The sequence below is a fragment of the Solanum dulcamara genome, chromosome 3, assembly GCF_947179165.1.
Source record: "Solanum dulcamara chromosome 3, daSolDulc1.2, whole genome shotgun sequence".
Taxonomy (NCBI): domain Eukaryota; kingdom Viridiplantae; phylum Streptophyta; class Magnoliopsida; order Solanales; family Solanaceae; genus Solanum; species Solanum dulcamara.
In genome coordinates, this window is record NC_077239.1 from 18,961,793 (window position 1) to 19,033,881 (window position 72,089).

At 35.7% G+C, this 72,089-nt stretch overlaps 1 protein-coding gene and 1 pseudogene across 2 annotated transcripts; one reads left to right on the forward strand and one right to left on the reverse strand.

The window, feature by feature from the left end:
* Nucleotides 1–7,585: 7,585 nt before the first annotated feature.
* LOC129882458 (tryptamine 5-hydroxylase-like) lies at nt 7,586–17,889 on the forward strand (annotated as a pseudogene).
* A 522-nt stretch (nt 17,890–18,411) lies between these two features.
* On the reverse strand, nt 18,412–44,536 carry LOC129882459 (probable thimet oligopeptidase). 2 transcript variants are annotated; one of them, XM_055956757.1, is made up of 20 exons: nt 44,247–44,536; nt 43,997–44,118; nt 41,401–41,564; nt 40,438–40,528; nt 39,543–39,722; nt 38,623–38,703; nt 35,711–35,788; nt 34,920–35,012; nt 32,663–32,743; nt 32,393–32,555; nt 32,174–32,294; nt 32,011–32,080; nt 31,831–31,938; nt 25,227–25,324; nt 25,099–25,144; nt 24,595–24,691; nt 20,226–20,299; nt 20,048–20,152; nt 19,523–19,603; nt 18,412–18,703 (listed from the first exon to the last, which is right to left on the reverse strand). In XM_055956757.1, exons 1-20 carry the CDS (start codon nt 44,365–44,367, stop codon nt 18,599–18,601), a joined length of 2,079 nt encoding a protein of 692 aa, XP_055812732.1. In that variant the 5' UTR covers nt 44,368–44,536; the 3' UTR covers nt 18,412–18,598. The 2 variants fall into 2 exon arrangements, 1 of the variants encoding a protein (XP_055812732.1); XR_008765769.1 differs by having other exon boundaries at nt 18,674–18,703; nt 20,053–20,152.
* Between the last annotated feature and the right edge of the window lie 27,553 nt (nt 44,537–72,089).

Consider the following 72,089-nt stretch of genomic DNA (forward strand, 5'->3'; position numbering starts at 1 on the left):
TATAGATTCTTATTAATCACTAAATAGATGAGTTATTCCTAATATGTTTTAAAGATGGATTGATAGGCAGTTACTATCTTTTCCTACTATGTTATGATCATGTTTATGAGTTTTTGTTGGGATATTGACTAAGCACCGAGGGCTTCTAGGTAGAGTTTGGTCCAGTAACGCAGTTAGTTACCCAAAGAATCTTAGTAGCAACCTAAAGTTCCAAACTACATTGCCCACATAGGTTGCCTTCATGGACTAACTAGTGGATCCACATATAACACAGTTGAGTTATTTTTGGAGTATGCCCTGGCAAGGTGGACTTCTCTATTTCGATGCAGGAGTCATCAGCTTGTCTTGATGTAGGAGTCATCAGATTCCATGTAATAGCTCACATGATCTTAGTTGTCGGTTAATGGTCCTATCCCAAACAAGATGAAGTTGAAGCTATGATATGTCAAATTATGATATGCATTGACCAAGAATTTCTTAGGATTTAAATTGCTTTTAAACTATACTCATATTCATTATGATTGGTCATGCAACCTATGGCATATTGATTATGTTCTTTACTTTTTCATGCATACCTCACATACTTAGTACATTCAAACATACTAACACATATTTTGCCTACATTGTATCATAATGTAGGGACGGACGACACTCACGATCACCCCACTCGTGGCTAGATATTTTCTTTAGATTTCAAAGAAGTTGGTGAGTCCTTATTCTACCGAGGACAAAACTTTTATTCATGTTACTATTGTTTACATTTTCTTCTATTGTTAGGGTGAGCTAGGACCTTATCCTAAGCCCTGTCAAAGATTAGACCAGAGGGATCTTTAGATGATATTATGGAATAGTCCAGTTGGACGTTTTTAGGGTTGATCTTCCTTAGTCTCATTCCCCACTTAATGATTACTTTTGCTCATATTTATGTTGCTCTTTACCTTATGTATGCGATATATGCTAAGATGGCATATGGTTGGGGTTCCTCGTATCCTGATCACCATGTTACAACTAGGCCCTAGGTCATATCATGACATTAATATGAAGCTAGTTACCTGGAATACTAGAAGAATAAACAAACTTCATAAACAGAAGGAGTTAAAGTTGTTTATGAAGGAGAATAAAGTTAGTATTATAGCAATCTTAGAATATAAAGTAAAGGTAGAGATGGCAAATAAAGTGATTCAAAAACTAACTCCAGGATGAAAGTATGAGAAGAACTATGGATTTACTGACAAGTGTTGGATTTGGATGGTTTGGGATCTTCAATATGTAGAATGAAGAGTGGGAAGGAAATCTAATTAATACATTCAATCAAGTGTGAGAGTCAAAGAAAATGGTCTGGAATTTCTGTTTGTGGCAGTATATGGATTACATACAATCCATGATAGAAAGAAAATGTGAGAATATTTGAGGAACATGGTTGCAAATACTAAGGGTGCTATGTTGTGTTTAAGGGACTATAATGCAATATTACAAGATGAAGACAGACCACAAGGCAGACCAGTGCAGGTTATGAAAATTAAAGACTTTCATGAATTTTTTATTGATGCTGAGATAGTTGAATGAAAAATTATTCAGGGTTCATACATCTGGACAAATGGACACACATGTAATAGAATAGATAGGGCTATAGTAAATACTGAATAGATGCTTCATATGCCAGTCATGGAGGTTAAAAGCTTAAGACTAAGGATATCAGATCACACGCCTCTGAGCTTGACTCTGGACAACTCTAGTAACAATGCATATAGAGCTTTCAAGTGTTTTAATTGTATTGCAGATCACCTGGACTTTATCAAGATAGTGCAGCAAGCTTGGCAAGGGCATAGCAAAAGGGACATGAAGACAATCTGATGGAAACTCAAAAAGGTGAAACTGGCTTAAAGTCTTAAATAATACTGAATTTCTAGGGGTAAAGGACAGAATACAACATATTAGAGAGCAGCTCAAACAAGTACAAACTGATATGGTTGACCACAATATGGTGGATACGGGAACAAGAAAGGGAGTTGAGGCAGCAATTGGAGAAGTGGAGTTTGGATGAGGACAGTGCTATGAAACAGAAGTCAAGGATGCAATGGTTGGACCTTGGTGATGCTAATATTATTGTAACTTATAATACTTTTTACATAGTTTACAAATATATAAATTTTATTTCAAAAAAAATTGAAGATTCTATGAGCAAATTTTCGGTCAAATTTAAATTATTTGACTCTCAAAAAATGAAAAGAGCCACAATGTGGGACAGCGGGAGTAATTTTTATTAAAGTATTAATTAGACATACATTTTATTAAATTAATTTCATTAATATTTTAAACCTTTCAATTTGAGTATTACTTTTAATTTATATAATTATTTAATTGATTTTATATTAAAAATATGGAAGTCTTTAGAAATGTTGATTGAATTTTTTGTTATTTATTAAAAGACTTTATAATAGACAAAACTGTCATTTATTATATTAATCAAATAATTAGTGTCATTTAATTATTATCCTAATATTTAAGAGTTTGAAATTAACTAAATTATTATTATTAATTAAACATTTCCTTATTTGTAAAAGGTAATAATTCCTTATATTTAGTACTTCAAAATTGACTAAGATTTTGCTTCCTAAAATCTTTTCTTATTTGAACTATATTAAAAATTCTAATATTTAATATTTTAAAAGTACAATTCGTTATCTTATAACAATTCTTTCTTTCTTTATAAAACTTTCTAATAATAAAGATTATCACGCGCATTGATCTTGGGATTTTTTTTACTCTCTCTAATTCATATTAAGTTAGTTAGGAGATAATTACCTTTTTGAGGTCTTTTTATAAAATATTTACTTTTTTTTAACATATTTTTTATTTATTATCTGTATACATAACATTAAAAAATATTTATCATTTATAGATGGTGTACTGTGTATTAAAGTGAATTATATATGCAATATAGTAGGGGTGTTCACGGGTCGATTTGGGTAGGTTATTGGTCAAAACCAAAATCAAACCAATTTAACTGGGTTTGAAATTATTAAAATCAAATCAGATTAAATAAATATACATCTATCATTTGGTTATTATCGGTTTTGGTTTGATTTGGTTCGATTATTAACCATACACAAAATAAAAGAAACGATTCATTAAAAATAGAAAAAAAGAATATTTCATTCAAAAAAATTATCGTCGTGCCTTTTTTGATCTTATAATTTTTATACCAGAACTTTAATTATGTCTAACTTCCTTCTTATATTGTTAGTTAATCCAATGTACTAAATAATATAAATTTACTGAATAATGCATAACTTAATGATGTGGTTGTACAAATAATAAATGCATCATACCTTACTATTTTAAATTAGTGCGTTGCATTTTTTGCATAAAAAATATTCATAAAAAAATATATTATGTATATATAATTATAAAAAATATGTATATAATTTATCAGTTCGGTTCAGTTATTTTTGTTAGTATTTTTGAATAAAACCAAAATCAAACCAAAGATTATTGGTTTTTAAAAAATGCGAACCAAACTAAAGCCAACCAAATAAAAAATTGGTTTATCTGATTGGTTTGAATTAATTTTTTATTTTGGATTGATTTTTACCAAACCGTGAATGCCTTTATAATATAGATGTATTATAAATGTATTAAAATATATTATATATTTTTTGATAAAAACAATATGCACTATGTATTAAAAATGAACTATGCAATATATTACGCTATGTATAAAAGTAACCTTTGAATGCAATATAGATGTATTATAATTGTCTTAAAATATATCAGACTTATTTTGGTAAAACATTTGCACTACATATTAAAAGTGAATTATACATGTATTAAAATTACAAATTTTTGGCGTGAATTGCTAACATGTGTCTACTGATCGAAAATGGCAAGAGGAAGGAAGAAGAAGGAACTCATCAAGATGGTGGTGACACCTAAAGGATTGGGGACTACAGATTTGGTATGTCTAGTAGGTAATAAAGAGACGCAAGGTCATCTAGCAATGGAACTATGACCTCCTCTCCCCACAAGGGAGGTCACCCCAAACACTATTAAAAAAGTAACAAAAATAGGATCCATTAATGTGAAGCATGATACGCAATGAGGAGGGATCTAGAGGTACAGGTCGATGATGATAATGAGAATGTTGAGATAATGGCCAAATTTGTACAAAGAAAGCTGGAGCTAAATGAAGAACCTAAGCTCAAATGGGATAATTTCTTTGATACAAATAGTCTATCAATTAAGGGTATGGGGCTTCGTTATGTAGTCCAACTATGAAAAATGGGGGAAAGGTTGTTAAGTTGAATAAAGAGAAGGTGGATAGAGCTACGGAGGAGTGGAAGCAAGCATTATTTCTATATGGTGTTGGGGACTCAGCTACCATAACTATTTTGGAAAAATATATTGCTCATCAAGTGAATACTCGAAGTAAGCCAAAAGTGCATCACCATAATGATGGATACTTTCTATGTAACATCCCAGAAATTTTTTCGCAAAAAAACTTGTAATTTTATATATGAGTTAGGACTAATTCCTAAGTATTTGAAGTGTGTTAGATGTGTTTAGAGATCTCTAACACCAAGTCGAGTCCAAACATTTCCAATCGATTAAGTTTTCGGAGGAGTTAGTATAAGAGTCAACTTCAAATGACCATATCTCTTTGAATATAATGAAATGGGTGTCCCACGACCTACCAAATTAAAGGTATGTGAGTCTTCTTTCCAACTCCACCAAAATTGCAATTTTTGGAGTTCGAAGTCAAAAGTTATGACCATTTTACTACAGACTAGTACTCCAAGAATTTCAGACATGGGCGACCACTACAAGAAATTTAGGCTTGGCGCTCCAGTGGCGCTCGGCGCCACTATAGCACCAGAAAACAGCCTCAGTAGTTTGGTTCTTGGCGCGATGCGCCACTATTAGATATGCAGGGTTTTAAGCCTATTTTGGCTTGGCGCTGCAGTGGTGCGACGCGCCACTATAGCGCCAGCAAGATTTTTGCCCAGTTTTTCAGATTTTTGAAGAGGGGCAACTTCAAATTTTCCCCTAATTATATATACCCTCACTTGGAATGTTTTGGGATCATTTTTCAGTTCCCTCACCCCCCCCCCAAAACCCTAATCTTCATCCCCTCTTCTCTTCTAAAAATCTCCAACAAGAATTTGCCCTCAAAAGCTCAAGGATTCAAGCTTTCCATTGAAGACCCAACAACAAGGTTTCTTCAAAATCTACTCTTATGTAAGGCTAACCTAAAATATTGATTGAGTTCTTTCATATGCCCATAGATGTGTTAGGTAGAAGTTGTGAAAGATTTGAACCTTTTATGAAGATGTTTCTTGAAATTTTCCTAAACTCTAGAATATTTTCATGTACTAGAAACTGATTGGTGATTTTCATGACTTAAATTCTTAAATAGTTATCTTTCATATTATTGACTACAAATGAATCTTTGTATATGAATTTATATGTATTGACGGTGTTCTTGAGTTGACTTTGTTGAGAGTATGGATTCATGTATTCATTCACATGAACCCAAAATGAGATTTCTTTTTGATCATAATTTTTCTTGAGGATGAGATTGATGGTTTTTATGTATAATAAAAACAATATTATTTTTCATAGTGAAATAAGGATTTAGGAGTAGATGTTTGATGATGATGTTTGATGATGATGTGAATGATGATATTTGATGATGATGCGATGATGATGTTTGATGATGATGTGAACGATGATATTTGACGATGATGTGAATGAAGAGGTTATGTTGATGAGGATGTTGTGTAATGAAGTAGATTGGAGTCTAATGTGATTATGTGATATGTGATTTGCATAATTTGATTTGATTGGAGTCTTATGAGCATTTTGAAAATAAATGATTGTGAGCATTTTTTTTGCATAAACTATTTATACACTATTTTGAGTTTTAAAGAATGATTATTTTTGTCTTTGATAAAAAAATAGAGTTCAAACACGATTTGAGTTTGAAAAGTCTCTTAATTATCACTTTGAACATGAGTATTTTGAGTATAAATGAGTTGAAAATTTTTACATAAAAATGTTTATTTTGAGATAGAGTTGAGGAGTTGGAATTATATTTTAAATCCATATAATATTTTCTACATCCATTGAGTTGAGATGGTATCAAATTTAAAGAGAAGAGTTTGATGATTGAGATGAGTCAATTTGAAAGAATGTCCAATGAGATCAGACTGATTGAGTTTTGAAAAGAGTCCAATAAGACTAAATGAGTTGATTTGAAATTAAGTCCTAAGAGACTAAATGAGTATTTTGAATATTTTACTCACTTGATAGATATGTGCATATTGAGTCTTGGAAGGAGTATTGAGCACCGAATTGGGTAAGAGTATAGTCCATACTCGAATCTCATAAACTACGCCGCCAATGTAGGAAGGGATTGTACCGTGTCAGATGTTTTCCTATTTCATTGTCCTGAAATAATAGGACTTGATTGATTGACGGATCCATGATTGGTTGATTCGTTCATACCCTGAAAAGTATGAACGGACGTGGCAATGACGTGGCTCGTTGTGAATCACCTATTTATAGGTGGTGGGATTGTTGTCGGTTAGAGAAACTCCCAAATTGAGTGGATTGTGCATGATTTGATTGGTTTGATTGAGCTTGTTGCAAATTGAGTTGGATTATATCATATTACTAAGTTCTAATTTGCATATTTATTGAGTTGAGTCCTTTAACTTGATTGTTGAGTTATTTGTTGAGTTAATTGTATATGATTGAATTGGATTGGATGATATATGATTGGATTATGTATGATTGGATTGGAGTAGGTGATATGTGGTGGATTGGATTAAATGAATATGATCGGATAGTGTACGATTGGATTGGGTTGAATAGAGCAGTATGTGATTGGATGGGATCGAATTGTAAATGATTTGATTGAATTGGTTGACTTAATGATTAAGCTTAGCAAGGATGGAGCTCTATGTCCATAACTACTATACTTCTTTTTTGTTCTGTAGCGTTTACTTGATAAATAAAAATTTTACTTACCAATTTTTTTTTTCAAATTTATAAATAGTAAATATTTTGTAAATATAATATTTTTAGGTAAGTTTTCCTTAAGTCAATTATTGAGGCAAAAAATATTAAAGGATAAAAATTAAATAATATTTTTACTATTATCTTTTTGATTATTTCTAAACTAATCTTCTAGAAAATGTAAAGAAAAGAAAAGGCAAATATATATAAAATATCTCAATAATTCTTTTTAACTTTTTAAAAAATTCATTTAATATTGAACCATAGTTTTTTTTGAATAATTCATTGAATATAGTTTAGAGAGAATAGCTATTAAGTTATAGTCTTCAACCTAAAGGTAGTCATTAATTCACAAGTTCAAATACTCTATGATTCGTAATTAACTTGATTTTGCTGGAAATCTCTTTGGTGGATGAAGAAAAGGCACAAAGACAACTCAAGTACTTCTTAAAGATTAATAATAATATTAATAAATTATATAGTTTTTGCTTAGTATTAATTATAATATTTAAATGTTGATTATAAGAGTGAATAAATTTTTAATCTATTTATATTTATAGAGGATCAGCCTTCTGCCCAACTACCGTGATGTTTTGTTCAAAAATTCCAAAGTCTTGCATCACTCCCCATATAGAGTAAGCACATTTAAACTAACAATACCCCAAAATCAAAAAAAGTAAAAAAGTAGAAGAAATGGAAGAATCAATTCTGCAATTAGTTGTACTTCTAGCACTTATATGTTTCACTATTTTCTTTTACAACATTCGAAGTCGACGTCGTCGTCGGCTTTTACTCACTCCACCATCTCCTCCATCGTCTCTACCCTTAATCGGTCATCTCCATCTCCTCACTGATATGCCACACCACACCTTCTTCCATATCTCTCAAAAACTCGGTCCGATCATCCACCTTCAACTCGGTCAAATCCTGTTAGTGTGTGAACATTTTAACATTTTATTAAATTGCAATTTTAGCAATTGCCCATTGATGACATTTAATGTCATCTTTATTATTCTTTCTTTAGTGCATAAAAATGTCTTTCATTATCATCTTTATTTAGTGCAAGACTAAATCATTCCATTATGTATTTTTAATCTAATTATCACTAATAAGTGGTGCACTAAATCATATTATTATGTATTTTTAATCTAATTATCACTAATAAGTGGTGCACTAAATCATAATGGTGCACTAAATCATAATGGTACACTAAATGATGATAATGATGGCATTCTATTATTTTTTCATCTTTGTATGATTTTCTCTCCTATAAATAGAGAGGTCTTCTTTGTTTTGAAATAAATATAAGAGAAGAAAAAATTGAGAGAGTTAAGTTTATATAAAAAAGAGAGTTCTTATTAGTTGAAGGGAGGTATTCTTTGTGAAGAGCTTTAAACTCAACTCTTGTCCAGAGTTTGTTGAGTTACATTTTTGTGATAAGGTTGTTGTATCCTGGAGGGGACAAGTCAAGAGGACTACTGCTGGACCAGTGAAAAGATTTACTGCAGTGGGCTTGAATCTCCTTAAAGAGAGCGAGATATCCGCGCCTCAGCCAAGAAGTGAAGTTAATTTCTTCATTTTATTTTTCAATTGTAATTTGTAATCTTATAATTTCACCAACAATTTTAAGGAGATTCATTATGGCTACAATTGAAAAATCCGCGGATATCAAGATGGGAGATCTAAACAAACCATTTCGGTTTAATGGTAATCATTTCAAGAGATGGAAGGGTAAAGTACTTTTCTACTTAAGTCTTCTCAATGTTTCATATGTGTTAACTCAAAAAAATCCTAATAAAGTTGACATCCTCTCCATGGATAATGATGAACTTATTTCTCATCAAGAGAAAGTGGAAAAGTACAATAATGATTCCTATAAGTGTCGGTATTATATTCTGAATTGTCTATCTGATAATTTTTATGATTATTATGATAGAACTTACTCTAGTGCAAAGAAAATATGGAAAGCATTGCAGAGTAAATATGATACCGAAGAAGCTGGAGCGAAAAAATATGCTGCTAGTCGATTTTTTTGTTTCCAAATGGTGGATGATAAATCAGTGATAGACCAAGCTCAAAATTTTATAATGATCGTTGGAGAGCTCAGGTTCGAGGAAGTCAAAATTGGAGACAACCTTATTGTTTGTGGCATAATAGACAAACTTCCACCTTCATGGAAGGAGTTTCAAAAAACTATGCGCCACAAACAAAAGGAAACCTCTCTTGAGACTTTGATCATGAAAATCCGCATGGAAGAGGAGGCAAGGGGCCAAGATGCACTTTTACAAAATGAAGAGAGCAACATCACAACGAAGGTAAATTTAGTTACTTCAAAATATGTTACTCCTAAATCTAACAAAAATACCTCTTTGAAGCCTAAGAAGAAAAAGTTCAAGAAAAATAATGGTAGACTACCCAAGAAAAATAATGGTGAAAATAGCCAAGCACAAAATCAACAAGTTTATGATAAAGGACCGTGCTTTGTCTGTGGCAAGAGTGGGCATATTGCTCGATTTTGCAGATACCGGAAACGTGGTCCTATACCTCAGGCAAACGTTACCGAAGAGCCTTTTGTGGCAATGATTACAGACATAAACATGGTTGAGAATGTTGATGGATGGTGGGCTGATTCTGGTGCAAACCGTCATGTCTGTTATGACAAAGATTGGTTTAAAAAATATATTCCTTTTGGAGAGCCCAAAACCATCATGCTCGGTGATTCTCATACTACTCAAGTGCTTGGAACGGGAGATGTCGAATTGTGTTTTACCTCTGGAAGGATATTAACTTTGAAAGATGTACTTTATACTCCTTCCATGAGAAAAAACTTGATGTCTAGTTTTCTTCTTAATAAAGCAGGCTTTAAACAAATTATTGAATCTGATCAATATGTAATTGTGAAAAAAGGTATTTTTGTGGGAAAGGGGTATGCTTGTGATGGGATGTTTAAACTGAATGTTGAAATGAATAAAATTTCTACTTCTGTTTACATGCTTTCTTCTACTAATTTTTGGCATGCTCGTTTGTGTCATATTAATGATCGTTATGTTGGAATCATGAGTAATTTAGGATTAATCCCAGTGATTAAAAAGAATTTTGAAAAGTGTGAAGCTTGTAGTAAAGCAAAAATCACTAAAAGGCCTCATTTTAAAGTTGAAAGAAAAACTGATTTATTAGAATTAGTTCACACTGATATTTGTGAACTTGGAGGAATTTTAACTCGTGGAGGAAATAGATATTTTATCACTTTCATTGATGATTTTTCTAAGTTTACATATGTTTACTTAATGAAAAATAAAAGTGATGCTTTTGAAAATTTTAAATTTTTTCTCCATGAGGTTGAAAATCAGTTTGGGAAGAAAATAAAAAGAATTAGAAGTGATAGAGGCCGTGAATATGAGTCAAATGAGTTTAATTCTTTTGTTAGATCATTGGGAATAATTCATGAAACTACTCCTCCTTATTCACCTTCATCTAATGGTGTAGCGGAAAGAAAAAATAGAACTTTGATTGAATTGACTAATGCCATGCTTATTGAGTCAAATGCACCTTTGAATTTTTGGGGTGAAGCTATTTTGACTGCGTGTTATGTGTTAAATCGAGTGCCTCATAAAAAGACTAAACTAACACCTTTTGAGTTGTGGAAAGGTCATAAGCCAAATTTGGGATATCTAAGAGTTTGGGGTTGTCTAGCCTTTGTGAGGCTAATGGATCCCAAAGTTACAAAATTGGGTAAGAAAGTTACTACTTGTGCTTTTCTTGGTTATGCTTCAAATAGTACAGCCTATAGATTTTTTAATCTTGAAGATAATATTGTAATAGAATCAGGTGATGCTATTTTTCATGAAAATAAATTTCCTTTTGATTCTAAAAATAGTGGGGGTCAAAGAATTGAACAAAATATTTTATCACTACCTAGTTCTTCTTCTTCCATTTTAAAAAATAAAGAGATTGATGATTTTGAGTTAAGAAGAAGTAAAAGAGCTAGAGTAGAAAAAGATTTTGGGCCTGATTTTTATGTTTTTAATGTTGGAGATGACCCTTTCACTTTACAAGAAGTTTTATCTTCGTATGATTCTATTTTTTGGAAAGAGGCTGTAAATGATGAAATTGAATCACTAATTTCTAATAAAACTTGGAAGTTAGTTGATTTACCACCAGGTTGTAAAACAATTGGTTGCAAATGGGTCTTACGAAAAAAGTTAAAACCAGATGGATCAATCGATAAATATAAGGCTAGACTAGTTGCTAAAGGATTTAAGCAACTAGAAGGCCTAGAGTTTTTTGATACTTTTTCTCCGGTTACAAGAATTACATCCATTAGACTTTTAATTGCTATGGCTGCAATTTTTGATTTGCATATTCATCAAATGGATGTAAAAACTGCTTTTTTAAATGGAGAACTTAATGAAGAAATTTATATGGAACAACCTGAAGGTTTTGTTGAAGCAGGCCAAGAAAGCAAAGTATGTAAACTTACTAAATCCCTATATGGCTTGAAACAGGCACCAAAGCAATGGCATGAAAAGTTTGATTTCTGCATGATTGAAAATGATTTTAAAACAAATGAGTGTGATAAGTGCATATATCATAAGTCTTGGAATAATACACATGTTATTATTTGCCTATATGTTGATGATTTATTGATCTTTGGCTCGAATATGAATGTTATTGATGATACTAAGAACATTCTTAGAAGCCATTTTGATATGAAAGATCTTGGTAAGGCAAATTTTATTCTAGGAATAAAAATTACTAGAACATGTGATGGAATTTTCCTTGACCAGTCACATTATGTTGAGAAAATTTTAAAAAAATATAACTTTCTTGATTGCAAGCATGTTTTAACTCCTTTTGATTCAAGTGTACACTTGTTTCCTATACAAAGTGAAATTGATGTGATAAATCAAAAGGAATATGCTAGCGTAATTGGAAGTTTGAGATATGTGACTGATTGCACTAGGCCTGATATTGCATATGCAGTAGGAGTACTTAGCAGGTTTACTAGCAAGCCAGGTAATGAACATTGGCATGCTATAACAAGAGTTATGAGATATTTAATTGGAACAAAAACTTGTGGTTTGTTCTATAAAAAATATCCTGCTGTACTTGAAGGCTTTTCTGATGCAGATTGGAACACTCTAGCAGGTGATTCTTGTTCTACCACTGGTTACATTTTTACATTGGGTGGTGGTGCTGTTTGTTGGAAATCAAAAAAACAAACTATAATTGCTAACTCTACCATGGAGGCTGAACTAATTGCTTTAGCTTCAGCTAGTGAGGAAGCGAATTGGTTAAGAGATTTATTATTTCAAATACCTTATTTTGAAAAACCAATTCCTCCAATTTTAATTCATTGTGATAGCACTGCAGCAATTGGTAGAGTTCAAAATCGTTATTACAACGGTAAATCCAGACCTATAAGGAGGAAACACAGTAATGTAAGATCATATTTGACAAATGGTACCATTAATGTTGATTATGTCAAATCTTGTGAAAATCTTGCAGATCCTCTTACTAAGGCCTTAACAAGAGAAAAGGTCTGGAGCACATCGAGGGGGATGGGATTGAAGCCTATAAATCCATGAGTCATATATGAGGAAACCCAACTTGGAGACTAGAGATCCTATAACCAGGTTCAATGGAAAAAACGAATCATATGATGACTTGTTGTGAAAAAAATGCACTATTTTTATTCCCTCCCTATGATGTGAGTGCATTGTTTCCTGTAGTGAATTGAGGAGGTTGAGTTTAAATAACTCTTAATGAAAATCTGTAGCCCGTATGGGTGGAGTGTTAAATTTACAGGAGCACTCTTGATAGATATCACCTATGTGAGTATGGAAGTAGGCCGCTTCCTATGAGAATTAGGCTTATTCTCAAAAGCACTCATAAAACCGGGATAGCACAAGGCCGTAATGTGCTGGCTTATAAAGCTCGTGACAATACCTTGATTACTATGTGTGAGTAGTAATATTTTATGTCCCTTAAGAAGTCATAGTTCAAGTCTGAGACCACTACGACTCTAGAGTAAAAGTCATTGTTTCACTAAGTGGAGGTTCAATGCAGAGCACACCTTCATTATGTATAGTAATCTTCCTTCAGCTGATAAACTCACTTATACAATATTAAAATGAGTGGGGGATTGTTAGTGTGTGAACATTTTAACATTTTATTAAATTGCAATTTTAGCAATTGCCCATTGATGACATTTAATGTCATCTTTATTATTCTTTCTTTAGTGCATAAAAATGTCTTTCATTATCATCTTTATTTAGTGCAAGACTAAATCATTCCATTATGTATTTTTAATCTAATTATCACTAATAAGTGGTGCACTAAATCATATTATTATGTATTTTTAATCTAATTATCACTAATAAGTGGTGCACTAAATCATAATGGTGCACTAAATCATAATGGTACACTAAATGATGATAATGATGGCATTCTATTATTTTTTCATCTTTGTATGATTTTCTCTCCTATAAATAGAGAGGTCTTCTTTGTTTTGAAATAAATATAAGAGAAGAAAAAATTGAGAGAGTTAAGTTTATATAAAAAAGAGAGTTCTTATTAGTTGAAGGGAGGTATTCTTTGTGAAGAGCTTTAAACTCAACTCTTGTCCAGAGTTTGTTGAGTTACATTTTTGTGATAAGGCTGTTGTATCCTGGAGGGGACAAGTCAAGAGGACTACTGCTGGACCAGTGAAAAGATTTACTGCAGTGGGCTTGAATCTCCTTAAAGAGAGCGAGATATCCGCGCCTCAGCCAAGAAGTGAAGTTAATTTCTTCATTTTATTTTTCAATTGTAATTTGTAATCTTATAATTTCACCAACAAATCCCAACTCTAATCATCTCTTCTCCTCTACTCGCTGAACTCATCCTCAAAACATACGATCATATCTTCTGCAGTCGCCCACAACTCATCGCAGCTCAATACCTTTCCTTCGGTTGCTCCGATGTCACTTTTTCCCCTTACGGTCCTTACTGGCGCCAAGCTAGAAAAATCTGCGTTACTGAGTTACTCAGTTCAAAACGAGTTAACTCTTTCCAATTCATAAGAGATGAGGGAATTAACCGTAAGATAAAAGTGATCTCGTCTCATTCTCACAATGAACTCGATATGAGTCAGATTTTCTTCGCTCTAGCGAATGATATTTTGTGTAGGGTGGCCTTCGGGAAGAGATTTATTGATCATAGATTGAAAGAAAAAAGGGATTTGGTGAGTGTATTGACGGAGACACAGGCGTTGTTAGTGGGGTTTTGTTTAGGGGATTTTTTCCAGATTGGGAATGGGTTAATTGGTTGAGTGGGATGAAGAGGAGATTGATGAAGAATTTGAAGGATTTGAGAGAGGTTTGTGATGAGATGATCAAAAAGAGAGATCATGAAAAGAGGGATGCTTCAGAGGACTTTGTTGATGTATTGCTGAGGGTTCAGAAAAGAGATGATCTTCAAGTGCCCATCACTGATGACAATCTCAAAACTCTTATTCTGGTATTTATTTATTTTTCAGTTTATTTAAATCAATTTGATTTAACTTTTTACAAATTGAATTAAATACTCCCTCCGATCATTATTTATTTATTTATTTATTTATTTATTTATCGTCTGTCCTAAGTCAATATTGAATAATCAAAAATGGACCAAGGAAAATTTCACAAAAAAGTAATATACATCGTCATAATTTGCCTCTTATCAAAGTTGTGAGAATATACAACTTTATTAGATATAAAACTTATATTCTCAATAGTTTAGGTATAAAATTTTAAAAAATGAATAATTTAGGTGTGTTTTTTGATACTTTACTCTTTTTGCTAAGCATAATACACTAGCATGTCCTTTAATTTGACTTCAGTTAGTATCTACATTTTTCAACTTTGAATATGTATAAATAAATACTTAAATTTATATAAAATTAAACAAATAAATATACACGTCCGAGTCCGTCTTGATGTAATACAAGCCAGTTTCCATGCTTAAGTGGTGGGAAAATGCATCTTAAATGACTGGTTAACTTTATTCACTTAATTTAGATTTACTTCTACTATCTAGGGAGCGAAAGAGGGACTTACACATGATATTTATTGACCTAGAAAAGGCCTATGAAAAAGTGCCAAGAGAGGTCCTACGGAGATGTTTGGAGGCGAAATGTATACCTGTGGTGTACATTAGAGCGATTAAAGACATGTATGATGGAGCTAAGACTAGGGTAAGGACGGTAGGAGGGGACTGGGAGCACTTTCCTATTACGATGGGGTTGCACCAGGGATCAGCTCTTAGCCCGTTTCTATTCGCCCTGGTGATGTATCAATTGACAAGACAAATACAAGGTGAGGTGCCTTGGTGTATGTTGTTCGCGGATGACATAGTCCTGATTGATGAGACTCGCAACGGAGTTAACGACAAGCTGGAAGGCTGGAGACAGACATTGGAGTCTAAGAGATTTAAATTGAGTAGGACCAAGACAAAATACTTGGAGTGCAGGTTCAGTGCCCTGCCGCGTGAGGCTGACGGGAAAGTGAGGCTTGGTACCCAGGCCATTCAAAAGAAAAGAAGCTTCAAGTATCTTGGGTCTATTATACAGGAAGATGGGGATATTGATGATGATGTTTCACACCGTATTGGTGCAGGGTGGATGAAATGGAGGCTCGCCTCCGGAGTGCTGTGTGACAAGAAAGTGCCACCAAAACTCAAAGGCAAGTTCTACAAAGTGGTGGTTAGACCGACTCTATTGTACGGGGCGGAGTGTTGGCCAATCAAGAAACTTCATGTTCAGAAGATGAAAGTTGCGGAAATGCGAATGCTGCGGTGGATGTGTGGGCACACTAGGATGGATAGAATTAGGAATGAAGATATCCGAGACAAGGTGGAAATGACATCGGTGGAGGACAAGATGCGGGAAGTGAGACTGAAATGATTTGGGCATGTGAAGAGGAGAGACACAGATGCTCCAGTGCGGAGGTGTGAGAGGTTGGCTATGGACGGTCTCAATAGGGGCAAAGGAAGGCCGAAGAAGTATTGGAAAGAGGTGATTAGACATGATATGGCACATTTGCAGCTCACTGAGGACATGACCTTAGATAGGAGGCTGTGGAGGACTCAGACTAAGATAGTGGGCTAGGTGGCTTATCTTTTCTCCATAGTAGTCGTAGTTTTGCTCATTTGATTTCTGCATTTAATTACTGCTTATATTTATTGGTCCGGTTTACTTTGGGTATCCTATTTATCTATAGTAGTTAATGCTCCTTTCTTTTCAGTCTTTCCTACCCTGGCTTTCCCGCTCTCATTATTCATATTTTTATATTGTTTTCGATATGCTTGGCTCTACTGACCTATGTCTTGTTTTTCTTGTTTTTCCTCTCTTGTTCTTCTCTCTTAAGCTGGGGATCTTTCGGAAACAGCCGCCCTACCTTTGAAGGTGGGGGTTAGGTCTACGTTCACTCTATCCTCCCCAGACCCCAAATGATAGGATTATACTGGGCTTGTTATTGTTGTTGTTGTTGTTGTACTTCTACTATCTAGATATCTACTACATCCGTTCCATTTCAATTCAAGCGTTTTTTTTTCTAAATGAGTGTCTCTTTCTAAGCTTAATATATAAACATGTCTTTTTAATTTGGTCTCGATTGATATATATTTATGTCGTTTAATTTTGGCTGTACACAAGTAAACACTTGAACTTATATAAAGTTGAAAAAATAGATACGTGCGTTCGACGTGACATAATACAAAGTTATCATATTGGACGTGCATATCTCACATGAATTGTCATATAAGATGCGTATTTTTACTTGTTCAATTTTATACAAGCTTAAGTGTATCTCGCGGCTAGCCACCTTTTACACATTAAATTATGTTGTAGTGTAAAATTATTTACATGGTTTTTTAGATGTAAATTCATTTCTTTTTTTATTATTTTGGGAGACATAACATACTTAAGTCTCAAACTATCCTTGCTATCACATGAAGCTTAGAATTTAAACGTACACAGATTAGTGCTCTAAAATCTACATATCGAACTTCATTGAGCATTTTTGAGTACAAGACTCTTCTACTACTGACACAATTATACTTTTGACACTATAGGATATGTTTGTTGCTGGAACAGATACATCAGGAGTTACATTGGAATGGACAATGACAGAGTTGGCTAGGCATCCAAGTGTTTTGGAAAAGGCATAAAATGAAGGAAAATTGCAGGTAACAAAGGAAAGGTAGAAGAATTTGATGTTCAACATCTTCACTATATGAAAGCAGTAATAAAAGAGACTATGCGACTACATCCCCCTGTCCCCCTTCTAGTACCTCGAGAATCCATCGATAAATGCACTCTCGATGACTATGAAATACCAGCAAAAACTAGAGTCCTAATCAACACCTATGCCATTGGAAGGGATCCGGTGTCATGGAAGAATCCTCTTGACTATAATCCAGAAAGGTTTATGGAGAAGGATATCGATTTCAGGGGACAAGATTTTAGGTTTCTACCGTTTGGAGGAGGGAGAAGAGGTTGTCCAGGTTACGCTCTTGGATTGGCGACTATTGAGCTCTCATTGGCTCGTTTGTTGTATCACTTTGATTGGAAATTGCCTCCTGGAGTAGAAGTTCAAGATGTCGATTTGTCAGAGATTTTTGGATTGGCTACTAGAAAACGACTGGCTCTAAAGCTTGTTCCAACCATCAACGAGCTTTATGTATCTAGAGAAGAGGATGATCTGCAGTTACCTACTCTCTGATTAATTTGTTTTCCTTTCGAAATTTTCCTGTAAAGTTGTTCAAGGTTGATTGTAGTCATGGGAAGCTTAACAAATATGGTGGCAGAAACTCAACCTTAATAAAAGGCCTAAAATACTTTCAATTAAATTTAGTTTTTTATGTGCGAAATGAGAGGTCAGGGGAAAACGCAGGAAAGAATGAAAAAGAATGTGCAACTCCAATTATTTAATACCCTTTGTTATTTGGCAGAACAGATGACAAGAGTAGTCATGCAAAATAGCTCAAAAAAAAACTGAATATAAGTTAAACAGCCATGTCCAAAAGATACCCCGTAATATAAAATTAACATTTGTAACACCTTTATCTAATGGCTCTTATATGGTGTTGGTTTTGTCGTATCAATCGTACAATAACAATTGAAGTGTTGAGTTCAGAATGTAACTACGACGATCAAAATATGTAAAGCCAATTCAACCAAATACAATCATGAGGTTTCTGAAAATTTAAAACCTGATTTCCACATTTTTTTCGAAAAAAATATTTCTACTTTCTTTTGTTATTCTGTTACAAAATAACAGTTACAAGGATATGATACCTTGTAACTTCACAATTGCAAATTGTTTTAGTTGTACTTTGGACCTCTCAAAAATTTGATACAAAAAATAAATATGAAACTCAAAAAGGGAGAATAACATTACATTAGCAACAGCTCAACAACATTACATTTCTGGTCTTTTTTGTTTCTCCTCCTAGAGTATTATCATAAAGGGAAATAGTATATTTCTTGCCAGCTACTAAAAACTTTACAGAATGGAGCAGAAAAAAATCACCCTGCTATTAAAAGTGAAACAAAGCTCTAGTTTATATCAGCTCTGTTGAGAAAAGCTTGAATTGATGGTTCCCTCCCAAGAAAATCTGACAACATTTCGAGGGGATCTTTTCCTCCTCCTGGAGCCAATACCTATCAAAAAATGAATATTTTCAAGTACCAAAAAGGGAGAGTTTTCTCATGTCATTACTTCAGAAAATGCATGAGCATTCATCAAGGAACTTAGGATGAGATCTTCCCGACAGATTTTAGAAACTGCACTCACATTTTGAAGGAACATGAAGACTTCCTCAAATTGAATCTCATCATGAAACTAAAAGACCTTTAATAGTAAGTGAAACTCAATACTCATAGCTGGAAAGGCCCTAATATTTCAAGGAGCAGGGGTTTATACTGCAATCGTAATTAAAGAATGGGGGAGTTGCATGTAGACAAGGTTCTCTAGTGTTCAGTGAATGTTTAAGTTTCAACTTTACTGGCCCTTGGAAGGGGAGTCTAATCGATAAACATCGCTGAATGTGGATGAAACAGCAGTCCTAGTGGCTTAGAGGGATTCAGTTGGTTAGATGTGAATTGAAGTAACATAACCTGATATGTCGGATGCTGCAATAGTTGCAAAACCTAGATTACTATCGACATGAACCTCAGATGTTTATCAATCGGATGTCCTCGAAGGACTACTTGTGTCTCGGATAATCACAAAAAGAAGAGGAAAAATTACATCTCTTATTGCAAAAGCTAGTTCTGGTCTTTAAACATGCAAGAAAAAAGCGATCTATCAATGTTATCACTTAGGTTTTAGGAATACTAACCCATCCCGGCATAATCAGACATCTATATGTGTTAAGTGGATTACCATAAGTTACTGACAAGGCAGCCAAAATATTGTCAATCTAAACATGAAATCCAAGTAAAGCAAATGGAGAGTAATCTCAGGGATGTACTTGGTACCTTATTCCTAAATTGCAAGCCTGCTTGCAGGTTGACAATATCATCATGAAACTTCGAGGCAAATATATCAGCAGCAAAGACCTAGGGAGAAATTGATAAATTTATCAAATAGAACATCTATATTCCAAACTCTGCTGAAATTCTGGAAAATTAATGAGAAAGCATGACATGAGGTAGCTCGTGATGCATTTTGGGCATGAATTTAATTTAACAACGAAAGAAAGACTTTCAGCACATACCAAAAATGTCCTTGGAACTTATGATCTTAAACATGCCATGAGATTTCTATGGTCATAAGAGCATGTCATGAATGGTAAACAGAAAGTTCAAAGTTACGAATTTTGAAGTATATAAAGGTGTCATTCCTTTTAGAATAGACAAAAAATAAATGAGTGCCATATAAAAGAAACAGAAGGAGTAAATGGAGGAAAAGAAAACATGTACCAAAAGCTATTAGGCTTTAGGAACACGTCCATGAATGACAAACTTGTTAGGTAAACGAATACAAACAAGGATGAGCAGGACCTCACTCCAGATGTGACTGTAGCAAGTGGCCTCATAGCCAATAGCAGTTCGTGGAAAACATGAAGCTGGGTTTATTCCTCTTAGAAGCGGTAATCCTACCATAACCTGAAGAAATGAAGAAGAGTTTAAGCACACAAATATTAGTTTTCCTCCAATAAACAAGAGTGACAAATTATACCTTCGGATAGAGATGCTTGAACAGCCCATTAATATCAACATTCTCAGTTGAATGAATAATTTGATCGAATAGACCTGAAAAGATGAATATAAACTTCTGTTAAGTGACTCTTTTGAAATATAAAGCAACAAATTCTTAGGTTTGTGCTTTTCTCTACTTCATTAACAAACCTTCAATTGTCCAAAACATTTGTTTAATATATTCCCAGCTAATATAGCTTAAGCATGATAACAGTCATTGGCCCAACATCTTCCTTCTGACTGGTGAGTGCAGAGCCCACCCCTCCACCTCCGTATACAACAACTACATACCCAGTGTAGTCCCACAAAGTGGTGTTTGGGGAGGGTAGAGTGTACACAGTCCTTACCCCTACCTCAAAGGTAGAGAGGTGGTTTCCGATAGACCCCCGGCTTAACGAAAAATAGTCCAAAGCAGTCCCAAAGAGGAGTAACGGAAGTACAATAAACATATACTAAAAACAACCGATAGCAACTGAACAAAAACTACAAAAAAAACAATACGATAAAACAAGAAACAACATGTAGTAACAAAAATCGAAGGCCCAGAAACTACAAGAGCAATACTACGACTACCAATATGAACGAACAACGCACTGCTACCTACTAACCTTCTACCCTAAGTTGTATACTCCGCACCCTCCTACCTAAGATCATGGCTTCAATAAGCTGAAATTGTGTCATGTCATGTCTTCAGTGGAGGATAAAATTAGAGGTGGGAGACAAGGTTGAGATTGTGTCATGTCTTAGAAATGAGGATATATGAGACAAGGTGGAGAGGCTTCAGTGGAGGACAAGATGCAAGAAGCAAGCTTGAGATAGTGAAATTTCCATAAAAATGGGAGATTTTTCATCCATCAAAGCCATACGAATGCCCTCATAGTGGCAGGAGTCAACATCCATTAGGAAAGTTTGGACTACATGTTTAACGTCTTATTTGTTGGGAACTTTCACTCCTCTATATTCGAAATATGCCTCTCTCATGTTAGCAATGTACAGTGGTCAAATTGGATCATTTTCATCTCGGGATCTTTTACTTTTTTTCATCATGTGGGAGTTAGCAGCTCTTAAAGTTGATCCTTACTTAATAGAATATCATCCCTGGTGAAATAGTGTCTTTTGATTAGAGTAGGGGTCGCGAGAGAGCAGAGCGTACCGCCCTGCCATAGTCATGAGGAGATTCACAGATACCCCAGTGCGGAGGTGTGAATGATTGGCTATGGATGGTTTCAGGAGAGGTAAAAGTAGACAGAAGAAGTATTGGTAAGAGGTGATTAGAAAGGACATGCTACAGTTTGAACTTACCGAGGACATGACCTTAGATAGGAGGTTGTGGAGGACACGGATTAGGGTAGGAGGTTAGTAGGTGGGAGTGCATTGTCTTGTTGTTCGACCATGCTAGTAATCGTAATATTACTCTTGTAGTTTCTTGTCCTTCAGTTTCTGTTACTGCTTACTGGATCTTGTAATTCAACTATCATATTGTTTTGTTGTAGTACTGTTCTGTCATTCTCTGTTTTTCTTGTACTTCCATTATTTCTCTTTCTGAACTGCTTTGGACTATTTTTCTTAAGTCAAGGGTCTATCAGAAACGGTCTCTCTACCTCCCAGGTAGGGTTAAGGTTTGTGTACACTCTACCCTCCTCAGACCCCAATTTGTAGACTACATTGGGTATGATGTTGTTGTTTGCTGTTAGAAGTGGTTTATGGAAGGATATTGACTATAATCAGGATTTCCAAGCTAAGTGTACAGATGATATAGTTCTTTTTTAGCAATTAGTTGAAGGAAAGGGTCTATAATTCTATGTTCAATTTGAACCAAGAGTATGATCAGATTCAGATCAAGGTTCAAGTTCTTGGCAAAGTTCCTTTTCCTTCTCTTCAGGATGCATACTCCTATGTTTTACACAAAGAGAGACGACGAGGTGTCATATTGTATCTGTATCAGGCTCCCATTAAAAAGTCTGGGTTAACTATGTTTCATGAAAAAACAAAGGAAATCACTTCTGATAAAGATTACTTGCATTGTGATTATTGTGGAAAGCTAACAGTGTTATCAAAAGCAAAAAGCATAAAAAAGCTCCAAGGTCCGTTGGAGTTTTAAGAGCAAAGCGCGAATAAAGCTTGAGTTTTACTGAAAAAGGCACAATGGAGGCTAAATGCAAATATATTTGTTTTATCCAAGACTAATAAGAATAATGTATAACAAAAAAATGAAAAAAATTAGAATAAAGTAAAACATCAATTGAAAATTAGGATAAAGTAAAATATCAATTGTTCAGTGTCGCCTCTTCACCTCTTCAGGAAACGCTCATTTGCAAGAAAAAGTATGTCTTAGAACCTGGACGAGACACTGACGCGAACATTAAGTGAAATAAAGCGCTCAAAATGTTCTACGCCTCACTTCAGGACGTGAGTGCACTTTAAGTGCACCTTTGATAACACTAAGAGAAAGACATAGAAAGGAGACGTGCTGCAAACTACATGGCAAACTAACAAAAGGTCTTGGAGGAAAACGTGTAGGTCCATCAAGGGGTTTGGCTAGACATCCAGGCAAACGTCTTTGGGAGAAACTATCTTCAAATGAAATTCAACATCTTTGCAAACACCTGGCCAAACGTCAATTGCCTTTATCGGGTACTGCCTTTACTGGGCACATACACACATGGCAGACTCCTCTAAAGGCTTACAAAGTTACTCTCCTAGTCCCAAAAGAAAATTATTTCAGAAACAGCCAATGACTCTCTAACCCCCATTTCTGGAACAAGTTTTGTTGTCTGTACTCTGTACACCTAATAGTACATCATCATCCATTCTTTATGTACATGAGTTTTCTGTTAACCTGTTATCTATTAGTGCCATCACCAAGGAACTAAGTTGTAGCACCGAGTTTTTCCCTAATCATTGTGTTTCTCAAGATCTTCAAACAAGGAAGTGGATTCACAGTGGTAAATTGCATGATGACTTACATATGTTAGATGGAACTCGAGACACTGTAGTCTGGTCAAGTATTTTTTGGAGGAAATACGGATGTCAACCAAGAAACAGTCTTAGTGGCAATGGTGATTGGGGCAACAATCCCTTTTTGTTTTACAAAAGTTATATCTTAGTTTGTTTTCAAGAACTTAGTTTACTCTTTATTTTGTGATGCTTGTGAATATGCCAAGCATCCTAGAAACTTTTACCCTTTGACTGATGATAAAAATAATACTCCTTTTACGATTATCCATTATAATGTGGGGACCCTACTCGAACTGTTTCTTTGTCTGGAATCAGTGGTTTGTTACCTTTATTGATTATCACACTAGGATGTCTTGGGTGTATCTATTGAAGGACAAAAGTGAGGTCTTCTATTTCTTTCAGTCATTCATAAGATGACTTGTACTCAATTTGAGGCTAAAATAAAAATCTGGCAATGACATATAATACATGGACAATAGATTTGGTATTATCGGAAGTTCAATGGATAATCTCAAACTATATGTCCCTACATAAGTACACAAATTGGATTGCTGAAAGGAAAATTAGGAATTTTTTGAAAGTGGCAAGATCTCTTATACAACAACAACAACCCAGTGAAATCCCACAACGTGGGGTCTGGTGGCAAGATCTCTTATGTTTACCATAAATCTACCAAAACCCTACTGGGAGGATGTCATTCTAGTTGCTGCCTATCTTATCAATAGAATGCGGCTTCAAATCCTTAATTTTCAGTCCTCTAGACTCTAGGGGCTTTAAAGAGTGAGAATAGATATATTGTTCCTCTGAAGGTGTTTGGGTGTGCCTGCTTTGTTCACACTAAGAATTTCTAGGAAACTTGATCCTAGAGTGTGCCTTAATTGGGTATTCCTAGGAAACTTGATCCTAGAGTGTGCCTTAATTGGGTATTCTCCTACACAGAAAGGGTACAGGTTCTGATAACATAGGGTAATGGGCTCAGGTTCAGAAGCAAGGCAAATCTAGACTGGAGCAAGTAGAGATGACATATAGGCATTTGTGATTCTTTTCATAGATGACATGAGATTATTTCTGATTATTTAACATGTAACATTGTACATCCCAAGAATATATGAGAAAAAAAGTGGAAAGGGGTAAACATGTCACTGAAATGGTGGCAAATTAATAAGGCATGCATGACAAGAGCAAGTTCTGAATACATGCAGCAGCAAGTGTATCTGACAAAATTCTTATATTTCCTAGAATATCACGTTATACATGCTTGAGTTGAAGAATACCAAATTACCAATTTTAGCATCTAAAAGGACCCAAAGAACAGAATAAATTAGCCTTTCATGGATTAGAAGAACAAACAGTAAATTGCTAACTTTTAGCAAGTTAATAAAAAGGCTTACAATAAAAGATCTCCTGTTTCAATTTCAGTGCTGAGAAGGAGCATCGCCATTTCTTAAGTGATTTACAAAGATCATCCTTAATGGGCTTTGTGATATCCTACAAAAGGCATATGACTGAGATAGAGGATTAACATAATCGAACTATCTGATATAAAATAATTACCAAACTTGTTTGCTATAACTTTCACATCAAGCATGGTTTCTGAATTGAAACTGGTGTGTCAAACTTGAAGTCTATGGTTCAACTAGCATGAAGGTTGACACAAGCAAGTAAAAAGTAAATGCACAACGTGAAAGTTTCTTTGGTGTCTTCCTCAAAGTGACTGTTTATTATTTTCATTTATTTGTAATGGGAACTACTTCTCATAACTCAAAAGAACATTTCTTGCAGCAGCAATCGTGGATGGAAGAAAAAAACAGTAGCAAGTCTGAGAATCTGAAATAATTCAAGTGTCTCATCCTACTGAAATAGTCGAGAATGAAAAGAAAGTACTGTGGAAGCACCTGATGAAAGCCAGAGATCAGTCTCAAGGAGAGGCTTTCGTAGCACCTGGCACAAGTATTTCAAACTTATAAGACATAAGCTAACAATACAGAAGCTCAATATAAAGGGGAAACTATTAAAAACACACCAATTCTCCATCAAAAGGGCAGGGATCTCCACAAAATCAGGATCCAGACGCAGCCCCGAGAATTTGGAAAATGATGCACAGTTGCAAATGTGATGTACCTGAAGTAAATACATGAGTAAGAATAAGCGTAGCTGTTCCAAAAATACACCCGGGAGTGTGCATGATATTTAATATAGAGAAGTACAATTAAGGTAAAAGTTTTTCAACATGAGTACCACGGCTAAATGATAAGTATTGACAAAGTGGTGCCCCGTCAATTTTAGGCTAAACATCAGAGCATAAGTACATATTTATTCAAGCATCTACAGGAGCATAATATTAGAGGAGCGAAACCAGTCTAATTACTGAACTAGTACACCATAGAAAAGGGTTTTACCTGCTTAATACCTTATAGTCATAATCAAAGGATGTTAAAAAACAGAACTTAGCATAAGATAGTATAGATTTATTTCAGATGACAACTTATGACTTCATTTTTGTTTAACCATTCTACCATGATTTTATAATTTCATAAAAAAAAGATTCAGTTGGAGGACGACATATGAGATAGTTAATATCATCAAGATCTACCAAACAACTGATTCATTTTAGTTCTTCTTTTATCAATCCACCATTTGTTTTGTTAATAGGTAACAACAAAGAATCTAACAATATTAGCAACTAAAATTTTCAGATGTTATACTTAGTGATGGCTAAAGGGATATTAGACCTAAAAAATCACAAAAATGTAGTCTGCTTATTTGGCCTATTTTTTCTTAACGATTAATCACTCGCTAGTATTGATTTTATAGGGAAAATCCTATATTTGGGATGTCATCTTAAACTTCATCACTAATAAAGAAGAGGTCCGGAGTATGGAATGTCAAAACCTTCTAATTTTCAGTCCTAATTCCGATATCAGTTTCTTAATGTTTTTAAAATAGGATATACATAATTAGAAACTAGATAAAAATCTATAAATTATCATATTTTATAATTACAAATCATTTTAGAATATATGAAGAAACTAGATGCAAAGCCCCGTGCCAGCATGGGCGCAACAAATCATACGAAAATGGCCCTATGTATTTTTCTACCCCAATTTATGTGACACATTTTCCTTTTTAATCAGTCCCAGAAAAACGACACATTTGCGGAAAAGTTTTTATTGACGTGGCCCGTGGGACCAAACTATCTGTGGAAAACCATTTGTAAAGTACCTTTAAAGCATAGACATTGAAATTCCAAAAATACTCTTGGCATGAAGCAGGCACGTGGAGGAAGAGGTTTGAAATTCAAAATACCCTCGGCATAAAGCAAGCACGTCGACATGCCATCTTCTAACCTCTTATTAGTATTGATGAATTGTGGTAAAAAGAAATCTATTCCACTTCCAAATAGTAATATTTTCCTTATCAAAAAGTGGAACAAATAGAGTATTATATTATTAAAAAAAAATACATCCTACTATCATTTTTGACATTCATACAGGTTGTTATTAAAATAATAGTATCAAAAATTAACATAATCAAACCGATATTAGAAAGTGACATCCAACTTGAGAAGCTCGGTACCACTAGTAAGAGTGGCCAAAGGACAAGAATCAAGCATGTCTGCACGATGCAAGAGATCTAGGGCATATTTCTGCTGACGAAGGATAAGAGTGTGCCTCTGCTGATACACTTTTATACCAAGAAAAACCGAGACAGTTGGCAAATAAGGAGTAAGTACCAATTGGGTGCATGTTAAGCTTTCCTTTTTCTCTTGGCGTAGGTAAGCCGTGGTAGAATAACGTGCACCAATCACAGCGAGGAAGCGGACTACTGCAGCTCCAACGGGAACAATGGTGACTCTGCCACTCCGGCGACAGGAATAGGATGGACTCTCTCCCCTAACCTTTGATAGTTTCCTCCCAGCCCAATTTAGGCCTATTCAGGAGGAGGAGGAACTGGACGATGAGATCGAAGATGAATTCAACAATGTCCGACCTGAGGATAACTATGGAAAGAAACCTGCAATTGCTACAGTATAGCAAGATTGATTTGGTTTTTGGCAATTTAGAGTGGCTGCAGCAGTATGGACATGTTGAAGCTGACTATATGAAACCAGGAATCTCAGATCACTCCCCTGCTTTGGTCCACTGTATGCAGCAGCCTAGGCTGCATAAGCCAGTTAGACTGTACTCTACTGTTATGGAACATCCTAGTTTCAAGGGGCTAGTAGAACAAGTGTGGCAGAGGCAAGCAGGAGGGGACGCAATGGTGGATCTATGGGAGAAGCTGAAACAATTAAAGGGGGATTTGAAGGACCTTAATGCCTACATGGCTTCTTATGCACTAAAACTAACTCAAGCAAGAAAGCAACTAGAGATAGTGCAAGCCCAGATCTATATGCAATTGTTTGATCAAACTTTGTTTGCCCAGGAGAAAGATTTGCTAGCAGAAATTCAAAAGTGGAGTCTAGTGGAAGAGAAGGTACTGCGACAAAAATCTAGAGATTGTTGGATTGATAGTGGAGATGCTAACACAGAGTATTTTCATGCTCAGATGAAAAATAGATCTGCTCATAATACTATTTCTTCTATTTATACTGAGAATGGGACCAAGTTAACTAATCCAAAGGAGGTCGAAAGAGAATTTGTCTCTTTTTTCTCCCCTTTAATGGGAGACAGAGCTGAGGAATTGCCTGTCCTAACCCTCTGGTAATCAAACAAGTGCCATGCCTTGTAAGGGACCAGCAGTTGTTGTTAATACAAGGGGTTACCAATGAGGATATAGATCAAGCAATAAAGAGTATGCCACATGACAAAAGTCCTGGGGTAGATGGGTACCCTATTGAATTCTTCACAAATAACTGGGAAATGGTTAAAGGTGGAGTGTATGCTGCTTTGCAGCAATTCTTTGCAGAGGGGAAAATGATGAAAGCCTGGAGCTGTACAGCAATCACTCTGATCCCTAAGGTTTCTTCTCCAACAAAGGTGAAGGACTTTAGACCCATAGCTTGTTGTTCCTCCATGTATAAGCTAGTTGCTAAAATACTTAGCAATAGAATGAAGAAGGTGCTGAATGGGTTGATTGGTAGTTCACAGTCAGCTTTTATTGAGGGGAGGAACATCTCAGATAATATATTATTGAGTCATGAGCTTTTCAAGGGGTATACTAGGAAATGGATCTCTCCTAGGTGTGTGTTGAAGGTGGATATCAGAAAAGCTTATGATACACTCGAATGGCAATTTCTGAGAGCTATGATGACTGAGTTGGGGTTTCCTCGCAAGTTTATTAGTTGGGTAATGGAATGTGTGTCAACTGTGTCCTATTCCTTTGGTAATGAATGGGGAACTAACAAAACCTTTCCAGCCAAGAAGGGGGTTAAGACAAGGGGATCCCATGTCACCCTACCTCCTTGTTATTGCCATGGAATACCTACACAGGGAAATGACACAATTAGCTTTGAATAAACAGTTTCACTTTCACCCAAGATGCAAGAGATTTGGTCTGATTCACATGTGCTTTGCTGATGATCTGTTAATGTTTTGTAGGGCTGACTTGAACTCTATTTCATTACTACAAGAAACTTTTAATAAGTTCTCTTGTGTTTCTGGATTGAAGGGAAATCTTGAGAAGAGTTCTACCTGCATGGCAGGTACTACTCCAAGCCTCAGATCAGATATCATACAAAGTATAGGGTATGTGGAAGGTAGTCTTCTTTTCAAGTATCTGGGGGTCCCTCTGTCCACAAAGAAGTTGACTGTATCACAGTGTTTACCACTAGTTGAGAAGTTTACTGTTAAAATTCAATGCTGGTCAGCAAAGTTATTATCATACTCTGGGAGGCTGCAACTTATAAAGTCTGTCTTGTTTGGTATGCAAAGTTATTGGGCACAGATCTTTGTACTGCCAAAAAAAGTGGTTAAGATGTTGGAAGCAGTGTGAAGAACATATCTCTGTACAGGTCATGGTGAGGTTTAAAAGAAATCACAAGTAGCATGGGAAAGGATCTGTCAGCCAGGATCAACAGGAGGCTTAAATGTCATTGACCTCAAGTTATGGAACAAAGCTGCTACTTTAAAACGCCCGTGGGCCATTTCTATGAAGAAAGATATATTGTGGATTAGATGGGTGCACTATTATTATATCAAGCAGAATAGTTTGGAGTTGATGATCAGTCCCAAATCTGCAGCTTGGGTTATGAAGAAGATTATCGATAGTCAGCAGAATCTTATGACACAACAATTCTTCCAAGGGTCTATCCAACACACTTTGGGAAGAATGGTGCAGGGTGATAAATTCAAGATTCAGAAAGCTTATGTAGCTATGCAGCCTCAGATACCTAAAGCTTCATGGAAGAACCTCACTCTCCATAGAGTGATATACCCAAGTTTCAAGTTCACCTTGTGGCTAGCAGTACAACAAAGGTTAGCAACAGTGAAAAGACTTCAGAAGATTGGAATTCAAGTACCAATGAACTGCATTTTTTGTGATCAAGAGGAGGAATCCTTTGACCATCTGTTCCTCAGATGTTCATACAGTCACCAGGTCTGGTCCAGACTCCTGAAGTGGCTGGGGATTCACAAAAGTATTGGTCCATGGCAACAAGAACTAGACTGGGTGTGTAAGACAGCAAAGAAGAGAGCTGCTCATGCTGAAGTTATATGATGCACCTTTGCAATGGTTGTCTACAACATCTGGAGAGATAGGAATATTTTGAGGTTCAAGAAGGGAAAAGTAGCAGTCACAAGAACCTGTAAAGACATAGCTATGCATTTGCACATTCAAGGAAGGAACACTGCATCTTGGCAAAGCGTGTTGAACATGCTGAATCATTTTCCTTAGGTGTAGTTAATTCTATGTATGGTTTGCTTTGCTTTCTGGCTATTCTAGGTTCTGTAAAGTTAAATGTTATGCTAGAGTGGCTACTGGTAGGTTTATGAGGAGGTAGATGGTCAGCTTCTACCTGGCATTGTAATGTTTCAATTTTTGATTAATGAAAGAATCTGTTAATCAAAAAAAAAAAGACAGTTATAACTACCAAAGGAAGTCTAATATTGGCTATTTGCAATAAACTAATTGAAAATCAGTATGAACTTTAGAATAATTAACAAATATGAAACCATTCGCACCCAAAGGAGAAGCTCTTAGTGGGGGTCAAAAATGATTGTGTAGCTAGTGCAAAGGATAGGCAGGGGCAAGAAAGAGGACAAAGGGACAAAAAATAAAAGAATAAAAAAGAGAGAAGTGATTGTTAATCATGTCACTTGTTGTACGGTTTTCCCTTTGGATTTGCCCTACTTTGCCTTTACAATAGGTCTTGTTATGCAAGCATGTCACCCTACAGAACACTGCATGAACAAAGGCAAATGAAATTTAAGGACCAAAAAGCAAAATCTAACTAGGAGGACAAAAGAGTTCTTTGTCCAAAAGATTTGGGACTTATGTGGCTAGTCATTCAATTTTTATCACAGCTCGAGTCTATGGTACGTAGTGTTCGCTTTGACTCAACAGATCTTACAGATTTACCCCTAGGGAAATACCACATTGAGCCCAACAACATATGTATCATGTGAATTTGTGCTCTGACTTATCTTACATAATAATTAATACATCACTCTCTCTCTTTCTGATGTGAGATAAGTGTCATATGTACTCCTTTTAAAAAAGAAAAGTCAATCAGTGCAGAATCTGTCAGTCTTTCGCCCTGATGGGCATCACATACACTCCCCTTAGGACTCAGCATCCTTCCTGAGATTTGCCCAACAATCCTTCTGTGAGAGTACAGATTTGACTCCATATTTATCAAAAACCAAGCCCATAGTACCTATTGTTCACTTTGGCCTAAAAGACCTCATAAATTTGTCTCAAGTTATGCCATATCAAGCTTAAAAGCACATGTACCATGTAACTTGTGTTCTATCCTATACAGGACATCACTATTCTCTCCTTTTTTCCATGTGGGATTTACTTAAAAGTGTCATATCATATATGACCCCTTATTAGGGAGCTTGCTTAACAAGAATTCTATCAGTCGTTCTCCTTGACCCGCCCTCATCAGCCCTCCCTATGTCATGGGTGTCAGAATTTGACACGCGATACTCTTGACTCCAACCACATAAACAACTATGAATAAGATTAAGCACTTCTCTGTGAAAGTTTTCATTAGCTTTAACTGTTTAACAAGATAATGTCAAAAGTACAGCTCTGTTTCTGTAGTTCTCCATCAAAGCAATGTAGACAGTATAGTTCATGGCAGCATACTTCAATTCTTTGGTTAGAGCTGCAGATGATCGGTATAATTGCTAAGTAAGGCAGCTCAGCAATGATTTAACATGGAAACAACCCAAGTAAAACCATTTTTTGAAGGCAGTGGTAGTTACTTGGAATGAATCCAGTGCACCCCTTGACTAACAAGTCGCCTAGCTGGCAATGGCCGAGAGTGTCCTCAAAATTAAAATTACTAGACAAAATAATATTTGCAAGATAGGCTAAGATAAAAAAATATAGTATTTAATTGGAAGGCAAGTGCCAGAGTAACATTGCTCTCCAATTGCATTATAACATGATAAGAGAAACAACCAGAATTTAGACTAGTTTTTAAATTTTGCACTGGGCTTCAAAGGAAAGTCACATACCACATGACCAAATTCATGAAAAAGATTAACCACTTCCGAGAATTGCAATAACCCAGGGTGACCATCAACTTCCTTTTCAATTTGAGAAACAAGTAGCGCCACGGGAAGCTGGATTCAAGGAAATGTTGTAAGTAAAAATCTAAGCGCTAGAATCAAGCAAGTCATACATTCAGCAGTTACCTGTCTAGAACCATTATTTAGTAAACCATTCTGAAGAGCTATGACACAGGTGTGAGCATATTTGCCTACTCTGTTCAAATTGTAACATATTTTAAATATTCTACCATAAAGCTGATAAAGAAAGCACATTAAACCTGTAGAAGAACAATCGAGCTGGAATAACCTGGAGTACAGATCTAGGTAAAAATAACCAACAAGTTCTTTAGAACTTAAATCTGAAACTGAAAAAAGCTGAACATCTGGATGCCAAACCACAACACCTTCAACTTCCTTGAAACCAAAGCCTAATATGGAATAAAGAACTATAATTATTTACATTCTTGCACGATGAGTTAGGAAAGAAGGATCAAAGACAGCACCAAATACAATTCGCGGTGATTACCAAATAAATCTTGGCAGATTTTGAAGATGCCGGACAAAACCAAACTGATAGGAAAGTACTGTCTAATTACTCCAAAATTCATATGGAATTGTTGATCTTTGATTCTTTTGACATAGTATGAGAGATCCTCCATGCCAAAAGGAGATTCACCTTCCTCTTTCTTCTATATTACCAGAACAGAAAAATCTTCAAGAGGTGAAGAATATAGATGAAGCAGACCAAGCATAAGTTGAACTCTGAAGTCTTGATATATTGTAAATTTGAAGTTACCTTTAATGCTTTAAGCATTGAAAGATCCCTGTAGGCTAAATCATTCAAGCTATCAGAGAGACTCTCCAGAAACTCAAACACCTAAGAAGTTTCAAAATCACGAGAACAGAAGAATAAATTCATTTTGCAAACTTGAAATAAGCATTCCAATCTATGAGATAATTTGTTGGTCTTTGCATATAGTGAAACAAAAGAGATATTCACCACCTCTTAACATTTTGGGCAACGTCCTTCTCTAGTTTATATAGTAGTGGTCAAAACTATTAAAAGGAAAGAAAAGGTAGTTGTTAGAATCTTGTAGATATTCTAGGTCTGGTAAATATAGTATAGCATGATTTAGTCCCTGTAATTAAGTGAAAAATTAGTTTTTGTGCAGTAACCAGCAACATACAAGCGAGAAACTCGATCGCCGTGTAATTTTCAGGCCAGTGTGTTTACTGTCCGACATTGAAAGAAGGGTCTGAGGAGAGGTAGAAGTAGGCCGAAGAAGTATTGTGGCAAAGTGATTAGACAGGACATGGCACATTTGCAGATTACCGAGGAAATGACCCTAAATAGGAATATATGGAAGTCGGGGATTAAGATAGACGGTTAGCAGGTAGTTGTGCATTGTCTAGTTTGTCCTTTGCAGTATTATTATTATTACTTTCCTATTACTATTCTTATTACTCTCCTATAACTTCAACTCTACTATTTTTGAGATTCTTATTATTATTATTATTATAATTATTATTATTATTATTATTATCTATTGTTTCCCTTACTTCAGTATTGTATTATTTGTTGTTGTTCATTTCTACATTATTTGCAACATGGTTTCTTCACTACATTATTTACTTTTCAAACCTGCTTTAAAATGCTTTATTTGAGCTGAGGCTCTATAAGAAACAATCTCTCTACTTTCACAAGGTAGGGGTAAGGCCTACGTACACATCACGTAGGTTGTTGTTGTATTTACTGTCCGACGTGTTTGTCATTATCTGTCAGTACTGTGCACATACCAGTGAGACCCCGCTTCATCATGCGACTCAATCCCAGAAAACCAACTGTTGCAAACCCTGTCATGTGCCTCCGTGTGCCACCGGCATTGAACTCTGGAGTTTATGCGACCTTTTTCTGATGAACTTTTTCACTATTTTCGGTCTGTGGGGATCACTTATTCCATCTGACCTTGCCATCAAAATTCCATCATTTTTTGGTTGATGAAGAGCAGACAGATCCGATATTTTTAAACCACTTTTCACAATATTTTTTGCAAACTACCAGTTGACCGACATCCCAATACCCTCACCGTGATTTGAGAAGCTATCCCGGCGACCTTTCCGTCAAATAGGCTAACTTTCCAACACTGTCAGTTTATCTTCAGCTCTCTATTTGGAAAAACTCTATTCAGCTCACTACTCCATTTACTTGACTTGGAGTGGAAGCTTTTGGCACAAAATCCTTAGGATCCTACTTTGAATGATTGGATGGTTTCTTTACCCAATTATATTGAGTTTCTTTAGCACAAAGGCAAACATCCTTCGAGACAGTTGTTTGCTTATTTAGTCATGGGATATATTGTATAAGTACCCATTCTCATGGGATGAAATTCATCAAAAATTACAAAGAAGACTCTGTTTCTTCAAGAAATATTCATGGTATCAGAGCCACTGATATCCTTCTGAGGCGAGTTTTCTCCCGCTACAGCACTAGAGTTCCAAGAAGTTGAGTTCTCCTCCCTCTTTTACTGTATAGTCCGTTTGGCCAAACTTTTGGGAGGCCAAAAGTGCTTATTTTTAAAAAAGTGGGTTGTTTTGTCAAGTTTTGGGGAGAAGCTGAAGCTATTTTCAGAAGTTAAGCAAAGTAGTTTTTCCCAAAAAGTACTTTTTTGAGAAAATACACTTAGAAAAATGTTTTTAAAAACTTGGCCAAACACTGATTGCTGGTCAAATATTTTTTTTCTACAATTAATTAGTCAAACACAAATTGTTTCTCACCAAAAGTACTTTTTTGAAAAGCACTTTAGATGTTTGGGAAAACAGGCTATCACTCTCCTTTCTTAGAACATGTACACAGCTATTTAACCCCCCATGACATGAGGAATAATCAAGCAGTATTTTCCCTCAATTTCTCTTTTTTTTTCTCATGATACTGAAGGAAGAGAGTTAAGAAAGACATGCATTCCTAACAGGAGTCAACAGGTCGTGTATTCTTCTTTGGGACAATTATCCATGTTCTATAAAGAATATCAATCACCAATAAAATTTGCACCAACCTTAGAGGAAGACTTTGCCATTCTATCATCGGTGGCATAGTCGGCATAATTTACAAATCCAAGCAATCTAGCAAGTTTGTGACGCAACTGAATCTGAAATGGTACAGTAAACATGAACATTAACTGGAATTTGAAATAGGAGAAGGCAGCACATCAGTACATTTTGGTCAGTTAATCAACAATCAACAGGAACTTATGTTGACAATAAGTTCATCTTAGGGTGTGTTCGGTATTTTCCATGAAAATATTTTTTTGGAAAATGTTTTCCAAGAAAATAAGTTGGTTCTTACTTATTTTCTTGTGTTCGGTATGTAAGCAAAAATATTATCCTAAAAGCATTTGCATATAATCTAGACAAATACTATGAGAGGTGGGGGTGGGGGTGGGGATGGGAACTATGGAGGTGGGGTTGAAAATGAAATGTGTTGGAGGGTAGGGAGAACACAATCTATGTGAAATGCCACTTGTGGAACTTGTTTTCCCTACTTCCATTAGGAAAGTCATAATTCCTCATTTTTAAGGAATTTGTCTTCCTAGAAAAATATTTTCCAAAAATTTTGGCCAACCGAACATAGAAAAATTGGAAAAACGTTTTTCCTCCATACCAAGCACACCCTTAATCATCAGCATTTTCAGTGAAAAAAATGTTCTTCAGTGACAACCAAACATATTAAGTAAAAGCTCATATTACATTCAGTACTTAATAAATAAACCTACTAAGACTATCAAGTATCAAGTCAACGTTTTTCTTCACAAAAGCTCAAAAACTGCAAATTTCTGGGTTTTCCTACCAGCTGTTCAAGGATAGTAATATTGGCTTCACACCTGTGCCCATAGGAAACAGCAACAGCTCTTCTGGTTGATCCCACCTTCAAAGACAAACAACTTCTAAATCACAAATGTTTTGGATGTATCAAGGACTACCGACAAAGAACTTTCAGAAGTAACATTTTTGCATAAAGTGAGACCCTATTTCAAGAGGTACTAATTAGGAGGAAAAGCATTGAAGAGATCTTTAAAGACTGAACCAATAAAAAAGATAGTCCGGTATTTTTGTCAGGAACTTGAACTTTGAGTAAGGACTTAACAGCATCACATAAACCCAGCTTGGCTGGAGATAAACAATAGAATTCACGCCTAAAATGGGTTAAAAAACCAGCTTATGCCCACAAATGTGCTGCTTTTTTGGGTAAGAAAATGGACAGTTATTAATCAACAGTCTATATTATATTAAGATAAAATTTAAAAAATTGAACAGACCCAGCTGACAGCCATTTAGGCCAAGTACAGGTCATTGGATATTCCAATGTCTACCTTGGGATCATTGCCAACGACCTATATAAAAAAAAGATAATCACCACTCAGCCGCCGGACAGAACACTTGAACACGAAAAGTTTCCCCCTTTTTTCCATATAAACTGGTGATCTCCTATTCCTAATTTCTCTATTTCTCACTCATATACATCAAAACAATCCAAACTCAAAGCCTATTGAAGGTGTTGATAGAGGTTTAGGGCCTAAAAGTTCGTGAAAGAGGACTTTTAGAAGGAAAAGGGATCAAAATTGCCCCTCTACTATGCGAAAGGATCATATTTTCCCTCCATTACACTTTCAATGCAATAATACCCCTACCATTATACAAGTAGCTCAAATATGTCCAAGATGTATGAACGGCGCGCAGAATGGGTGCAACCTCGGGCTCGGGAATGTGCGGCCGTGCTGCTCTCCCATGAGGGTAAAAAGTGCCAGACGGGGAACCCCCTCCCGCGTGCAATCATCATGGCATTGCCACCACTTTCACGTGGCATGCCACCTCATTGCCCAATCCATTTACCCCCTTCCCCACTTTTCTTCCACCACTAGCACCTCCTCCCTCTCCACCATCACTACCATCACAACCACCACCATTATCACCACCTTCCCTCAGCTAGTAGACCCTCCACCGAACACCCACCTGAAAATCCCCAATTCTATTCATATAATTCACACACAAAACCTTTCTCTTCACAAAAACATTTGAGCTTCCAATAAACTGGGATACCTAAAACTTAACCCACAACAGAATCTACTAAGCCAATTACAGCACTAAGCTTGAGGCTTCTGTCATCAATGAAACACGAAGTATTGACCCTTACACCTGATCTTAGCCCTCTCTAATCCTCTTTTTCTTTCTCTTTTTTCTCTTTTGTTTTTCACAGTTTCTTGTTGGCAGCTATTGAGCTTGACTTATAATAGACAATTTCGCCTTTCTCCAGTGGTCATGATATTGCTCGGATGTTTATTCCACTTTATCATCTCTTCAAATGAGCATACTCTGCCTGGCCCTATGGGATATTCAGTCAGAGGTAGATGCTAGAGTAATAATAATCCAGGTAAGACGTGGGTACATTATCCCCACTCTAGAAGACGGGATAAGACATGGACATTTACTTATCAACTATCATGTCCCATGATTAGATTTCAGATTCAGTATTGTCATGCCTAACTTGTTTGTATTCATGATCTCTGATCTAGCACAGTATATGTAAATTATTCCTATACATGTACTGCTTATTTGTGCTTTTATGCATTCAGTGATTTCTAAGACTTTCCTCAGGGGTAAGATCTTGTTGGGTCTTTATACTCACGCTGCTTGTTGATTGGGCGTGTACTAGGGAACAGACAGCAACCAGGTGGCTGGTACCTGACTTGGAACTTCCTTCAGTGCATTTCGAGTGAGTGAGTCCCATTAGATCATGGCACCTAATTCAACTTTTAACAGATTTAGCATCTTTACGAGCTGTGACTCATGCTTTGTATTCAAATATAGTAGCTCCATGACTTAGCCACTTTATGGGTTTAATGGATAGATGTAGTACTTGTATTACATTTCCACACTTACCTTTATTTAGTATATTCCACAAGTTTACCTTAGCGGAGTTCATCTAATGGGTAGTAACTCGTCAGGTGCCCTATCGCAGCCTGAGTGCCAGATTTGGGTCGTGACAAGGAGTAACAACGAAAAAAGATTAATGACTTGGAAGATTTCAAAGAGATGGAAAAGGTCAATTATGTATAAATACTTAACATTGAAGATTTTGCATGCGGATTTGGAACTTTCGACATTCTTTAAATACAAATTCCATGGTGTGTGTCCTCATTCACATGTTCCATTCTATGCCAAAAAAAAAATATGTATATATACACACACAATTAGACCTAATCTTGAGAATTGAATTAGTAGTATTTTCTGTTTCTCTCAAGTGTCATGATGTTGGTACTTAGCGATGTGAGTTAGTCAACAGGAATGGATTGCTTTTTGAAACATTCCCCAAAATTATGAAATAATCATAACTAGTTTACATTAGCTTTCATTTTTTAAAAAGAAGTTTTTGTGTTAATTTTTCTAACACCATTTAACTTTAAACAAACAAAGAAGCTCCATACGTTCAACTAAATGAACCAGACTATGTTTGGATTACAAGTGAGAACAGTTCAACTGGTGATACACAAAAAGAGAAGTTACAGTTTAATTATACAGAACCTAAAGGAAACACTGCATCGATTGCATCACGTGAATTCCTGCCTCGTCCCAAACAATCAACATGTACCGTGTAAAGTCTAAAAAATCAAACATTAGGTGCAATGACATAACATATTCCTGTGACACAAAATTGCCTTTCAGCAAAAAATGGACTCATGTCATAATTTCTGCATGACTAACCTTGCAAAGCTCTAGCACTGGTGAAATTTGATGGCTTCTCAAAATGATTTTTCTTTTACCATCTTCAGATCTTTCTAAGCTCTGCATGGATTCAACAGTGAGAAGAGCATCAGGAAATGCTCTTTGAAGGGATTTTTTTAAATCAAGTAAAATGCTTTCCGAAGTGAATATGATTGAAACTTATGCAGCCAACATAAGCGCTTAATTCTAAGTCGCTTTGAAATGCATTTCATGAAGAATTACGCTAAAAGATTTAGAATGTTATATGTTAGTGTTAAAAACTTTCTGAACTTTCCAGCAGGATCTCGGTGATTAGATCTTTTCCACTGACTTTCTGCAGGTTCTCTGGTGACCATTGCGGTGACAATTTGCTTTTTATGTTTTCAAAATCAAAAAACTCTAGTTGATTTTCTCATTTTAACTTTGAGTTGGCATGTTTGAATATTAAGGAATGTGAAATGTTAGTCTTAGAATATTAAAGCCAGAACTAGAAGTGTCATGTTTTTAAGTAAAATATTGTCCCAACTTGGACAAATATCGTTTCTGTAATATTGATAGCTACAAATAGATGCTTTGTTATCCTTCAATCATCAACTTGTCAATATATTTCTTCCCTTCTCTAATTTCTCACACAAACCAAGCTAATTTTTTTTAGGGTTTAAATGCATATGAAATGTATACTACTGCAGGATGACATTGATTATTATAACCACCCAAAATCAATTTTTGTCTGAGCGTAAAAGTTACACATCCCAATATGATAATTGATTGCCCCTCTGCAACTTCATCATACTAAATAACATGCAGTGATGATGATTGAAAAGGACAGAAATAGAAGGCAATAAATTTCCACTGTGCATTCAGACTAATAAAAGTATCAGGTGGGAGATGGATGTGAAGACTAATGTCTTGCATCTTACCTTGAGAAACTCAGGGGGTAACCCTTCTAGCTCCATGTCAGTGAAAAGTAGAAAACTACAATCATCATCCAGATTACGAATGTATTGCATGCTTAGATCGTCTATATTTGCTGTTAAACGCTGTAACTCCTCTTTCTTAGATAAGGTCAGATTCACACCATTCCTTTCAAATTCTCGAACCTGTCACTGAATCTTAATCCATAAAAATTTGAAAAGAATATCTTCAAATAAAAAATCACAACTTCAACTAGGAAAAACCAAATTCTGAAAAATTTCACGGATAGAAGGGAACTTTTGGAAGTGTACACAGACGCATATGATAGAGAGGTCCTGGGGAAATAGACCTTTTTAACACTTGAAATATCAAATTTATGAATATATTAGAAAACCCATCTGAATATAAGATGAGTATCAATATTGTGAAGAAACAAAATATGCTTTTCTAATAGTTTTCAATAAAAAACTAGTAGCAATATATTTGCAGAGAAAAAAAAAATTAAAAGTTTATCCCTGCAGAAGTAAAATATTAAAACTTGTGTAATCTCCATTATATAGTCCAGAAGTGGAATGAGTAACTAGTTCTCTATCTTTTAATAGCATAAGACTGAAGGTTTCACTTCCCAACAAAGGTAGCTCTGACTATTCAGATACATTTTTATTTCTCAACCCTCAACAAAGTGAGCAGCTTATGTAACTTTGGAAAACCTAAACAACAGTTTTAAAAAATACAAGCCTTGGAAATATCTCAATTAGAATAAAAGCAAAGTAACCATCTAGAAAGACTAAGACACCAAAAGGTTGAGTGAATGCGGAAAAAGTACATAAGTCATAAATGATCAAATGCCAGTGTACATTAAAAAACAAATAAGGGGAGAAATCAGCCCATGCCCCATACCAGGAACCGAGTAAAGCTTTTAGCATCAGTACTCAATCCTTCCCCTGTTACTGTCGAAGCTTTGACAACTCTGTACACATCCTCGCGCTTCCTGAAGTCATATAAAGAAAAGTTTGGAGATTTTAGTTAATTACAGGACAAGTGCTTCTTGGCAAAATTTGACAGAGAAGTAGTCCTAAGAATTTTAAATTAATGCCCAACAAACTATGACTTATGATTTTACATCAGCAGATAGTTGCCAGATGTAAGCTACAGACATACTTGCGTTTATGGACAGGAGTTTAGAAATAAGACTCTGCATGGTAAGTTGGGCATCCTAGATAAAATGTTGCATGAAGCGCTTGTTGAAGGAACTGTACCTTAGTTTTCTAGGCATGTCAGTTAGTTTTTGGACATACAAAATGCACAGAAGACTCAGATGTGATTTACATTTTGGAAAAAAATATTTCTACCAATGTTTTTTGGCAGCTATTATGCAGTACAAGCCACTAAATTCATGATTTTGCATAAACGTGTAAAGGAAGAAAATTTCATTCAGGTAATGAGCTAGAGATAGATCATAAATTTAAGTTTCTGTCTAATAATAGCTAAACAATAAAACAATGAATAGAGGATTCAGGGTAGTTTTGATGACAATGGAAGGTGGAAATTGAGATTTTTAAAAAGATACACATTTATCATGTCCGCTTAATGACCAGGAGGATCCCAGGTCAATACAAATGTTGTTTGAAAGGTCAAGATGAAATGTGGATGATGATTCCTGATAATTTAGTTCCATGCTAGTTGATTTCAACAAATTACTATCACTACCTCAAATGAAAACAAAATCCATTTCAGCAGATCAAACTCGGAACCAAGCAGAGTTTCTTTGCTACTTCAACATACCAGAAAGTAGGAGAGGCATTTGCAGTTAAAAGATTCGCGAAAAGAACTAGAAGTGTTAAAAATTTGCAATTCCAGAACCTGCACTCTGAAATGTGAGCATCTATTTTTCTCTCTGCTTCAGCACTAGCTTTGCGTACATCCTCAGAAGCTGATAACCATTTAGGAAAGACACATGACTGTATCAATGGGAACTGCTGTGCCTCCAACTCTGCTAATGGCAATATCACATTTACATAGCCAACCTACAAATTTAAAAATAAAAATTCGGCCACATCTTGAGAAATGATTATCAGATCAAAGCATAAAGCACAATACTTAATGCACAGGACAGTTATAAATAGCAATATTTGATAAGTCCCCAGAAAAAACAAACCCCTGATTGAATCCAAAAAAGTAAGCAGAGAGCTAAAGACTAGTTTTAGGCTACAAGACTGCAACCTAGAACCCAAGTTAGCCCAACGGTCAGCTAAATGAGATACTTCCCTCTTCACATGATGAATTTGAACTCAACAAATATTAACAAATTTTAATCAGAATTAAACATAGAATACCATACTTAAGTACTTTGACACTTGGGCATAGTATAGGTTTGCAACTGAATCCTCAATCAGTGTATCAAAGAAGGTGGTCTGGATGGGGCTTTATGCAGCCATCCACCTAAATATAATCACTCAAGATTCCATCAATTCTAACTAGTGATTGCCCTCTGCCGAAATTGCAGTTTTATTGTTGCACTTACATAACTGAGTACCAAACATATAAGCAATATCTTAGCCATAGTCTGCATACTGCATTTTGTATCAGTTAGAAAAATCTTCCGGGATATAAAAGTTCCATTAGTTAAATGTTTGATAAGTTCATGGATTTCACGACAAATGGTATGGTTAGAGAGTGAATAATTATTCTCTGTCAAATTTGAGATTGCAGAATGAACTAACTCAGATTGAGCTAAGAGAGAGAGAAAGAGAAGGTAGGGAGAGAGCCATTCTCAGTTTTTAATATCAGAAGTGTATTGTATAAGACACTACAATGTCTAATATACATGTATAATTGATATAGTATGAAATCCCCTAATGAAAGGCCCTGGTTAAATCCACACACACAGCCCTTCCCAGGACTTCCTCACCCCCATTAACCTTGTCAGACACAATTAAGAGTTCACTGGAGGCAAGATTCCGACCAGGAATAAAGTCAGAGGTAATAGAATTTGAGTTCATTCCCTTCTATTCATGTCTTGCCTTTGCAACTTCTGAAGAGGTAAGAAGAGACAATTTTGAGCTCCCTAACAGGCCTACAGACACAACTTGTCCATTTTCTGGCGTTGGGAAGCACGCTGGGACAGATATCACCAAGTAGACAGCATGGTGGATTATACTTAATTTCGTGGATTACACAACAAATAGAGTGGTCAGAGAATTAGTGAATAGTTCTCTAGCAACCGAGATGTAGAAGCCTAAACAATTGAATATTCCCCTCAACGCAATAGTCAAGACATACAAAGTGTAAGAATAGACATAAGTATGAGTCGCCTACAAGATTTAAAGAATAGATTATTATAGTCATAGAAGGGAAAAGAGGAGCCATTGTCATATGACTTTTGGATATTGTAATTCCCCTAAATGTTTTAAATATTAGTGAATGATGTGATCATGCCAAGCCTCCTAGAATTTGAATGTCAATTCTACAAGTACCAAAACCAAACTTGAAATTCAACCTACTCCTCAAAGTTGAGAATCATTTTGTATGAAACGAGGGAGAGATAGAATGGAGTTCTTCAGGAAGTTCGAAACAAAGGAATAAAAAAAACTCTCTATAGCCTCCTAAGGAAGACTAACCGCCATGGTGTCTCCACAAGCTTACGCATCCCTTGAGTAATCCACTGGGCAGTTTGCTACAAGCCTACAACCCACAAGCACGTAGGTAAACCTACCCACCAAAGTCCTTTTTTTTTGTTTTTGATTAAGGTAAAGTTTGATATATATGTATCAGTCAGTGTTGTCAAAAACAAAAGGAGCAAAAAAGTTCTAAGGTCTCTTTAAGAGAAAAGAGCAAATAAAGTGTGAGCTTTAATGAAAAAAGGCACAGTAGGGAAAAAAACACAAATATATATGTTTAGTCCAAGACTAATAATTATAAGCATGAATGAATAATATATGAAAAAAGAAATTGAAAAAAAAAACTACGACAAAGTGAAATATCAATTGTTTAGTATCGCCTCTTTAAAAAAAGCTCATTGGCATGCAAAAATATGCCTTAGAACCTTGATGACAACACTGAAACGCACATTAAGCGAGGCAAAGCGCTCAACACATTTTGAGCCTCACTTTCAGGGCTTAAGCGCACCATTGACAACACTGGCATCAGCATCAACAATATGTTGTCATGTACAACAGAGTGCAATTCTACCCATCAAAGTTGGAGCAGAAGGACTCATAGTAAGTGTTGCAGCAGAGATTCAAGTGTAAGATCTTCATGTTATAAATTTATACCTCAAACTTGAGAATCATTACAATACAAAGTCCATTCATTTTGTGTCCAGTGAATGGACTTCTCAATTTCATGACAAAACAACAGTCACCTTAATACGCTAACCAAGAAAGATGATATAGACAAAATATTAGAATAAAACGGACAACCCATATGCTAACTAGGCACAATTAAACACAATAAGTACCTTTTCAAGTGGAACTGAAGCAACAGCATCATGAACCTGTTTCGATTTGTTAATTATGCTTTCTGCCAATTTCAAAATTTCGGAAGCAGATAGGTTCACTCGAACTTTTGAGCCTGGAACATCTGCAATTCAATAAAGAAAGACTTTTTATTCCCAAATTATTACCCCCAGTCTTTGAAGAACATAAGGAATAATTATGAATTAGTTCCCAAATTTGTTTAGAATAAAGGAGCAAGCAAAGCAAAAGAACCTCTTTTCTTTCGATGTTTATTGTTGGTAGCGGAGATAGCAAAGTTGACCGCAATAGCTACAAGAGCAGCGGCTCCAGTCAAAGCAATGAGATTGTTTCTGTCTCTCTTCTGCTTAGCCATTTTCTAGTCCCTTCAATTCTGCGAGAGAGAAGATAGAAGAGCTGCTGCTAAAATCCAATTCTTCAGACTCTCTGTGTCCCCTTATTCTTGATTTTCCTCACCAAACATCAAATGGGAGGGAAATTCGTGAGTTCTTTTCTTTAGGTGGACTGAGATGCTGACCTTTTAAAGCCGGACAAAACTTTACAACTAAGATCATTGGTACTGGCCTTCTATTTTATTGGGCCTAAAATTTAATCATAAGCCAATTTTGTAAAATATAATGACATAATTATAGGAAAACTACACAACTAGGTAAATATTTGCTAGGAAAAATTACCTGAATGAGTATTTTTTTATTAAATAATTATTAATTTTAGTAATATTTTTTATTTATTACCATTTATAGCAATGCATAGCAATACTATGATAAATCTGCACTTGTTTTAAAAGTGAATTATGTATGCAATATAAATGTATTAGTCGTTTGGTAAAGTGTATAAGAATAATGCTAAATAGAGTGTATTAGTAATGCTTGCATTAATTATTTTTTATGTATTGTTTGATTTGGTGTATTAAAAATAGCATACATTGCATAATATTTTTAAAAATTATTTATTTACAAAAACGTCCTCCACAAATGTGGTGGAAACTATGTAAAAAAGCTTTTGAGGGACAATTGAGTCTTTAAGCATGCTAATGCATGCATTAAATTTCATTGCATTACTAATACCTAGAAATCTATTGTATTAGTACTACACACATTAATACACAAAACGTGTATAACAAATGCATTAGTTATACATAGCATAAAAAAATGTACCAAACAAGGTACTAATAATACACCAAATTAATGCATCCATTATATTTGCTAATGCACTCTACCAAACCAATCCTAAGTGTTTTTAAAATATGTTATGCTTGTTTGGTAAGAAAGTGACACAACTATAACTGTATTAAAGTGTGTGATAAATGTACTATCCATCAGTAAAACTTGCATTATATGTGTTTTATAAATTGTTCTTTGTAATATGTATTAAAATTGTATAATAAATGTATTATAAGTATTTAGTAAAAAAATATTATTGCTATAAATGGTAAATATTTTTTAATATAGCATATCTATGTAAGTTTCCCTATTTGCTATGTATTTATGGAACACAATTATAATTTAAAAAATTACAACTTATCACTATATGTTGATTTTTATTGCAAATCTCATGTTTATACTCAACCTCCTATAATATAGCAAAATTTCACTCTCACTCAACCCCTCTTTCTCTCTCTTTTTTCCCGCTTACCTCTTCTTTTCCACTTCTCTCTCCTTCCTTCTAGCAATTTTTTTTTGATCTCCCCATTTTTATTTTGATTCTTCAAAATCAAAATCCCTTTGAATCAGGCCACTTCCATTTGTGTATATATTCTTTGAGGTAATATCAGGTTTGTTTAGTTTTGAATTTGTATTTTTGTATCAATCCATATCATCTAAGCTCTTCGCTTAGTAGCAAGCGCAGAGATGGTTGTCCTCTAACTCATACTACCTCTTCAGATTGTCTGGCTCAGTAAGATACTTCATCTGTCGGTCAGCATCATAATAAGTTTTATGCTCTTCAGACTCGACAGGATTTGGAGGATTCCCCTTATGTGGTCACTAGTACGTTATGAGTCTTTCAATTTGATGTTTATGCTCTTTGTTAGATCCTGGAGTAAATCTTTCTTCCGTGACTCCTTAAGTTGCTATAAAATCTTGTTAAAACCTTTCTTAGTCTCTATTCCTATCAGTGATTCAGTCTTAGCTAAGCTAGTTCACAGAAATTATCTGGTCTCAGTTTTTCATAAAATCACCTTAGTCGATCTTGTAGAGTTAGATATGACTGACTTTGATGTTATTTTTGGTATTGATTGGCTTCATGCTTCCTATGCCTCTATTGACTGTAGAACCCGATGGTTAAGTTTCAATTCCCTAATGAACCAGTCTTAGAGTTGAAAGCTTATCTCGTGCCTTAAAGCTCAAAACATGATTTCTAATATTTGTATATATCATTTAGTATGGGTTAGGGATATAAATTCTAAATCTCCTACTCTTGGGTTAGTTCCTATTGTGAATGATTTTCTAGAAGTGTTTCCTCATGATTTGTCAAGAAGCTACTCTTTATAATTTTCAAATATTTATGATGAATTTGGTCTTATAAGTTTATTATCATTTTCTATGTTTATGCTATGATTATGTTTATTCTTGTTGAGAGTTAACATAGCATTAAGCGGATATTGGGATGGAGGCTCTCCCATCAATAGAATTTGGGTCTCTAGTAGCAATCCCCTTGTCCCATAACTACGTGCCCCCATAGAATTTAATATTAATTGATTCTAGGTAGTGGATCCACAATAGCTCATGTTTATGATCCTTACCTTAGCAAGTAGGACAATCTCTTTTCGTTGTGGTAGGTATGACACCAGACTCCATATTATAGTTCACATGATTTATGTCAGTTAATAGTTTCTCTCACTATGCTATGTTTCTAATTATGATCTACATACGAGTTTTGCATTGACTATGTCTCATGTTTCTAATAATATGGCCTTTACTATGTTTTATCTTGGTCATTGCACTAGCACGTTTTATATCATGCATTGCACATCCTCCATCATTTTATAGTACTGACTGCATATTTCTTTACCCATATTATTTTATAATATAAATCATGACGCTTGCACTCACGCTCTTGGTTAGTATAGGCTCCGCTCAATTTTTTAGTTTGGTGAGTCATCATGATTCCAGGATGTTCATGTGCTACTTTTATTCAGATGATATTTCTTTTGGTTTGTTGGTGAAGTAGGGCTTGTCCTATGCCCCATCTATTTCATTAAAGGTTATGTCAGACTAGTATGATTTCTTCCGCATTTCAAATGTTATTTCTCAAATTCCTTATCTTGAGTTGCTTTGATAAGATTGTTTTTAATACTTACCTTCCATATTTTTAGTTATGTTGATTTTATGTAATCTTATGTCATGTTATACTAAGAGGCTAGTTTAGGGTCATTCGAATCCTATTCGTCGTGTCACATCTAGGATCTAGCTTGGATCGTGACAGAAGAGGACCATAAATTTTGAAATCGTGGAGATCTCGACCACTGTAGTGTGATAATGTCTAGTAATTTGGCGGTAAAAAAAAGACTAGGGAGCATTCATAATCTAATGCAAAATTGGGATATTTCAATATGCAAAATTGGGATATTTTCAATATGCAAAAGCCTTGTGCAATCTGGGAGCAAGCAACAACCTTATGCCTCTCGCAATATTCAAGAAACTTGGTTTGGGAGTCCCAAAATCGACTATGATGAGACTCCTCATGGCAGAACGATCAATTAAAAGGCCCATCAGATTCTTTATGATATTTTAGTGAGGGTTGATAAGTTTATTTTTCCAACCGACTTTGTTATCCTCGATGATGAGATGTATGCGGAAATCTCAATTATCTTGGATAGATCATTTTTGGCTATCAAAAGGGCTTTGGTAGATTTTGAAAGCGGTGAGATAAAATTATGGATGAAAGGTGAAGAAGTAATTTTCAATATTTTCAAATCGATGAAGCAACCAAGTGAGCTCCAAGTTATTTCAGTGATTGATGCTATTGATGAAGCGGTTGCAAGTGTTGGAGAAATTTCATGTGTTGGAGAATCATTAGCCATTGTTTCGTTGTAATATGATGGGGAGGAAATTCAAGATTATGATGATATAAGTTGTGGTTGCTCTCACGGTGTTAGGTTCTTATCCTAAGAACCCCATGAAGCTTGATATTGATGTAAAAATAAAGATAGTCCACCCATCAAACCTTCAATTGAAGAACCTCCAAGGTTAGAATTAAAAGTTCTTCCTTCTCATCTCCATTATGTGATTTTGGCTTGTGAAAATACTTTATCGATGATTATTGCCGTTGATATTTTGGATTGGCAAGTTGAAGCACTAGTAAATATGTTGAAAAAGTTCATAAAAGTCTTGGGTTGGACTATTGCTGATATTATTGGAATTCCTCCCGGGTTGTATACCCACAAAAATCAATTGTCTAGTAATTCTAAACCAAGCATTGAGCACCAAAAGAGATTGAATCCTCTATGTAAGAAGTTGTCAAGAAGGATATTATGAAGTGTCTTGATGCGGGTGTGGTTTACTGGATTACTAATAGTAAATGGTTTAGTACCGTACAATATGTGCCTAAAAGGGGAGGAATCATGGGGGTTCCAAATGAAAAGAATGAACTCTTTCCGATGAGGCCAGTCACGAGATAGAGGGTTTGTATGGACTACGAAAAATTGAATTCTTTGATCGAGAATGGCCATTTCTCTATGCCCTTCATCAACCAAATATTTGACAGACTACTAGAAAGGGGTTGGTATTGCTTTCTTGATGGATACACCGATTACAATCAGATTTCAATTGCATTTGAGGATCAATAGACTATTATTTTTATATATCCTTATGGTCACTTTTTCTTTTAAACGAATGCCTTTTAGATTATGTAATGTACCTGCCACTTTTCAAAAATGTATGCTCTTAATCTTCGCGGATATGATGGAGGACACCATGAAAGTATTCATGGATGATTTTTCGATGGTGGGTGATACTTTTGGAACTTGTCTTGTTCACTTAAGTAAGTTTTTGAAAATGTGTGTTGAAACAAATCTCAAGTTAAATTGAAGAAAGATCCACTTTATGATGAAGGAAGAAATTGTTCTTAGGAACAAAATTTTGGGTAAAGGTAAACAAGTGAATCAAGCTAAGGTGAAAGTCATTGCAAAACTACCTCTTCCCATTTTGTTGAATGGAGTTAGGAGTTTCCTAGGTGATGCGGGAATTTGTTGTTGTTTTTATAAAGGACTTCTCCAAGGTTGCTTATCCCTTTTGCAAGTTGCTTGAAAAAGAGTGTCTTTGAATTTGATGATGCTTGCTTTAAGGCATTTTTATGCTTCAAAGAAAAACTTGTTTCAGCCCCTATTATTATTGCACTAGATTAGAGTCTCCTGTTTGAATTAATGTGCGACGCTAGTAGAGTAGCTCTTGGTGTGGTAGTTGGCCAAAGGAGAGAAATGTTATTTCATTCTGTGTAATATGTAAGTAAACAGAACATTAAAAAGAACTTTTCCCTCTTCTCTCTCTTAAAAAAAGAACATTAAATCTTCTTCTTCTTTCCTACCTATACCGCCGAGACAACTCCGGCCAGCGACCACCAGGTTAGTCTTCTTCTTACTAGTATGTTTTTTCTCTCTCTTCTCTCTTTTCAAAAAAGAACGTTAAGTCTTTTTCTTCTTCTACCGTCGAGACAACTCTGGCCGACGACCACCAGGTAAGTTTACTTTCCCTTTTGCTCTCGCTTCTTTTTGTATCGCCTCTCTCTCCTCTTCATTGTTCCTTTTTTTGCACTAAAAGAAAACCCTCTTCACTGTTTCTTTTTTTTGCACTAAAAGAAAATCCTAGGTTCCACTGTGTTAGGGTTCAGCGAACCCATCTTTTTTCTTTTCCTCTTTTCTTCTTCTTGCTTCTTTTACACAAAGGACTGTACACAAGTAGATTTTTAGTGCGAATTTTGGGACGAACAAGCTTTGATCTTGGTACGACTTGGTCTCTATTCTTCCCTTTTCTGGTGGGTTGGGAGTACAGCTGTGCATTGGACAACATACAACACCACTAAATAAAAACTTCGAGCGTCAACAGTGTTGGATAGCTTTCCCTAGGTTCTACCTGCCGGAGTTGATACCATCGATGCACTTATCGATTCTTTATTATCCGTTCTTGTATATTTATATGTGCATATATATATATATATATACATGATCTAGTACATAGTCAAAACTCATATTTGTTGTGTACAGTATTAGGCCTTCTCATATTTATTTTTTTCGTACTGTTCATTACTATATGCAACTCTTATTTATTGTCTTTACCTAATTGTTGATTGGATAGTATCTTTCATTTCTTGTACTAGTGCTTGCTTTTCTTTGGTTTTTGGATTTACTAGTGCATTATAAACTCTTTGCTTGATTTAGAATTTGAGTAGAATCTTTGTCTTGTACTTGTTGTATAGGTCTACTTTTGCCTAGTGTCTTTGAGGAATGATGGTGGACTAGGGTATTGTGTTTGGTTGAGGACGAGGTCGAGGGGGAGTAGTGGTAAGCGGGTTATAGAGTCTCCAAAACTAAGAATATGGTCATGGAATATAGGGTCGCTGACAGGGAATATAGAGCTAGTGAAAATTCTCAAGAAGAGGAGGATTAATATAGCTTGTGTCCAGGAGGACAGATGGGTAGGTACCAAGGCTCAAGATGTGGACGGGTTTAAGTTGTGGTACTTAGGAGGCTCGAGACATAGAAATGGGGTGGGTATTTTAGTAGACGGGGACCTTAGAGAGCAAGTGATGGAGGTTATGAGGATCAATGATAGGATGATAACAATTAAGCTAGTCATTGGCAGGGTCAATGTGATCCGGTATTGGTTGAATTGAAGAAGTCGGTTGCCGAAAAAGCCATTGAGGCTTTCTTTCAAGGGGGAGATGGTGTGCTTCGTTATCATGGTCGGTTGTGTGTACACAATGTTTATGGTTAAAGTGAATTGATATTAGATGAAGCCCATATTTTTCGACATTTGAGTCATTCGGGATCCACCAAGATGTATCGTGATTTGAGAGAAGTGTATTTGTAAGACCCCAAAAGTTTAAAGGTTAAAATGAGGGAAGATCTCAAGAAAATATGACTGACCTCAATTTTATGATTCGACCTACAAGTCGTAGGCACTCCTATGAGTTGTAGGAGTTACTCATAGGGATAGTACTGGGAAGGAAAAAGTGATTAAGGGAAGGGATTATCTACGAGTCAAGTAGACGACTCATAGATTCAGCGATGACCCCATAGAGATAATCTATAAAAGAAGTTCAGAGGCTCAGTTTTGCAGGTTTTCTTAGAGTTGCAGGACGAGTAGGTCTTACAACCCGTAGACACTTCGACGAATCATAAATATGACTCGTAGGTGAAGATCTGAGACTCTGAATCTTAGGGTTTTCTCAGACCCGGTAGGATGAATCAAGTCTATAATTTGTAAAGCTTATTACAGCTCGTAGAAACATATTCATAGGGTTTGCCTATGGGATTTAATGAGGGGTATTGTAGTCTTTTCCCATTTTTGATTCAATGAAGTTAGACATTTTTATGACAATGTTCAGAACATATAAATCCTTTAACCCTTCTAATTTCCTCCTATTCCAATTCATTCTCTAAAATCCCTAAGGTAATCAAAGTAATTCTCTCAAGGTGCTCTCTTACAATTCAAGTTAGGGTTTCAAGAACACAAGTATCCTCTTCCAAATTTAGATCTAGATTTATTAAGGTATGTGGGATTTGATCCATTGGTTCCTTTCACCCATGAAATCCCAAGGTTTTCCTCAAAAGATCCTTTTCAATTTCAATTGTTTTCTAACCCTAGATTTATTAATTGCATTGGGATATTTCAATTATATTTTTAATTATTGTAATTGTCTTTAATGATCATTATTAGCATGAATCTACATTAATTGCATGATTTCAAGTTGTTATACGAATGCCCATTCATATCATAAATCATACCTAGGGACTTAGGTTTCCCTATCATTAACTTGCTTGAAACATCATTCATAAACTTCTTTGTATAAAATATTTTTAAACGCATTCATAAAGCCTTCATAGAATATAACTTGAAAATCAGGATCATATCTCATAAATCATTCTTGAAACTATAATATATCATGAGTAATTTAAATTCAACTTTAAATCATACAATATGATGTGAATTTTGAATAATTAAGCTAATATCATTAAAATATATCATAATTGAGAAGGCCCAATAAAAATCATGTAATTAGAGCTTTTACTTGAAGAAATCATAATCGAAATTGAGAAAAAATCTTTGGGATTCCATGGGTGAAAGGTGCCCATGAATACCCACATACCTTGACTTTTATGAGCCCTAAATTGAAAAGAATGGGAGCTTGATCTTGAAAAAATCCTTTGAATTGATTGAGTCAGAAGAAGACCTTTAAGAGAAAAATTAGGAGAGAAGATTTTGTGATTTTGAGAGTTATGTTGAGAATAAGAGGGTTAGAAGACTTTAGAGTAGTTAATAGGTAAGAATCTAATCTCCAAAACCATCCACATTCATTATTGAAATATAGGGAAAATACTAAAATAATCCTCATTTAAACAAAAACTGGGGTTGCACGGAGGACCCACCACAATCTGTAAACTTTACCACAATAGGGACCAACTCTAGAGTAGGAGCTTCATAATTAGTATCCTTACCTGCACATGATGGTAAATGCAACCCTTGGAAATAATTTTTTGAGCTTTAAGGCACGAGATGAATTGACCCTTAAACATGGAACTACTACCCTTCCATTCTAGAATCGACTTATTAGGAAATTAAAACATAACTATACATGTTCTACAATCAATAGAAGCGTAACATGAATATAGACAATCCATACCAAGGATAATATCAAAATCAGTCATATCAAGCTCAATTAGATAATATGAAGTAACTTTGTGGAAAATCAAAATCAGACAATTTCTATAAACTCTTTTAGCCAAAATGGACTCACCTACAAGAGTATAAATGGAAAAAATAAATTTACACCCAGATCTAGTAAGGAATAAACATTATAGTGAAATACCCATAACATACCGGTAACAACATTGGGAGTCTCCTCCACCTCTTGCCTAACATGAAGAGCATAAAACTGATTGTTGCATTGACCACCCTTTGGTTGAACCTCGGCACCCTGTTGAATTTTTCCTCCATGAGAAACTTGTCCTTGAGGATGACCATCTTTAAATCTACACTCCTTGGCATGATGACTCGGCTTGCCATATGTATAACACACATTCCATCCCTCTAGACACTCTCCTTTATTATTCTTCCCATACTTCTTGCATGCGGAGGTAGCTTGGCCATTTGGGACTATCCTTGAGGCTTAGGGTTGGGCACCATATCCTTATCAAACCTTGGAGTAGGAGAATTTGAAGGACTTTGCCCAGAATACCTTTGGTGAAATTGAGGATGCCCAACACTTCTGGACAAAGCATAAGAGGAATCACCGCCATTGGTCCTTGCCATTTTGGACACTCTAGCCTTCTCTCTTAGTTTCTCATCCTCGATTTTCTCTGCATGAGTCATGAGTCTAGAGATATCCATTTTCTAAGTTAAAAATTTAGTTTCAATGATGATTACAATGAATTATGATCATAAAGTTCAATGAATTTCAAAAGAAATAATTTATGAAAGTAGATGAGCCTTATGAATGATTGATGAAAGTTTCAATGATGTTTCAATGGTGATTCATGAAGTTATAATGGTATGATAAGGATAATTCTCACACAATAATGATTAAAGGGTGATAAGGACAATTCTCACCAAAGTTTATGGATTCTTATAAATCACTAAGTTAATAAGCTACTCTAATAATTATTTTCATGATGATATTAATGATGATGTCCTAATGTTTTAATGAATTCCATTGGAATATTGAATAAGCACCGAGAAGACTTTTAGGTGGGGTTCGGTCCGGTAACCTAAGTTTAGTTACCCAAGAGAATCCTAGTAGCAACCTAAAGTCCCAAACTACATTCCCCTATACGTTTCCTTTATGGCCTAACTAGTGGAACCACATATAGCTCATGATGTTAAAATGTTCCCACAAAGTCTACCTTGGCAAGTAGACTCTCACTTCTCAATGTGGGAGTTACATCGGATTCCATGTTATAGCTCGAATAGTCTTAGATATCTATTAAAGGTCTTATCCAACACAAGTTATATGAATTATGTAAGGTTTGCTATGAATTTTTATGATGCATTCACCACAAGTTTTTATGTTATTTCTAATGCTTTTTTAAGTCTTACCTACGTTCATCTCATTGATCATACATCCTATGTACATATTCCTCATGCCTTATTTCATTGTTCATGCATATCTCACATACTTAGTACCTTCTATGTACTAACACATATTTTGCCTATGTTGTCTCATAATATAGGGATGGACGATCCTCACGCTCTTTACATTCATGGCTAGAGTTGATATAGTATTCTAGAGTGTTGGTGAGTCCTCATTCATCGAGGACATGGTTTTTCCTTTATGTTTCTACTTTGATTCCTCTCTTAGGTTAGGGTGAGCTAGGAACTTGTCCTAATCCCCTGTCTATTTATAGAGGCATGGTTGGACATAGAAGTTGATGTATTCCTCTTTGGACAGATGTTTTGAGTTCCTTATATCCTTAGACTTTCATGGTTATGAGTTCATATTTCGCTCGATTCATTATGTTTATTTGACCTTATGAATGCGATGTGTGCTATGAGGCTTGGTTGGTATTCTTCGGGTTTTCGATCATTGTGTCACTCCTAGGGTCTAGCTTGGGGTGTAACAGATGTCTTGACCTCAAATCAATTTTGGAAAAGCAACGAGCTCTATGCATTTGGTCAAACAATCATCAATCCTTGGGAGTGGATGCTTATTCTTAATTGTTACTTTGTTTAGTTATCTGTAGTTGATACGCATTTGTAAAGATCCATCTTTATTCTACACAAACAATATTGGTGTACCCCACGGTAATATGCTAGGCCATATGAAACCTTGGTCGAGAAAATCTTTCAAGTGCTCCTTCAAAACTCTTAGCCCTACTAGATACATTCTATAAGGAGGTATCGATATACACTTAGCACCTAGAAGTAGATCGATGGAAATATCTATTTCCCTTTTAGGAGGGACTCCAAGTAGATCTTCTGGGAGAAATACTTGAAACTCATTTACCACTAGAGTTGATTGAAGAGGAAAAGGTTCACTTTTCAAGTCTCTAACCCAAACCAAATGAGAAATACAACCTTTGGATATCAACTTCTGAGCCCTAAGGTATGAAATAATCATACCTTTAGGCATAGCTGCATTGCCTTTCCATTGTAGGACAAGCTCATCTGGAAAGTGAAATCTAACAATTTTGGCTCGATAATCAACATTTGCAGAACATGCCGCTGGACAATTCATGCCCATAATAACATCAAAATCAACCATTTCAAGCTCTACTAGATCAGCTAAGGTAGATCTACCAAATACGAATATTGCACAATTTCAATAAATCCTTCTAGCTAACACAGACTCGCCTATTAGAGTAAAAACAACAAATGGTTCAAATAATAATAATAATGAAGAAACTATTTCAAACTTACTTGCAACCAATGGAGTAACATAAGAAAGGGTAGAACCAAGATCAAGCAAAGCATATATTGTATAAGAATGAATAATCAGAGTACCTGTGACAACATCAAGTGATGCCTCTGGTCCTGGCAACCACTTAATGCATAAAATTGATTTTGCATGTCCCTTAAACCAGATGCATCTTCCCGTACCACGACCTGAAGTGGATTGAGGACCAGGTCTTGAAGGGAGAAATAAAGGTGATGAAGCCGCTGATAATGTTGCTTGCTGAATCATATGACCTATCTCTTTGCCCGAAAAATATTGCCTAATATACCCAGGGTGACTACACACATAGCATATATTCTCCCCTGACGACATAGTCCAGAATGTGTTTTTTGCACTGAGCACAATGTGGAAATAATTATCTTCCCTTCTTTGAATGCTCCTTATGTTGTGAAGGGAGTGAACTCTAAGCTTTCTACTGACCCTGTATATGAGATGGAGCACTCTCTATAGGTCCCTCCAAGGTTCTCTGTAGAAGCTCATAGTCCTATCTCTCTTCCTTTGTTCGTGTTCTTTGTGAGTATCCCATAGATGATAAAATAAATCCTCTACCCTTTGAGAAAAAGCCTGTATTTGTACAATATCTATATCTGCCTGAGTAGACATTCCTAAGCATTCACGAGCCATACGAGACCCAAAACCAGACACAAATCGCTACACTCTATCCTCTATTGTTTTCACCATATATGGAGCATATCTGACCAAGGAATTAAACTTGAGGCTATACTTATGCATACTCGAACGTCCCGTGGTAAGTACTGATCTATAAAGGTCAGGTAGAACCCCTTCCATTCAGCTGGAGGGGCATTAGTTTCCCTAGATTTAGCCCATGCCTTATGCCATAATATAGATACATCATGTAGCCTAAATGCTGCTAATCTACTCCCTACGTAACTGTAACCTGCATCACCTTTAATACTTTATAATTCTGATCAATAAAATCTCGAGGGTCCTCGTTTGGATTAGATTCGACAAAAACTGGAGGACTTAGGCTCAAAAACTCACGAGCTCTAAAACTCTCAGCCACATGACCTGTAGGCGCTTCCACTATTTCTAACCGTCGTTCTTATCAAGCATCTAAATGAGCCATCAACTAAATAGCTCCCTCAATGTTCTATCCTTCTAGGATACTGTAGGTGCGATAGGTGTCAGACCATTAGTAACTATGTCACCCTCATGCGCTGGAGCTGGATGTTTGCCCTAGGTCGGGTTGTGACACGGATGATCAGCATAACTTCAGGAGAGGGTACTCATAGCCCTTCAAATGAACAGAGAGGTGTCAACTAAATGAGCCATCAACTAAATAGCTCCCTCAATGTTCTATCCTTCTAGGATGCTGTAGGTGCAATAGGTGTCAGACCGTTAGTAACTATGTCACCCTCATGCATTGCTGGAGCTGGATGTTTGTCTAAGGTAGCTTTAGCTTGAGTTAGAGGGGCTGTAATGCCTCGAGAAAGAGAATCCCTCTGAGCCTATAATCCATCTCTCTGTTCATTTGAAGGGCTACGAGTACCCTCTCCTGAAGTTATGCCGATCATCCGTGTCACAACCCGACCTAGGGCCTAGTCTTAACATAGCAAATAGAATTTAGAGGACTCCAAACAAGACTCTTTGCATGACATTCATAAGCATACATAAGGAAATTAAGAGATAAAGCTAAATCATGACATGGAAACAAAATCTCATATAAAACGTAAGTCTCAAAATAGGAAGGTGACAACATAGACTCGTACTATCTAACATGCCTCTAAAACTAGATGGGGGCATGAGACAATCTCTCAGCTCACCCAATAGAAACATAGAGTAATGAAGCATAACTGTCAAATGAGAAAGAAATGTCATGTCCTCGAATTGTGAGGACTAACTAATAAGAAGCTAATAGTAGACTCTAGCCACGAGTAGGAGGAGGATGAACGTGATCGTTGTTCACTACATTATGATACAATATAGGCAAAAATATGTGTTAGTACATAGAATGCACTAAGTATGTGAGAATATGCATGAACAATAAACATAGGACATAATCAATATGAATCGTGAGTTGCAAGACCAATATCTTTAAAACATGTCTAAAATCATGAAAATGTTAAAACATTTATCTCATTGGTCAATGCATCAAAAGAATCTCATAATCATCATAAGAACTCATACCTCAACTGAAATTGTGTGGGATAGGACCTTTAACTAACATTTAAGACCATGCGAGCTGATATATGGAATTTGATGACTCCTGCATCGAGATAGATGAGGCTACTTGGCTAGGGCATACTCCATAAGTAACTCTTTTAACTTGGCTATGTGGATCTACTAGCTTTGCCATATTGGCATATATAAACCTACGGGGGCAACGTAGTTTGGAACTAAAGGTTGCTACTAGGATTCCCTTGGGTAACTAACTATGTTATCGGACCAAACTCCACCTAAAATTAATCTCGGTGCTTAGTCAATAGCCCAACGAAACTCATAAAATATGATCATAGACATCATAGGGAAAGATAGTAACTATCTATCAATCCATCTTTACAAAACATCATAAAATAGCTTATCTAGCATCATCATAGTAAAATTATAGGATTAGATCATGTGTCATATAACTCATACAATGTGGGTGTAGACCTTCCATCATTACATATCTTTGATCATAAACGTCTTTAGGGACTTAACTTGACCTATCATTAACTTTGCTTAAACATCATAGAATCATCATTCATAAACTTCTTTGCATAAAGCATCTATAATTCATAGCATAAAGCTTTCATAAAATATAACTTGAAATTCATGATCATATCTCATAAATCATACTTAAAATTAGCATATATCATGGGTCATTGTAATTCAACTTGAACTCATGCAATATGATGTGAATTATTCATAATTAGATTAATAAATTAAAGAATATCATAACTGAGAAGACCCAATAAAAATCATGCAATTAGGGCTTTTAATTGATGAAATAACAACAGGAATTGTAGAGATTGAAAGCTTGACCTTGAAAAACCCTTTTGAATTTGCTAGGGAGTGAAGAAAACCTTGAGACAAGACTTGGGAGAAAAGACTTTGGGGTTTTGGGAGTTATGGAGAGAATGAGAGAGTTAGAATGATTTAGGATAGTTAATAGGTATGAACTTAGTCCCCAAAACCACCCACATTCATTTATGAAGTATTAGGAAAAGTCCATAATAACCCTAACTTAAAACTAAATTTGAGATCAAAATGGACCATCACCACGGACCGTGAAGGGAACCATGGTCCGTGGTCCCCCTCCGTGTTGAAGGACTTGAGATTTTCCTAAAAGGGTTGGGTTAGTGGTGGTACTCCATGATAGTTGCCTTGAACTTCAAATTTTGGAGTTGGAGGGAAGTTTAAGAAGATCCACCATGGAGACCTTCACAATCCGTGGAGGCTACTAAGGTTTGTGAACTTGAGGTGTGAAGAGGATTCTGATAAGGGCCTACAGAGATGTCCACCATAGAAGCCCTAACGGTTTGTGGACTGCATCACGAGTCGTGGTGGCCTCTCGTGGTCCTTTCTCATGATACCACTTGTCTAGGAAGGGACCACGGTAGCCTTTCACGGTCCTCTTCATGGCTTGTGGTCCTATTCACGGCCCATATTGGGTCTCGTGAAGACCATCTGGTGCCCATAAGCTAAGGTTTTTTCTAGAATTTCATCTTTTGTTCCTCATTTTTTGACTTTCCAACTTCTAGAGTCTTATAATATCTCCCCCCTCAAAATATTCATCCTCGAATTGGACTCAAGTTAGCATGAATAGAATAAGAAAGGAACATAACAGCCCAACATGAATACAAAATATCTCGATAATGCATAAAACATGAAATCTTTAATCTCAAGCACAAACATAAATTTAAAACTCACTTTAAGAACATGAATGCAATGAAACCATGAGAACAATTGAAATACAGGATTTGGGCTGGTTGGATCATGAAGGAACTAAGTACCTCAACTATGCATGGAAGGAAAAAGATGAGGATAGCGGGACATCATATCATCTTCGGCCTCCCATGTAGCACCCTTAACCTCTTGGTTCCTCCATAAAACTTAAACTGAAGCTATTTCTTTGTTTCTCAACTTTCTAACTTGTTGGTCCATGATTTCAACTGGAACCTCTTCATATAATACACTCTCCTTAACCTCAATGATGTCCAATTACAAAATGGAGTTAGGATCATCAACAAATTTCCTAAATAATGACACATGGAACACCGGATGCATCAAGTCCAAATCTGAAGGCAAATCCAACTCATAAGCCATCTTACCAATTCGCTTCAAAATTTTATATATGCCAATATAGCGGGGATGTAACTTTCCTTTCTTACCAAAATGCATCACACCCTTCATGGGTGAAATTTTCAAGTAAACCCAATCATAAACCTCAAATTCTAGTTCCCTTCTTCTCACATCTGAATAGGACTTTTATCGGCTTTAGGTCATTTTCAATCTTTCTCTAATATGTTTAACTTTCTCCGTAGTCTTAAATACCAACTCGGGTCTTATCAAAGAAACTTCACTTACCTCAAACCAACCGATAGGGGATATACACCGCCTACCATACAAGGCCTCAAATAGAGCCATCTCAATGCTAGAGTGGTAACTATTATTATAAGAAAAACTCTATCAATGGCAAATGCTCATCCTAATTTCCTTTCAAATCAATCACGCATTCTCTCAACATATCCTCTAATGTCTGAATAGTACACTAGACTTGACCATCCATTTGTGGGTGAAAAGTTGTACTAAATTTCACTTGGGTACCAAGACCTTTTTGGGAAGATCTCTAAAACTGAGATATAAATTGAGTACCTCAATCTGAAATGATGGACAATGGAACACCATAAAGCTTGAACAACTCCCGGATATACAATCTAGCATAATCCTCAGCTGAATATGAAGTCTTAACAGGAAGAAAATGAGCTGACTTAGTCATTAGGTCAACAACCACCCAAATAGAGTCATATTGCCTATGAGTAGGAGGCAAACCTACAATAAAGTCCATATTCAAGGCTTCCCACTTTCAAGTAGGAATCTCAATGTCTTATGCCAACCTCTCGATTTTTTATACTCAATATTCACTTTTTGACAATTAGGACGCTTAGCCACAAATTCCGCAACATCCCTCTTCATTTCATTCCACCAATATACTTCCCTAAAATCTCGATACATCTTTGTGTAATCAGAATGAATAGAATACCACGAACTATAAGCATTGGAAAATATCATATCTTTTAAGCCATCCACATTCGGAATACACAATCGGCCTTGATATCTCAGAACACTATCTCCCCTTTAGGAAAAAGCCTCAATGGCTTTTTCGGCAACCACTTCCAATTCAACCAAAGACGGATCACTATCTTCTTTACATTTATATCCACCACAAGAGATAATTCAAACTATTTTATACAATAACACCACCATCTTCAGAATTAACCAATCCCACACCTAAATAGGCTAATCTATGCACATCCCAAATGAGCTCTTTATTCTCATCCTCAATATAAGCAACACTATTCATGGATATTCTACTAAGAGCGTCGGCAACCACATTTGCCTTATCTAGATGGTATAGAACACTCATGTCGTAGTCCTTCAACAGCTTAGGTCATTTCCTTTATTAAGTTTGAAGACTTTCTAAGTGAATACTGATTGCAAACTCTTATGATTGGTGAAAACATCCACATGGACACCATAAAGATAGTGTCTCCACAATTTTAAAGCAAATACCACCACTGCCAACTCTAAGTCATGAGTTGAGTTGCCTTGAAGTATAAGCTATTACCTTACCATTTTGTATTAGCACACAACCAAGACCAACTCGTGAAGTATCATAATACACAGCAAACCCATCAGAACCTTCTGGTAAGGTCAACACCAGAGTGAAGGTAAGCTTATCCTTCAACTCTTGGAAGCTTTTCTCCCATTCCTCAAACCATTGGAATTTCACCTTCTTTTAAGTCATGGTAGTCAAGGGAGATACAATGGAAGAGAAACCTTCCACAAACCATCTATAATAACCTACTAAGCCCAAGAAACTTCAAATGTCTAAGGAGTCAGTGGTCTAGGCCAATTCTTAACTGCCTTAATATTCTTTGGATCAACTATAATTCCTTCTCCAGAAATAATGTGACCAAGGAACGCCACTGACTTAACCAAAAATCATATTTTCTAAACTTTGCATATAATTGACGGTCCTTGCAACACAATCCTAAAATAGTTGGCATGCTCTTCCTCATTCTGGGAATAGATCAAAATATAATCAATGAAGACGATCACAAATATACCCAAATACTACTTGAATACCCAGTTCATCAAATCCATAAAAGCTGTAGGGGGCATTCATTACTCCAAAAGACATAACCAAAAATTCAAAGTGACCATACCGAGTTCTAAAGGTTGTCTTCGGAATATCACATTCCCTTACTCGGAGTTGATGATAATCGGATCAAAAAACAATCTTTGAAAATACCTTTCTACTTGAAGTTGATTAAACAAGTCATCAATCCTAAGAATGGGATACTTATTCTTAATTGTAACCTTGTTTAACTACTGAAAATCAATACACATTCGAAGAGAACTATCCTTCTTTCTAACAAAGAGAATCGGAGCACTCCATAGAGATATACTCAATCTAATGAAACCCTTATCTAGCAAATCCTTTAACTTTTTCAATTCTTTAGAGCCATTCGGTAGGGAGGAATAGAGATAGGTTGAGTATCGGGTAGTAGATCAATACCAAAGTCTATTTCTCTTTTAGGAGGAATACCTGGAAGATCATCAAGGAAAACTTTCAGAAACTCATTAAGAACTGAGACTAACTCAAAAGTAGGAGTCTCAGAGTTAGTATCTCTAACCTGAACTAGATGGTAGATGCAACCATTGGAAATCATTTTCTGAGCTTTAAGGCATGAGATGAATTGACACTTAAACACGAAATTACTACCTTTCCATTCTAGGAATGGCTAATTTGGAAACTGAAACTTAACTACACGGGTTCTACAGTATATAGAAGCATAACATGCATAAATTCAATCCATACCAAGAATAACATCAAAATCGGTCATATCAAGCTCTACAAGATCAACAGAGGTGAATTTATAAAAAACTGAAACTGGACAATTTCTATCGACTCTTTTAGCCACAACTGAATCACCAATTGAAGTATAGACCGAAAAAGGCTCTAGAAAATTCTTGGGACTAACAATAAATCTCATAGAAAGATAAGGAGTAACAAATGGTAGAGTATCACCCGGATCTAATAATTCATAAAATTCAAAGTCAAAGACTTTCAACATACCAGTCACAACATCGAGGAAATCTTCTAACTCCTTACGAGTCTGAAAAGGAATAAAATCTGTTTTGGCAATGACCGCCACCCGAAGTAGTAGCATTTTGATCCGGATGATCGATAGCCTGAGTCTGACCTTGGGGCCTTTCCCCACCCCTACACTCTGTAGCATGATGACCAGGCATTCCACACTTTAAGCAAACATCCAAATCCACTAAAAACTCTCCTTTATGGTTTGAACACTTGAACTCCGCTTTATGCCTTAGGATTTGTCACCTTGTCCTTCTCAAACTTTAGAACTGGAGTATTTGAAGAACCTTGGGCTTGAAACCTTTGGCCTTGATGGAAATGATCATTTCCACCATCAGATTTGTTGTGAGAAAACCCACTTTCATGCCAAGCCCTTTTTGGACTCTTTTGCATTTCTTTCCTTAATCTTTTCTCCTTTAATTTACTCGGCATAGGTCATGAGTCTAGAGATGTCCATCTACTTAATGAGCATAGAGGTTTGATACTCATTCATAACCAAATCCGACAATCTAGAAATAAACTTACTCATTTGGGCATGAGAGTCGGCTACCAAGGATGGAGAATACTTTAGAAAATTTTGTGAACTTGAGGGCATACTCCCGCACACTCGTGTTATCTTGCTGTAACATCTCAAAAATTTCTATGCCAAGATTCGAACCATTCTTTTTAGGTGTATAGGATCGAACTCATTGATTTTTAGTTGTATATATGAGTTAGGATCAATTTCTAAGTATTTTAAGAGTATTAGATGTGTTTTTGGGTCATAAGAGATCTCTAACACCAAGCCGATTCCAAAGAATTTTTATCAGCTAAGTTTCCGAATGAGTTCGTATAAGAGTCAACTTCAAATGACCATGTATCCTAGAATATAATGAATTAGGTGGACCATACCTATCAAATTAAATTTCTTTGAGTCTTCTTTCCAACACCACCAAGATTGCGTTTTTCTGAGTTTGGAGTCAAAAGTTATGCTTGGTTTAATAGAGAGGTCCATGACAAGTCTGCATCGCGGACCTGCAGCGAACTTTGACAATTTTTCCAGATTTTATTTTTTTGTCGACCAAAAAGGTGCGCGACACGTCCGCATCACGTACCTATCGTAAACTTGTCTAGTTTTCCAGATTTTGTAGGGACATTTTGGAAAAATTACCTAATATCTATATATACAAACTTGGAACATTTTGGGGTCAAATTTTGCAGTCTTTCACCTCTAAAGAACCCTAAACTTCATCCTCCTCTCTCTCAAATCACCCCATCCAATTTTTCTCTCAAACTCAAAAGATTCAAGGCTCCTCATAGAAGACCAAGAATCAAACTTTCTTAAAAGCTTCAATCTAAGGTATGTGTTTTTCATTCATGGGTTCTTCCACCCATGGAGCCTAAATATTTTCTCAACTTAGTATATCAATTTTAAATGATGAAATCTTATGGAATTTCACATGATGGTTCCAAATGCATAGATTATAGTATATTTTAAGTTTATTTACTCCTATTGATTTATATGTATATTGACTCTTAGTTTTAAGTGATGAGTTTTTATGGATTTTCATACTACGAATTCAAATGCATAGATTCTTGAATATTTGAAGTTTATTTACTTATATTGACTTATGTTGATTCTTATTTATATGAAATGGATGAATTATCAATATTCTTATATGAAGGTTTGAAAGGTAGTTTTGAAGTGCATATGGTGGGTTGTTTTAAGATGTTTGATTGGATGCATTCATATCACTCTCATGCATACAAGTATCCTTTAAATGTATTTGAAAATCTTTTTAAAATGAACCCACCTAGTTTCCTATGATAAAGTAAAGTTGAAATGAAGTTTGACTCCAATGAATGTTATGAAGTAAATGCTTATAAAGGGGAGTCTTTATGAAATGATTGATTGATGAAGGATTTCTTAGCCAAAGTAAGGTTTCAATGTGAAAAGATAATTCTCACATTGAGTCAAATAAAATATTTAATGTTATGATATGACATGTTTGACCTCCCTATAGGCCATCAATGCTTTTGAATATTTTTCCAAAATAGAAGGTCCGATTAGCATGGTACCGGGAATGCCATCACTAATTGTAAACCTAATTTTCTTATAAATCAAGGTTCATTAGTAGAATGGTAAATAGGGCATGGTAGTCATGATGATATTATAAACCAAAGGTTTTAATGAGCTATTCCACCGATGATAATTTGATGTCTAAAGTTATACAATGCTTATGTTATTATGATATATAAATGTTATTCTGTGGGATTTGACCTAGCACCGAATGTAGCATGTAGATGGGGACTTGACCTAAGGGGTTTTTAAATAAAGTCTCATGTTGCATTAACTATGTGCCACCATAAGAGCCCTTGTAGGTTATTTAGGCTAGTGGATCCACAATTAGCCAATAAAGTTAAAGTTAAAGAATGTTGAAGTTGACAGAGTTCTACCCGGCAAGTAGTCTCCCCATGCCAACGTAGGGAATTATGTTGGATTTTATGTAATAGCTCACATGGTCTTAATTGTCGGTTATGGTCACTTTCCCACAAAATAAATATTTTAGGATTTCATATGATGATATCTAATTCATGCATTCACTTATGCATATTGCTTACTCATGTCTCCCTTATGTTCTTTATTTCATAGCATACTCACATACTTAGTAAATTCAAAGTACTAATGCATACTTTTGGCTATATGATATCACCATGTAGGAATCGACGTCGCTCTCCGACCTCCTCCACGTGACTAGCTTGAATTAGTTTGAAGATTGCTTGTGGTGAGTTTCCATAGTTCGGAAACAACATCCTTTTTATTCTAAGCTTACGTTATGTAGAACATTAAGACTTTTATTAAGGCATTTCTTAATACTTATTTTGAGGGTGAGCTAGGGACATGTCTTAGCCCCCGCCAAGTCTTTAATGTAGAAGGTATGGTTGGACATAGAAAAAGATATTACGTTGTCTTTGACTCTTATTAAATGTGAATCCCCTTAGTCCCTACATCCCTTTTATTTTCCACTTGATTTTTTTTATCATTACCAATGAAATGCTTAATGAATGCTAAGAGGCTTGGGTGAGGTACCTCCGGGTGTCTCATTCACCGTGTCACGTCTAGGCCCTAGGCTTGGGTCGTGACATTTACTTGATGTTGATACATTCCAACACCTTAGCCTCCCTTAAGTCAAGTGGTAAGAAGTGGTCAAGAAACACAACTTTGAACTCTTCCCAAGCTATGGGACTATCTTCAACCCTTTCGGCTATCCATTGGTTGTACAAAACATGAGCGACACCCTTGAGTTGGTAGGCCGCTAATTCCTCCTTTTCTTCTGAAGGCACTACCATGATACTAACAATCTTGTATAATTCATCAATGAAGTCTTGGGGATCCTGATCAACTTTGGACCCATAAAACTAGGAAGGGTTCATCCTTGTGAAATCTCTAACCATAGAAGTCAGAGTAGCCACAACTTGAGGAACATCTACCCTCGATTCATATGAGTAGTCATAGCTTGGGCTAACATCTGAAAAGCGGCTCAGAACTCTGCATTAGATACTTGATCATTCACATGGTCATTTAGAGCATGTGGCTCCTCATCAACAACATTCCTTTGAACTGGGCTCTTTGTGGAGGCATGATTCTATAATTTCAGACAAAGCGTTAGAGGAGGAAATGTTAGAGTTCAATTCTATAGCACGATGAGATCATGAAAGAAGTGAAGTGTTTCCTAAGATGCCTTATAGCCTCATAATAGATGTGGCACACTTCACATCGATGAATAAGAATTTACTCGATGCGACATTTTAGATTTCCTAGGACACTTGAACTTTGTGCTCTGATACTAAGTTTATCACGTCCTGACCTAGGGCTTAGTTGTAACACGACGATTATAATTCGAAGGACTCCAAACAAGCTTCTTAGCATGACATTAATGAGCATACATAAGATAACATAGAATAATAAAGTATAACTGTCATGACCCTATTTCGCAAGTCATGATAGCACCTACTATCACCTACCAATAGGTAAGCCTAACATTACAGTCCGAAATCATAGGCAACAGACCAAGAAACAAATAATAATAATAATAATAATAATAATAATAATAATAATAATAATAGTAACAATAATAATAATAACAACAATAATAATAATAATAATAATAATAATAATAATAATTAATTTCAAGCAAGATCTGGATGGCCACGCAGACTACCCCAGCCTTGTAGATCCTGGTTGCGATGATATCAGAGCCTAGAAACTTATATGATACATATGTTATAAATCTAACATATTTGGCATAGATATGATTTCTTTTCACATGGATCTTGGAGAAACTAGTATTAAAAGTACTAGATTAGAAGAGGTAGATGCACCGCAAAATTTTGATTTATTAAACAAATGGACTATTTCAAAAATTAATACAAAAACCATATATGATTATGAATGGTTTGATAAATTTTTGACCAAATAATTAATAAAAATAATTGAACAATTTTTAGCTCTTAATTCTAATGAGAAAACTATTTGTTCATTAAATAAACGAGATATTGAATCTTATAGATCTAAGTATAATTTTATGCATATAGGCATGGTACAAATTGCTTTTAAATCCTTAACTCTTAAAGAGTTACCTGAAACTTTTCTAGCTGCACTTAGGGATTCTAGAAATTTAAATTTTAGACAATCATTGATGAGTTCTATCGAATCAACTGTGGCGTATGGTCCAATTTATTTCAATACACAACCTAATCTTCAATTATCCTTGTCTGATGTTAATATTCTTGATGCATTAACATTAAATGTTAAAACACAAGGTTATAACTATGTTCCAGGTTCTAAATAATATGCTTATCTTATAGAATTTATTTCAAATTATTATCTACTTTGAATTCTCGATGTAAATTATATGATATATCTAATCAAACTATATTAGTTGAAACTAATTTTACTAAATCAAAAGTCACTACTAGGAGACCTATTAGGTGGGAAGAAATTAATTTCTCAACTACATGGACTTTAGATTCGGTTATAGCCCCAAGTTAAGTTACCAATAATTTGACTAATAGTGATGTCACAACTCAAATACGTGTGTAATGGCACTCATCTCTACCCACCAAGACAAGTCAGCCTAATATTCAATGGAAAGTAGATGCGGAAGAAAAAGACATAAATTAAAATTTAACTTAACCAAAAACACCTAAAACAACCTTAAAATCCCCCAAGATTGGGTATCACGTGTACAAGCCACTAATACATTACCAAAGTACAAAACGAAATATAATCACAATGTCTTTGTCTCTAAAATAGGAGTAAAACATAATAAAAGAGTAAGAGGTGTCCGCTAGATGGATGTAATAGCTACCTCAACACTCGAAATGATAGCCTCGGATGTGGTAAAAAATAGTAGGAGATCAAGCAGGTCTGGGTCACAACCTATACAAGTGTAGAAGTAAGGGGTGAGTACCAAACAACACGGTACTCAGCAAGTGGACAACTAAAACTAAGCAAAGCTAAATAGATACAAATACTCCTGTCATCCCAACCAAACCTCCTTAACTACAACCTGCATAAAACCAGCCCAACTCTATACTTGTACAATAATAATAGTAATACAGTCGACGAATACTCATCAATAGTCTCATCAATGAATCATATCAAGTCAAGTTCAGCATATACAGAGCAATAAGTGGTAAAGACGAATTCACAAATATCAACAAAATGCGATGCAATGCAATGAGATAATGCATGTCTGTCCTATCGGTACACATCCACTGAATTACAGTCCAAAATCCATGGGGGACATTTTTGTCATGTAACCTGCCACGGAGCGTGTGGCCCATCTCCTCAATATATATATCCTGCCACGAAGCATGTGGCCCGACCCCTTTGTTTCATAATACCTTTCATGGAGTGAGTGGCCCAACTCCTTTTGTTTCATATGATTTTCAGTCTCAACATAATATGTCAGAACCAATGCAATCAATTCATGTTCATATAATTCACGATAATAACATGACAACAATAATAATTTTTCCTATCTCACATCAATATAGTCATTTAATATGTCCAAAATAAACCCATAATCACAACATATCAATCCCACCAATACATGTCATTAGATCACTAGTTTATACCCCTCATTTATATTTTTTTAAGGCCAATCATACAGTTAATAACCCAGTCCAATTTTCATTACTCCCCAGTACACATAACACGGAAATACAAGCATCTACAAGCTTAAACTGAGGTTTAGAAATCCACTTGCCTTAATTAATCAAGCAATCACTCCGAAACTTGAGCCTTCCCTTTTTATTGGGCCTTCAAATCAACGTAATCTAGTCAAATAAATAACCACAATAAGAATTTTGAAACTAAAAACACCCTTATTACCATATGTCTAGCCTAGACCCAAAAATTTAAGCAAATCTATAAATACGTTCTTAATCTTGATGCTACTTAACATGTCAACTCCCATATTTTCTGAATTTCAAAACTAGGGTTAAACCTCAATTAAATTGAATAACCACTTTAAAACTTGAGCCTTTCGTAACTTTTTCTAGTGATCAAAATCTGTTCAAATACATAATCTTCATAAGAATATGAATTCAAAGACACCCATATTGCTATATTTATTTTCGGATAAAAAATTAGGTCAAAAAGTCATCCCAAGTCATTGAAGTCAAATCTGAAATTTTCTTTCCGATTATGTTCACTCATGATAAAATAAACTCACATGTCATATTTCAGCTAAAATTGATCGTTATTCGACCTCCAAATCAAAATTTTATATGAAGAACCCTAGATTCGTATTTTCTTATTTCAGCGTTATTTCTCCACCAATATACCCTAAAAATATGTTAATAATCACATGAAAATTTAATGGAAAGGATGAGAATAATTACCTTGACGCTTTGGAATGAAAATCTCTATTTTTCTCGTGTCTTTTATGTTTCTTTTTCCGTTTCTTTTCTTTCTTCCTTCGTATTTTTTTTTCAAGTTTCTCATTTTCTCGCCTTTTCGCTTACATCTGATGGCATTAAGCCATCAGATTATATATATATATATATATATATATATATATTTTTAATTATTTTTTCTTTTCTTTTCTTTTATTATTATTATTATTATTATTATTTATTTTCTTCCTTTTCTTTTCTAAATTAATCATGTACTAAAAGTGACAAACCCTACTAACCTATTTTATTAAATATAAGAAAAGTAATATAAGTATTAAATAAATTAACACTTTAACCCACCAATTAAATTAATTCTCTAAAATTAACCTCAACTAATTAACCGAAGTTACCGAAAGATCCAAATTTTTCAACTTAAATTTATGAAAAGGGTCTTCTATGAAAGGAGGAGGACTAGTTGTCAAAATTACCTAATGGGTCATTACATCATCCACCACTAAAAACCATGTTCGTCCTCGAACATAAAGTAAAAGAAAGTACCCGAAGCGTCGAAAAGTTGAGGATATCTAGCACGCATATCAACCTCTGTCTCCCAAATCGCCTCTCCGACAGACTGGTGCTTCCATTGTACCTTCACTGAACCTATCTCTTTGGTTCTAAGCTTACGAACCTGCCTATCTAGAATGGCTATAGGTTTCTTCTCAAATGTCAGGTCTGGACCCAACTCCACTGAATCGAATGATAACACATGGGACTCATCCGGAACATACTTCCACATGATGGAAACATGAAACACGTTATGCACAGCCGATAAGGTAGGTGGTAGGGCCAATTTATAAGCAACCTCTCCAACTCGTGCCAAAATCTCAAATGGCCCAATGAAATGCGGGTTGAGCTTGCCTTTCCTCCCGAACTGCATCAGCCCTTTATGGGCGACACTCGATGCCAAACATGATCTCCTACCATGAACTCTAATGGTCAAGCTCTCCAATCTGCATAACTCTTCTGCCTACTCTAGGCTGTCAAGAGTCCACCCTGAATCCTACGAACCTGCTCCATAGCATCTATAAGCAAGTCTGTGTCTAAGGAATCCATCTCAGCTAAGTCAAACCATCCAATAAGAGATCGACACTGCCTACCATACAAAACCTCAAATGGAGCCATCTGGATACTGGAGTGATAATTGTTGCTGTAGGCGAACTCCGCTAGGGGCAAGTATTGATTCCATCTAGCACCAAAATCAATAACACTAGCTCAGAGCATGTCCTCCAACACCTAGATCGTCCGCTCGGACTGACCATCGGTCTGTGGGTGAAAAGCTGTACTCATATCAAGTCTAGTGCCCAAACCATGCTATAATGCCTGCCAAAAGTGCGAAGTAAATACTGAACCTCGATCCAAAAAAGGGATACTAGGATACCATAAAGCAGAACGATATGGCTAATATACAACTGGGCTAGCTTATCTGTTGTGTACCTCACCTTAACTAGAATAAAATGGACAGACTTTGTCAATCTATCAACAACAGCCCATATAGAATCATAACCACCCACTGTGGGAGGTAAACCCACAATGAAGTCCATGGTGATCATTTCCCACTTCCAAGTGGGAATAGGCATTCTCTAACTCACACCTCCAGGCCGCTGGTGCTTACACATTACCTGCTAGGAAGTCAAACACTTGGACACGAACTCTGCGATGTCCTTCTTCATCCCACACCACCAATAGTGCTGGCCCAGATCATGATATATCTTGGCCGCTCCCGGATGGGTGAAATACCTTGAACAATGAGCCTCTTCCAAAATAAGTCTAGTCAGGTCACCCACCTTAGGCACATAAATCCTGCCGCCAATCTTCAATACGCCTTCCGAATAAAGTACCACCTCGTTAACTTCACCTCTTAATACCTTGTCTCGAATGATACATAAATTTTCATCCTCAAACTGCCTCTCCCGAATCTGCTCAACTAAGGAAGAACATGCCTCCACAAAGGCAAGAACACCACCATCCTCTGAAATCTGTAACCGAACAAGGCTATTAGCCAGCCTCTGAACATCTCTAGGCAATGGTCGCTCCTCAACTTGGATAGAGGCAAGACTCCCTATACTATAGGACTTCCTACTTAAGGCATCCGCCACCACATTGGCTTTTCCTGGGTGATACAACATAGTAATGTTGTAGTCCTTCAGCAGCTCAAGCCATCTACATTGCCTCAAGTTCAGATCCCTCTAACTGAA

Coding starts and splice junctions, on each gene's coding strand:
- LOC129882459 (XM_055956757.1), bottom strand. CDS start 44,367: ATGGCTAAGCAGAAGAGAGACAGAAACAATCTCATTGCTTTGACTGGA. Junction 41,565..43,996: donor CTTCAGTTCCACTTGAAAAG/GTACTTATTGTG, acceptor TTAAATTTGTAG/GTTGGCTATGTAAATGTGAT. Junction 24,692..25,098: donor TGATCTCTGGCTTTCATCAG/GTGCTTCCACAG, acceptor TGCCTTTTGTAG/GATATCACAAAGCCCATTAA.